Below are 72,089 nucleotides of genomic sequence, written 5' to 3'. Positions count from 1 at the left end.
TTCATTCTGCGACATTGAAAGGCTTGTGCTGGAATTTTTTGAGTCACTTTATACCAGAATTTCGGGGGACAGATTCATCCCTATTAACAGTAATTGGTCTTGTGTTTCCTCAATTCAGAATGAGGCTCTTGTTACCCAGTTTTCAGTGGAGGAGATCTTTAAGGCATTAAAGGCACTTGGCAACAATAAAGCTCCGGGCCCGGATGGCTTCACAGTGAAGTTCCTAATCACCCAATGGTCTATTTTCAAGGATATCTTCAAATCACTAATGTCTGATTTCCACAGAAATGGAAGATTAAATGCTTGCATCCAAGAAAACTTCATTTGTTTAGTGCAGAAAAAAGAGAATGTGACTCTAGTCAAGGATTTCCGTCCAATCAGCCTTACTACGTTAGCATACAAGGTCGTCGCAAAGGTTTTATCTGAACGTCTAAAACAAGTTATGGATGCAATTATAAGCCCCACTCAAAGCGCCTTTATTGAAGGTAGGCAAATTCTTGACCCAATATTAATTGCTAAACGAGGCCGTGGAAGATTATAGGGCAAAACGGAAAAAAGGATGGATTTTAAAACTTGACTTGGAAAAAGCCTTTGATAGGGTGAATTGGAACTTTTTAGAAAAAAAATTATCTTTGAAAAAGTTTAGTTCCAAATGGATATCATGGATAATGGGCTGCCTAAAAAATCCAAAGTATTCAGTCTTCATCAATGGTAAGCCTAGAGGCCGGATAACAGCATCTAGAGGTATCCGCCAAGGGGACCCCCTCTCCCCCTTTTTATTCCTCCTAGTAAGTGAGGTTTTAGGAGAAATCATAAACAAGCTTCATATTAACAGCCAGTTTGAAGGTTTCCTTGTTGGCAAAGACTTGATCCACCTCCCTTTGCTTCAATTTGTCGATGATACTCTTCTCTTTTGTAAGTATGATGTGAAGATGCTCCTTAAACTTTAAAACGTCATTAGATTATTCGAATGGTGTTCGGGGCAGAAAGTAAACTGGGAAAAATCAGCCCTTAGCGGCGTTAATGTGGGAGAGGAAGATTTGTTTCAAACAGCAAATCTGATAGGGTGCAAGGTAGAAAAGCTTCCGATTATATATTTAGGTCTCCCTTTGGGAGGCTACCCTCGACAAAAGTCTTTTTGGCAACCAGTCATTGATCGAATTCACAAGAAACTTGAAAGGTGGAAAAGATATAACATCTCTAGAGGCGGAAGACAAACCTTATGCAACTCAGTTCTGGTTAGCCTTCCTACATACTACCTACTTTATTTTCTATACCTGAAAATGTGGCTGCCTCTTTGTTAAAGTGAGTTTTTGGAGTGAAGGAAAATGTCTGCAATACTGCTTGAAAGACAGGGGAAGCAGAAGATTGGTGTTCTATATTCTGGTTTGCTTATTAGTATTTTGTTGTTCGGAATTTTGGATTAGGAGGTGTTCGCACGAGATTTTCGGAGAAATTTAATTCGTGGACTTGAACTTGGGTTGATGTTGTATTTTTGTTGATTTGATGCGATGCGGTTCAATCTCTAGAATTTGATCCTCTGATTCTCTCTCAACTGGATGCTTCAGCTTGATTTTGAGGAAGCGAAGCACGTGATGTTCTTGAAGTTGGAGCCTTGGAAGAAAGCTTGTATAGCTTGTATCTTTAAAGAAGCTTCAATCTTCGAGGATGGTCGACTTTAGGAGTTAGGGAGTCTTCTAGCTCTTGAAAGAATTCTCTCTGGATCTTCTAAAGTCAAAACTTTCCAACCACTACAAATGAGGAGAATTCCTCTATTTATAGAGTTCACTGGTGGGCTTTATGGGTTTGAACCTGGTTGGTCCATGGACCAGACCCATGGGCTCAACCATATGGACTTAGGTTATATTTAGTCTTTGGGCTCAATTAAGCTTATTTTTTGGCTTAATTGAATTTAGTCCAAGTAAATAATATTTAATTGAACTAAAATGATTAACTTAATCCAACGATTAATATGAAAACATGTGGCATTCTTAGAATGACCAATTTATTTATTTTAACTCTTTAATTTGGAGCATGTGTCAATTTTAATTAGTCACAAATTTAATTATTTGTACTTTTCATCATTTAACTTAATAAATGATGTGGCAACTTGTGATTGGTCTCAAAATTTCTTATTCAACAAATGCCCCCTTTTCGAGATTTATGCACGTATATAGGTGAATGAATCTCGGAAAAGATAAATTTGAAGTCAAAGTACGAGCCCCCTTTTTTTTTTACTCAATTCAACATATCAAATTAATCAAACTATGAATTTAGTACGTGAGTTTGATTTAAATTTAAAATAAGGGTTGGAATATGGCCAAACCTTAAAAAAAAAAAATTCAAAGTTTTATTTCCCACTTAATTTTATTTGAGGGAAAAAAAAATTAATATGATGGTTTTTTTTTTTTAAGTAAAATTTGGAATATAACCAAAATTTTAATTTTGAAATAAGGATAAAGTTTCTACCGTACCTTAATTTATCTTGGGGATGCATAAGAATTTGGAATGACCAATTTTAATTTGAGATAAAAAAAATCAGATCCTCAATCTTAGGTAAAGTTGGATTTATGGCTCCGATTTAAATTAATGATAAAAAGGAGGTCATATATGCAAGTTAATTTAACTTGAATTTTGAAATTGAGAATATTTATCTATATATATATATATATATATGTTTTTAAAAATGTTGAAATTTTTAAATATTTTAAAAATCTCAATAAAAGTTAAACTTGAGATTTATCCAAAAAAAAAAAAGAAATAATTTAAAATAAAATAAGATAATTGGATTATCTTTTCTTTATATATATATATTTTTAAAAATCATTCCTATTCCTTTCGGGAATTGGATTTGTTTTAAAAAAAATAATTAAATATCATTCCTAATCCTTTTAGGAATTGGATTTGTTGGGCTTATAAATAGACTCATACCCTACTCACTTATACCCCATTCAACGCTTATTCCTCATCCAATTAGCAGAAACGTATAGAAAACTTTTCTTCTCCCTTTCTCTTTTTTTTCTCTTTTTTTTTGTGTGTTTTTTTATTCTATTTTGTTTTGTTTTTTTGTTTGTTTTGTTTTGTTGTTTGTTGTTTTTTTTTTTTTTTTTGTTTTTGTTTTGTTTTTTTTTTTTTGCAGGAATGACTTTGTCGAGCTTCTTCTAGGGACGATCGGGCTTCTGCCGTCAGATCTATCGCCCTAGTAGGAGAGATCGACTCTGTCATCGTCGGGCTTCGATCTTTCGTTTGCAGAAATAACTTTGTTGAGCTTCTTCTAGGGACGATCGGGCTTTTGCCGTCAGATCTATCGCCCTAGTAGGAGAGATCGACTCTGTCATCGTCGGGCTTCCATCTTCGTTTGCAGAAATGACTTTGTTGAGCTTCTTCTAGGGACGATCGGGCTGTTGCCGTCAGATCTATCGCCCTAGTAGGAGAGATCGACTCTGTCATCGTCGGGCTTCGATCTTCCTTTGCAGAAATGACTTTGTTGAGCTTCTTCTAGGGACGATCGGGCTTTTGCCGTCAGATCTATCGCCCTAGTAGGAGAGATCGACTCTGTCATCGTCGGGCTTCCATCTTCGTTTGCAGAAATGACTTTGTTGAGCTTCTTCTAGGGACGATCGGGCTGTTGCCGTCAGATCTATCACCCTAGTAGGAGAGATCGACTCTGTCATCGTCGGGCTTCGATCTTCGTTTGCAGAAATGACTTTGTTGAGCTTCTTCTAGGGACGATCGGGCTTTTGCCGTCAGATCTATCGCCTAGTAGGAGAGATCGACTCTGTCATCGTCGGGCTTCGATCTTCGTTTGCAGAAATGACTTTGTTGAGCTTCTTCTAGGGACGATCGGGCTTTTGCCGTCAGATCTATTGCCCTAGTAGGAGAGATCGACTCTGTCATCGTCGGGCTTCGATCTTCGTTTGCAGAAATGACTTTGTTGAGCTTCTTCTAGGGACGATCGGGCTTTTGCCGTCAGATCTATCGCCCTAGTAGGAGAGATCGACTCTGTCATCGTCGGGCTTCGATCTTCGTTTGCAGAAATGACTTTGTTGAGCTTCTTCTAGGGACGATCGGGCTTTTGCCGTCAGATCTATCGCCCTAGTAGGAGAGATCGACTCTGTCATCGTCGGGCTTCCATCTTCGTTTGCAGAAATGACTTTGTTGAGCTTCTTCTAGGGACGATCGGGCTTTTGCCGTCAGATCTATCGCCCTAGTAGGAGAGATCTACTCTGTCATCGTCGGGCTTCGATCTTTGTTTGCAGAAATGACTTTGTTGAGCTTCTTCTAGGGACGATCGGGCTTTTGCCGTCAGATCTATCGCCCTAGTAGGAGAGATCGACTCTGTCATCGTCGGGCTTCGATCTTCGTTTGCAGAAATGACTTTGTTGAGCTTCTTCTAGGGACGATCGGGCTTTTGCCGTCAGATCTATCGCCCTAGTAGGAGAGATCGACTCTGTCATCGTCGGGCTTCGATCTTCCTTTGCAGAAATGACTTTGTTGAGCTTCTTCTAGGGACGATCGGGCTTTTGCCGTCAGATCTATCGCCCTAGTAGGAGAGATCGACTCTGTCATCGTCGGGCTTCAATCTTCGTTTGCAGAAATGACTTTGTTGAGCTTCTTCTAGGGACGATCGGGCTGTTGCCGTGAGATCTATCGCCCTAGTAGGAGAGATCGACTCTGTCATCGTCGGGCTTCGATCTTCGTTTGCAGAAATGACTTTGTTGAGCTTCTTCTAGGGACGATCGGGCTTTTGCCGTCAGATCTATCGCCCTAGTAGGAGACATCGACTCTGTCATTGTTGGGCTTCGATCTTCGTTTGCAGAAATGACTTTGTTGAGCTTCTTCTAGGGACGATCGGGCTTTTACCGTCAGATCTATCGCCCTAGTAGGAGAGATCGACTCTGTTATCGTCGGGCTTCGATCTTCGTTTGCAGAAATGACTTTGTTGAGCTTCTTCTAGGGACGATCGGGCTTTTGCCGTCAGATCTATCGCCCTACTAGGAGACATCGACTCTGTCATCGTCGGGCTTCAATCTTCATTTGCTTTTTCTTCCCCCCCACTTTTTTTCTTCTTTCTTTCTTTTTTTTCTTTTTTTTTTCTTTTTTTTTTTTTTTGGTTTTGGTTTTTTTCTATTTCTTCTTCTTCTTATTATTATTATTATTATTGGCAGGAACTCTTCTTTTCATCATGGTGCACTTCACTGAGTATTCTGACTCGGCCAAAAGGTGTTTAATTATCCTGAAGGACGTAGATCAATCTTTAGAGGAAGGGATCATTCTTCATGTGAGAGAGGGGACATATGAGAATATTATGGACTCCCAAATACCCGAGGACAATTTTATCTTTTTGCTTAAATTGTCCAAGGAACGGTTTGTAAATCCCAATTCATCTTTAAAATCTTGGTTTCTGGAGTCTTCGATTCACAACAAGCCTCCACATGAGGATCCAGAATCAACGTTGGGTCGTCGAATTATAAACGACCCAAAAATTCGTTGGGGAAATGTGCTCAAGGTACATGGAGAATTTTACTATTTTCCTCATTATTGGGAGTGGTTAGAGCTCGTTGTTGCTAGAAATACGGCAGTACTCAAGCGAGCCTCCCTATTTAATGTTGTGATGGCTTCCCTATATACATATGATCGCAACAGTGACATTGATCGGGCTTTCTGCGAGGCATGGTGTCCTTCAACAAACACTCTTCACACCTCAGCTGGTGAGATGTCCATCTCCTTATGGGACTTATGGATACTAGGAGGACTCCCGATTAAAGGTAGATTTTATGAAGAAAGCATTCCTTGCCACCAAGACTTAATAGGATCACCTGATGTATGTCCAAGAAGTTGTGAGCATTTATTTGCAGCCTATTACCGCATTGTTTATCAACGCATTGATCACTCTCAAATCACTGTAAGTGAATGGATCTCTTTTTGGGTTACACGATCTGAGGTAAAGTATTCGAAACCGCCTCCTCGAAAGCCTAAAAAGACTTCTCGCCCTCGCTCAACTCATAATCCAGATGGAATTCCCATCAGACGTCCTGACTGGTCTAAAGCTGAACTCAAAGTGTTCCTTGACTTAAGCGTCACTGATGATCATAGGGACAAAACCTATCTAGCGGCATTTCTCTCTTGTTGGCTATGTGTGTTTGTGTTCCCTGATAAGCAACTTTCCCTTCGTCCGGAGGTTTTTAAGGTTGCTAGCCTCATGGCGGAAGGCTACACATTTAACCTTGTCGTCCCTGTTTTAGCTAATATTTATAGTGGCCTACGCCAAGTTCATGATTCTACTTCATCACTTGGTTATTCAAATGCCTGTTTTCCTCTTCACTATGTCCATGGGTGGCTTGCTCTTTACTTCAACACTCATTATAAAGCCCCTAGGAGTCTTAGGGGTCCTCGCATGGTTGAATTTTCTGGTGAAGGTGGGGCCAAATATTATACTAATCTTGAGGCTCGAACACATATCCACAAGGGAAAGTATGTGTCATGGCATGCGTGTCTTCCAACAAAGAATAAGGACGAACTCTTAACGGATGATGGAGAGTTAATTAGTTGGAATGCTTCATTTTTCATAAGCATTCGCTCTTGTTTTCTATCCTCGCAATGTGGATCCTCCACAGTTATTGAGCCTTATAGTCCTTGTCGCTTTAGCCGACAATTTGGATTTTATCAAGACGTGCCATATGACTTAGGTGAAGAAATTCCGAAGCCAATTTTTTAACGTACGATATTGTTGGATGATTTGTATTCGCGAGAATACACTTTCCCAAGTATATCTTCCTGTGTCTGCCCCTAATCCAGACACACATGTTACCTCTCATTATAAGGTCTGGTGGCTTGCAAAACACGGTGATTACCTCCAAGAAGGAGTACAACATTTGATAGATCGTCCTACTCCCCCTCACATCAAATCCAAAACCACAAAAAAGATTGAACATAATTTTGGTAGTGGAAATCAGAAGATATGCTCCGATGAAACTGATGAACGACTTGTGGAGAAAATTGAGGGAGGGACAAAACGCTTGGTGGATAATTTGTCTCTTTCTACACGATTTAAACATCTTATTAAAGGTGGTATTGACAATGTGGGTAAGGACAACCGCTTATCGATAGCTACCAAGCATCCTTCTGAAACGTATTGAGGACAGTCAAAGCAGCAATGATGATCGCCATTGGAAGAGACCCAAGAAGCCCAACAAAGAGTCGATCGATGATGAAGAGTCTCCTATTCGGGTCCCTGATGCTGCACAATTCTTCGATGTCCCTTCCCCCATGGTTTATTTCGTCTCCCTTTTTATTTATTTATTTATTGTATTTTCTCTCCTTTACTCCTCTTATTTCTTGTTGTTAATATTATTTTGCAGTCTTCTTTAGGTGATCACGACCTACACATCGAAGATACCCTAGAGTCGATGCCGAATCTAGAAGACTGTAACGTTGTACTTTCTTATAATGGGAACTCTAAGGAACCTATAGGCGCAAATATTGTGTCTGCTTGTCCTCCTGTGATCAAGGGACCTCCTCAAAAAGTGGAAGGCACAGAGCCTATTACAGTTTCTGAGATTTCTCATTTTTGTGCTGACAGCTTAATTTCTGACCTCCGACGACAGGCTGCCATAACCTTATGGGAAAACCTACGACAGAAGATCATTCGTACCCCTTTTGAACGACTGAGTAGTCTTGAACCAGAAATGCATAAGATCTTTGATGCGATTGCGACTAGCGGCAGCGACAACCTTATTGTTTTGAGGGAGCTTGTGAATGGTTACTTCCAAGGTGTCGAGAACCATAATCAAATACATTCCTCATTTCTACTCCAATCAACTAAGGATGTTCAGCTAACGGAGGCAAAAGGTTTTGTGAAGACTCTGCGAGTTGATGAGAATCGTATATTAGAAGAAACCAACACTGCTAAACGTCGTCTTACACGACTGTCCGCCAAGGAGGCTAAACTAGAGGCAAAACTAAAGATGGTGCGGGTTGAGTCTGCTAAACTTTCTGGAATAATTTTTAAGAACGACCTGGAGCTGAAGCAGAAGCAACATGAGATTTCGAAGACTTGTGAGGAAATTGACAAACTCGAATGTGCCCCGATCGTTGGAGATATTGATGCTAAAATGCTATCAACACTTCGTGAATCTTTAGAAAGCACACTAGAGGAGCGAAGAACTTTAAATGGACTCCATGATTCTCTGCTTTCTCTTATTTATCTACTTATGCCTTTTTAATTTTTTTTTGCTAGAAGTTTATAATAATAATAAAAAAATTATTCTTTCATTGTTCCACTCCTCATCATATTTTCTATTAAATGTAATTTGTCTTTCTTCCTTTTTTTTTTTATTGGACTGAACTTAAAGTTTTCCTTTAAGCTGCCTACGTACCCTTTATTTATAGGGATCAAGTCATAACGTAGTTCAACTTTTTTTTTTGCTGGACTGGGCTTAAGGTTTTCCTTAAGCTGCCTACGTACCCTTTATAATATAGGGATCAAGTCATAACGTAGTTCAACTTTTTTTGCTGGACTGGGCTTAAGGTTTTCCTTAAGCTGCCTACGTACCCTTTATAATATAGGGATCAAGTCATAACGTAGTTCAACTTTTTTTGCTGGACTGGGCTTAAGGTTTTCCTTAAGCTGCCTACGTACCCTTTATAATATAGGGATCAAGTCATAACGTAGTTCAACTTTTTTTGCTGGACTGGGCTTAAGGTTTTCCTTAAGCTGCCTACGTACCCTTTATAATATAGGGATCAAGTCATAACGTAGTTCAACTTTTTTTTTTTTTTTTTTTACCTAACAAAATTAAGCATAAATTTTTTTAAGAAATTTACCATTGATTGGGCCAATTCGTAGTCCGTCTTGATCAACGATCTTGTATGCGCCATTTGTATAAACTTCTTTAACAATGTAGGGTCCATCCCATTTAGGTGTGAACTTATTTCCTGTATGCCTTGTTGTGATGATCGGTCTCCTTACGGCAAGTACTAGATCACCGACTTGAAAGGAGCGAGGTTTAACGTGTTTATCAAAAGCTTTGGACATTCTCGCTTGATAACATTCCAATGCTTGCTGAGCCTCTAATCGCTTTTCGTCAAGTGCTTCTAATTCTTGAAGACGTAACTTCACATTATCTTCGGTAGTCAATCCCTCTTGTACTGCCATTCTTAGTGACGGAATTTCCCTTTCGAGAGGAAGGACAGCCTCCACACCGTAAACAAGCGAATATGGTGTAACCCCTGTAGGGGTGCGATGAGTCGTCCGATAAGCCCATAATGCCTCGCCGATCTTTTCTTGCCAATCCCTCTTTGACTTTGGAGACAATTTTCTTTAAAAGATTACACAATGTTTTGTTGAATGCTTCTGCTAGTCCATTCGCAGCTGCGTTGTACATGGATGACTTATATTGCTTGAATTTGAATTTTTCACATAACTTGTCCATCATACTATTGGAGAATTGCTTTCCATTATCCGTCACGATTCGATGTGGAATACCGTATCGATAGATGATGTGTGATTCGAATAAAGTCTGCCACGTTCTCCTTCTTGGCTTCTCTCAAGGAAATGGCCTCAGCCCACCTTGAAAAATAGTCTGTTGCTGCTAGGATATAAGAATGTCCTGCTGATGATTTTTGGTGTAATGGGGCCAACCAGATCGAGTCCCCAAGCCTCAAAAGGCCAAGAAGCCACAGTTGGATGAAGAGGTTCTGGAGGTTGGTGTATGAAGTTTGCATGGTATTGACAAGGCTCACACTTCTTCACATAGTCTATTGAATCTTGGATCATCTTAGGCCAGTAGTAGCCCATTCTTCTTAGCTGGAATTGAAGCTTTGGTCCCGATTGATGTGCTCCACAAAACACCTGCATGTACTTCCTTTAGAGCTTTTACCGAATCTTCCTTTCCGAGACATCGAAGGAAGAGCCCTTCAAGAGAACGGCGATATAAAGTTCCCTTGTAATAAATGAAGTGTGCTGCCCTTCTTCGTATCTCAATTTTATGACGAGAATCCTTTGGAAGCTTTCCATGTTCAAGATACTCTATGATGGGTTGACGCCAATCTTCTTCATCAATCAAATAGGATGTTGCCATGTTCACTTCCTGACATTCAGGCCTAACTGGGGGTATAATCCATCGTTGACAAAGTGGTATGTTCAGAGTTACATCATCTGGCATGGTCAAGGCCGTGGCTAAATTTGCCAATGCATCCGCTCTCTTATTTTCTACTCTAGGGACATGTTCTAACATCACATTATCAAACTTTTCCATCAATTGTCGAGCATAAGCAAAATATGGCTTCAAGTCTTCATGTTTCACGTCATATTGAAGCGAGAGAGTTGATTGATTATCAATTTTGAATCACCATAGACCTCTATGAATGACACTCCGATTTCTAATGCTATTTGAAGGCCAATTATCAAAGCCTGATATTCAGCCACATTGTTTGAACACAATTCGGAAAGTGCAAAGCTATAAGGCAACATATGCTTCTCAGGAGAAATGAGGACAATGCCTGCCCTCGCACCACTTTTTCAAGCTGCACCATCGAAGTACATAGTCCAAGGTTCCATAACTTCTGTGAAGAAAACCTCATCGTCTGGTAGGTCATCACATAACTTCCAATCCGAAGGAATTGGGTGGTCTGCTAGCGCTTGTCCTTTTATCGCCTTTTGGGGAATATAGACAATGTCATATTGTTGGAGTAGAACCGCCCATTTGGCTAAGCGTCCAGCGATGATTGGCCTGGATAGAACATACTTTATAGGGTCTGCTTTTGCCACTAGATGAACCGTGAAGGCCTGCATATAATGCCTCAACTTATCAATGGCAAAGAAAAGTGCAAGACACATCTTTTCGATAGGAGAATAGTTAACTTCAGCCCCAATTAATGTTCTGCTTAGATAGTAGAGAGAACGCTCCTTTCCCTTTACCTCTTCTTGTGCCAGTAATGCTCCTAAGGACCTTTCTTGTGCAGCAATGTACAATATTAGTGGTTTGTCAGGTACTGGAGCTCCCAGCACTGGGGGAGTAAGCAAGTATTTCTTTATGCTATCAAAAGCGTTCTGACAAGCTTCATCCCACACAAAATTTTCTCCTTTTCTCATCAACTTTTGAAAAGGTTGACACCGACCGGCCAAGTTAGAGATGAACCTTCGGATGTAAGCCAGTCGTCCTTGGAGACTTCTTAGGTCATGCAAACTTTTAGGTCTTGACATCTTCTGAATGGCATCAATCTTGGACTGGTCTATTTCGATCCCTCGATGCCTTACAATGAAGCCAAGAAATTTTCCTGAAGTTACACCAAACGCACACTTGAGAGGGTTCATCCTTAGCTGATATTTTCGCAAGCGATCAAACACGACTTTTAGATCCTTCAAATGGTCTTGTCGTCTCTTTGTTTTGACTACAAGATCATCAACATAACATTCAACATACCTGTGCAACATATCATCAAACACTTTCTGCATGGCACGTTGATAAGTAGCGCCGACATTTTTCAATCCAAAGGGCATCACCTTGTAACAGTATATTCCCTTTGGAGTTCTGAAAGCTGTCATTTCTTCATCTGAGAGGGCCATCCGTATTTGATTATATCCAGACGACCCATCCATAAACGACAACGCCTCGTGTCCAGTAGTTGCATCAACCATGATTTCGGTGATGGGCAAGGGAAAATCATCTTTAGGGCATGCATTATTCAGATCGCGAAAGTCTACACAAACGCGAAGTTGTCCATTTTTTTTTCTAACAGGGACAATGTTTGCTATCCACGTTGGATATTTGACCTCGCGAATGAATCCTGCTTCGATCAACTTGTTGACTTCCACCTCGATTTGAGGGATAAGCTCCGGTCGAAAACGTCGTTCGTGTGCTTGTTTAATCGGTCGATATCCGGTTTAATTGCAAGATGATGGACTGCTACTTTTGGGTCAAGTCCTGGCATCTCCTTGTACGACCACGCAAAGATGTCCCTGTATTCGGTGAGCAAACTCATATATTTATCCACCTCTTCGTTAGAGAGGGACGCACTAATGAAAGTCGGACGTGGTTCCTCTATTGTACCAAGGTTCACCTCTTTTAGCTCGTCTACAGTAGATTGACCACCATCCTCTAAACTTTGTGGGGCATTTTCTGCGTCTTCTTCATGAGTTCCAGTCTCTGATTCCTCAATAATGGTGATGTGATGACATGAAGTTTCACCTTCCCTTGTTCCGACCCTTCTTTTTCAGGATTCGTTAGTATAACATCATGTCTTTTTACCTTTAACGAACCTTGACTTGTATTGAGAGTAACAAAAGTTTTTCTTTTCATGCGAGAAGGAACGTTGCTATGAATTTCTCCATTTTCCTTTGTCTCGCAAGGAAACTTCTTACTACGATAATTATCGACATCTGTATGCTTAATTCGACGCCAAACTTTCACACGAGACATTGGTTCCTTCTTCTTTGTATCTATGTTGGAATCAATGTTGTCGTGTGATCCTTTATCCCCGAGATGATTAAAAATCGGAGCACGGGGTGCTTGTACATTTTTCTTTTTAGACATACCTAGCCTTTCAAAGGCTGATGGTCTTGTAGTTGTCAAGGCATGGCATGTGCTTTCTTCCTTTATGGGAGTCGTAGTTAGCCTTCGAAAGACCGAATGTCTCTCAAGGTTTGGTACTGACTGGAGCCTTTCTCTTTCTGCCTCTGTCATGCTTAGCCTTTCAAATACTACGGGACGTGCAACAGATGGTCTAATTCGATCAAATACTGAGATTCTCTGATTATCACCTTCTTTTACGTCAGTATTGTCATCCTCCTCTATAGTTATATGATTGATGTCAACCACTTTTTCCTTCCCCTTTTTAGTTATACGGATCGGTTCTGGCGACTTGTATCCGAGTCCTTTTCTCGACACGGGTATAGAATGTCCTTCCCGTAGAAGCTTCTTTTGAGTTGAGGAGAGCTCAGGTCGGTCATGAATTTCCAAGCTTTTAAACTCGGTGTGAGCTGTGAAGTCATAACCTGCTTTCGCCATCAATTTGTAAGCCTTGGGGTCGAATCCGTCTTTCGTTCGCCTTTGGGGCAAGTTTGCTTCCACCAGATCTACCTTTACCTCCTGCTTCGCTATCTTAGTTAGTGGTGTAGTGAAGCTTTCTTTTATGATTTCGATGTCACCAACTTTCAAACCTTTTGGAGACTCCATGAATGGTGATTCGCCTTTCTTGCGCCTTGACAGAGGGACATAACGCAAAACTGGTGTGTTTGCAGCATTTTCATCCTTCAAGATCATACCCTTTGTGCTGCTAGTGTATGCTTCACCCTTTCCAGAGTTAAAGGTTCTCGCACTTTCATGTGGTTCTGTGGTTGCGAGTGATTTCAGTTGTGAATTATCTTCTCCTTTTGTAAGAGGGGTTTCTGCAGGCAAAACTTCTAAAATATTATTATTCTTTGAATAAAACTTTGCATCTGCGAAGTGAGACTCAGCTTCTGAGAATGGATTAGAGTCGGCTTCAACCTTCTTTACACCGTCCTGATAAAATTTGAAGCACTGATGCAGTGTTGAAGTTACTACTCCGTTTCCATGAATCCAAGGACGCCCTAGTAACAACTTGTAAGTAGTCCTTGAGTCTATGACATGAAACAATGCACTGGCCTTTAGGTCGCCAATTATGAGTTCTAACCGTATCATGCCTATTGCTCTTTGGCTACCTTGGTTAAAACCTTGAATTACTAGCTTGCTATTTGAGAGCTCGTCCATCAAGATGCCTAATTGCCACATAGTCGACTTTGGCATTATGTTGACAGCTGAGCCATTATCAATGAGAATTCGATCGACTCTCTGTTCTCGAACGTATCCAGAAACATACAAAGGTCTATTATGAAGTTTAGATCCCAACAACAAATCCTCATCTGAGAAGTCTATAGACATACAATAAGAACCACTCTCATATGTCATAGTCGGAGTACTCGAACTTGATGCTCTTGAATTTAGCAATGCATCAATAAGGATGGTTTTGGTCTCTTGAGGAAGTGATAATAGATCCTCTACATTAAACCTTGAAAGGTCCTTTGATACTCCCTCTCCTTCTAGTGATCTTGGAGGGATTATTTCTTCCTCCGTTGTGTTGATAGCATGACACGCAACGACTTCTGGGTCTTCATCCTGATGATCACAAAGGAAACTTTTTGGAAGGAAGTCTGCCAAGGTCACTAAGCGCTGAGGTCGAGAGAAATTCATGTCTTCATTATGTATGAGCTTAAGCTTATGAGTCTTCTTCTTTTTCTTATTCTTTTGAGTCTTATTTCCTCTTCTATAGTTCCAAATGGATATCATGGATAATGGGCTGCCTAAAAATCCAAAGTATTCAGTCTTCTTCAATGGTAAGCCTAGAGGCCAGATAACAGCATCTAGAGGTATCCGCCAAGGGGACCCCCTCTCCCCCTTTTTATTCCTCCTAGTAAGTGAGGTTTTAGGAGAAATCATAAACAAGCTTCATATTAACAGCCAGTTTGAAGGTTTCCTTGTTGGCAAAGACTTGATCCACCTCCCTTTGCTTCAATTTGTCGAATGATACTCTTCTCTTTTGTAAGTATGATGTGAAGATGCTCCTTAAACTTTAAAACGTCATTAGATTATTCGAATGGTGTTCGGGGCAGAAAGTAAACTGGGAAAAATCAGCCCTTAGCGGCGTTAATGTGGGAGAGGAAGATTTGTTTCAAACAGCAAATCTGATAGGGTGCAAGGTAGAAAAGCTTCCGATTATATATTTTGGTCTCCCTTTGGGAGGCTACCCTCGACAAAAGTCTTTTTGGCAACCAGTCATTGATCGAATTCACAAGAAACTTGAAAGGTGGAAAGGATATAACATCTCTAGAGGCGGAAGACAAACCTTATGCAACTCAGTTCTGGTTAGCCTTCCTACATACTACCTACTTTATTTTCTATACCTGAAAATGTGGCTGCCTCTTTGTTAAAGTGAGTTTTTGGAGTGAAGGAAAATGTCTGCAATACTGCTTGAAAGACAGGGGAAGCCAGAAGATTGGTGTTCTATATTCTGGTTTGCTTATTAGTATTTTGTTGTTCGGAATTTTGGATTAGGAGGTTTTCTTTGTTTGATGTTTGTGAATTATATGTAACGTGACTCATTTTCTGAGGTTCACGTTTGCTTATGTTGTAAGTTGTGTTTGAATTATCAATATAATAGAAACACTACATCAGTGTTCTATCAGGATGTCATCCTTGGAATGCAATGGCTGCACACGTTGGGGTAACTGAAGTGGATTAGCGGAAATCACTTTATCTTTCATACAAAATGAAAAGAATGTTGTTATAAGGGGTGACCCGAGTTTGACAAAGACTAGAGTGAGTCTGTAACACATGATGGAGACATGGACACCATCTGATTAAGGTTTCTTGACAAAATGTCGAGCTATGGAAGGAGGAATGACATTTACCGAACTATATGGAATTGATGATGTTCCTACATTTCAAGAGTTACTACCAGCATACAATTTTGGCTATACGAAAAATCCAGCAACAAAGAAGTGGGAAGTGCTTGTTAGTTGGAAAGGAATACCACCTCATGAGGCTACATGGGAGAACTGTGATGATTTTACACAAAAGCTTCCACATTTCCCACCTTGAGAACAAGGTGTCTTTGGAGAGGGAGAGTAATGATAGACCACCAATTGCAATACAATATAGTAGAAGAAAGACAAGTGGAATTGCACGTGCACAGGTGATGGAATTGGAGGAAGTGGAAACCACCTTAGTGGGGACAACAGTTAGTTACAGGGGGAGGTTAAAAGGGAGAGATGGAAGGAAAGATGGGGGTTGGTTAATCAGTTTCTGGAAGTGGAGGGGCTGTATTTTCTGGAGAGCAGAATTACAGAAGTTGTTCAGTTACTTTAATCTTAGAAAGTGTTTTCCGTTATCCTAAACTACTTTTGATGTTTGAATGTTTTATTTTATACTTGGTTATTGTCTGTAATAGTACTTGTTTGTTTGGTGTTTTCAAGACTGGTTTGAGTATTCTATTCTGTAATAGTTTGGTTGCTTAATGAACAAATAAGAACCATTACTTGGTGTTCTATCAGCTTCTCAATCAAGCATACACATCTCAATAAGGTATTATACATGCAATCAAACAATCACAACATACATACCATTTACTCAAAACGACCTACAACATGCTCAAAACGACCTAAAACGTGCTCAAAACGTGTCTAACTTTCACTGCAACTTTCAAAACGACCTAAAACAGCTTACGTGCAGGTTCGTAACTCATAACCTACGAAAAAAGTTCAAATTATTGTGAAAAAAGCACTACAAGACCCAAAATGGCAACCAAGTGTGTAAGTGCAACAAACTTAGTTCAAACCAACCTAAAACGTGCTCAAAACGTGTCTAGGTATTACTTGTGTTTTCAAAACGACCTAGCAAATCCTAAGGGTAAGTTCGTAACTCATAATCTACCGAAAAGGTTGAAAAAAGCATTTCAAGACCAAAAATGACAACCATGTGTGTAAGTGCAACAAACTCAATCTAACCTAAAATGTATTCAAAACGTGTGTAAGTATCACTTGAATTTTCAAAACGACCCAGCAATGCTTAAGTGTAAGTTTGTAACTCACAACCTACCAAAATTTCAAAAAGTGTGAAAAAAGTACTTCAAGACCCAACATGTCAATCAAATGTGTTTAAAACTTAGTGTCAAACCAACCTAAAACGAGTTCAAAACGTGTCTAAGTATCACTTGAACTTTCAAAACAACCTGAAAAAGCTTACGTGTAGGTTCGTAACTCATAACCTATGAAAAAAGTTCAAATAGAGTGAAAAAAGCACTACAAGTCCCAAAATGGCAACCAAGTGTGTAAGTGCAACAAACTTAGTTCAAACCAACCTAAAACAGCTCAAAACGTGTCTAGGTATTACTTGAGTTTTCAAAACGATCTAGCAAATCCTAAGTGTAAGTTAGTAACTCATAATCTACCAAAAAGGTTGAAAAAACATTTCAAGACCAAAAATGACAACCAAGTGCAACAAACTCAATCTAACCTAAAATGTATTCAAAACGTGTGTAAGTATAACTTGAATTTTCAAAACGACCAAGCAATGCTTCAGTGTAAGTTTGTAACTCACATCCTACCAAAATTTAAAAAAGTATGAAAAAAGTACTCAACATGTCAATCAAATGTGTGTAAAACTTAGTTTCAAACCAACCTAAAACGAGTTCAAAACGTGTCTAAGTTTCACTTGAACTTTCAAAACGACCTAACAAATATTCAATACAAGTTCATAAGTCATAACCTAGAAAAAAGTTCAAAATTTTTGAAAAAGACACTCCAAAACCCAAAATGTCAAGTGTGTAAGTGCAACGAACTTAGTTCTATACAAACCTAACAAGTATTCAAAACACGTATAAGTTTTCGAACACCCTAACAACGCTTAAGTGTAAGTTTATAACTCATAACTTACCAAAAATTTCAAAAAGTGTGAAAAAAAATCTTTCAAGACTCAAAATGGCAACCGTGGCTGTATGCAAAACTAACTTAGTTTGTAACAACCTAAAAGGTGTTTAAAAAATGTTTTAAGTATCACTCGAACTTTAAAAAGGACCTAATAATGCTTTAGTGTTACTTCATAACTCATAACCTACCAAAAAGTTCAAAAAATGTAGAAAAAGCACTCCAAAATCCAAAATGGCAACCAAGTGTGTAAATGCAACAAGCTTAGTCCCAACTTTAAAATTAGTGCGAGTTGGGAAATGTATTAACTCGAGCATGATGTACAAACTTGAAACGACTTAAATATTTATTCACCATCACATAAAAACAGTAATTAAATATAGATAACATGTGTAAATAAAGGGAGAATCACCTTTCTAGCAGTAGCTTTAGAGTAAGACCAAACACCATCCTCCTACTTGTAAATCTGCTCGATTGTCTACTTTGTTCTACACTCGCCATTTCACCGTGTCAGGCCATCCATTGAATTGGCCACCCAGCCTTGGCATACAAGAGTATGTCTCAACCTGTTAACAAATACCACTAAAACTAAGCAAGACAAAGAAAAAAAGTTTTCAAAAAAAATTACCTAACTTTTAGGTCTTCATGTGACTTTTAAGTTCTTCTGTCTTCTCCTTCAACTCTTTGACAGAATTCTGAAATTATGTGTTTCTGCAATGTTTACCAGAAGATGAAAGATTCATTACGAACATAAATACCATGAATACAAAGCATGAAGAAATAGTAAAACAGTCAATACAAGAAGAAAAAAGTTCACTTGAAAACGACCTAAAATAGTATGACTTGAACAAAACGTGTCTAAGTATCACTTGAACTTTCAAAACGACCTAAAAAAGCTTACGTGTAGGTTTGTAACTCATAACCTACGAAAAAAGTTCAAATAGTGTGAAAAAAGCACTACAAGACCCAAAATGGTAACCAAGTGTGTAACTGCAACAAACTTAGTTCAAACCAACCTAAAACGTGCTCAAAACGTGTCTAGGTATTACTTCAGTTTTCAAAACGACCTAGCAAATTCTATGTGTAAGTTCGTAACTCATAATCTACCAAAAAGGTTGAAAAAAGCATTTCAAGACCAAAAATGACAACCAAGTGCAACAAACTCAATCTAACCTAAAATGTATTCAAAACGTGTGTAAGTATCACTTGAACTTTCAAAACGACCAGCAATGCTTAAGTGTAAGTTTGTAACTCACAACCTACCAAAATTTCAAAAAGTTGTGAAAAAAGTACTTCAAGACCCAACATGTCAATCAAATGTGTTTAAAACTTAGTGTCAAACCAACCTAAAACGAGTTCAAAATGTGTCTAAGTATCACTTGAACTTTTAAAACGACCTAAAAAAGCTTACGTGTAGGTTCGTAACTAATAACCTACGAAAAAAGTTCAAATAGAGTGAAAAAAGCACTACAAGACCCAAAATGGTAACCAAGTGTGTAAGTGCAACAAACTTAGTCCAAACCAACCTAAAACGTGCTCAAAACGTGTCTAGGTATTACTTAAGTTTTCAAAACGACCTAGCAAATCCTAAGTGTAAGTTCGTAACTCATAATCTACCAAAAAGGTTGAAAAAAGCATTTCAAGACCAAAAATGACAACCAAGTGCAACAAACTCAATCTAACCTAAAATGTATTCAAAACGTGTGTAAGTATCACTTGAATTTTCAAAACGACCCAGCAATGCTTAAGTGTAAGGTTGTAACTCACAACCTACCAAAATTTCAAAAAGTGTGAAAAAAGTACTTCAAGACCCAACATGTCAATCAAATGTGTTTAAAACTTAGTGTCAAACCAACCTAAAACGAGTTCAAAACGTGTCTTAGTATCACTTGAACTTTCAAAACGACCTAAAAAAGCTTACGTGTAGGTTTGTAACTCATAACCTACGAAAAAAGTTCAAATAGTGTGAAAAAAGCACTACAAGACCCAAAATGGTAACCAAGTGTGTAAGTGCAACAAACTTAGTTCATACCAACCTAAAACGTGCTCAAAACGTGTCTAGGTATTACTTCAGTTTTCAAAACGATCTAGCAAATCCTAAGTGTAAGTTCGTAACTCATAATCTACCAAAAAGGTTGAAAAAAGCATTTCAAGACCAAAAATGACAACCAAGTGCAACAAACTCAATCTAACCTAAAATGTATTCAAAACGTGTGTAACTATCACTTGAACTTTCAAAACGACCCAGCAATGCTTAAGTGTAAGTTTGTAACTCACAACCTACTTAAATTTCAAAAAGTGTGAAAAAAGTACTTCAAGACCCAACATGTCAATCAAACGTGTGTAAAACTTAGTTTCAAACCAACCGAAAACGAGTTCAAAATGTGTCTAAGTATCACTTGAACTTTCAAAAGGACCTAACAAATATTCAATACAAGTTCATAAGTCATAACCTAGCAAAAAGTTCAAAACATGTATAAGTTTTCAAACAACCTAACAACGCTTAAGTGTAAGTTTATAACTCATAACTTACCAAAAATTTCAAAAAGTGTGAAAAAAAATCTTTTAAGACTCAAAATGGAAACCATGGCTGTATGTAAATCTAACTTAGTTTGTAACAACCTAAAAGGTGTTCAAAAAATGTTTAAGTATCACTCGAACTTTAAAAACGACCTAATAATGCTTTAGTGTTACTTCATAACTCATAATCTACCAAAAAGTTCAAAAAATGTAGAAAAAGCACTCCAAAATCCAAAATGGCAACCAAGTGTGTAAGTGCAACAAACTTAGTCTCAACTTTAAAATTAGTGCGAGTTGGGAAATGTATTAACTCAAGCATGATGTACAAACTTGAAACGACTTAAATATTTATTCACCATCACATAAAAACAGTAATTAAATATAGATAACATGTGTAAATAAAGGGAGAACCACCTTTCTAGCAGTAGCTTTAGAGTAAGACCAAACACCATCCCCTACTTGTAAATCTGCTCGATTGTCTACTATGTTCTACACTCGTCATTTCACCGTCTCAGGCCATCCATTGAATTGGCCACCCAGCCTTGGCATACAAGAGTATGTCTCAGCCTGTTAACAAATACCACTAAAACTAAGCAAGACTAAGAAAAAAGTTTTCAAAAAATTACCTAACTTTTAGGTCTTCATGTGACCTTTAAGTTCTTCTGTCTTCTCCTTCAACTCTTTGACAGATTGCTGAAATTATGTGTTTCTGTAATGTTTACCAGAACATGAAAGATTCATTACGAAACTAATTACCATGAATACAAGCCATGAAGAAATACAAAGAAGCCTCTTCATTAAGCTGAAAATGAGTAGACAAGACAAAAGATAATACAAAGAAGCCCTAGGATCAGCTAGTGCACTTGGACATCTCATCTAGGTTGACACCCACTTAGCATTCTCACCATATCGAGACTTAAACCAAAAGACTAAACCAACGACAAGGTTTAGAATAGATCATACAAACTGCCCAATAACTATACAACATAGATTTAAGACCACTAGAAATCCAAAAGAAATAAAATAAGAGTACAGTAGTGGACTAAGAATTAAAAATGAAAGTCGGCCAATTATGACTTATATCTTGTATGGAGAAATCTTTGAAGTCTTTTGAAAGAGAGCATCAAGTAGAAGCATTGATTCTAGCCATTTCGACTCGAGTTGTCCAAGAGGAAGCTTTATTTTGAAATGTTAGTTGATTTTGTTCAAACCAAATTTCTGGTAAAATGGCCTTTACTGCATTTAACCAAATCAATCTTGGTTTCTTCTTGAGAATGGGACATGAAATAAGCTGGACCACGTTCTCCTAAATCTATAGTCGAAAACCCAATTCAAATGAAGATAGCCAAGTAAGCCAAACCAACACTTCTTTGCATGTAAGCAGGAGAAGAAAATATGATGTAAATCTTCTAAAGCATGCAAACACAAGGGACAAACATGAGGAGATAAACTGAGAAAGGGAGGTTTCATTTGCAAAACTTCTGCACAGTTCATAGTCCATTTTGCATTCTCCAAAGTGTGATATTCACTCTTCTAGGGCTTTTTGTCTTCCAAATTGTCGAGTACTTTGTTTTCAAGACTGTGTTAGAACCTGTTTTCTGTAAATGTTTGGCTGATTAATAAATTAGTAGAACACACTATTTGGTGTTCTATCATTTTGGTATCGTAGAAATCGAATCTGTGAAGTTCTATATCATGGCTCAAAAGCGAATTGAGGAAAAGTTGGAAATGGTAGATCAAGAAATATCCGGCATTCGAGCAGAATTACATGATCTGCCAACAATCAAGGAAAACATGTCATCTTTGGCGAAGAGTATTGAGAGGTTAGGAGTACAGGCTGAGAAGCAACAACAGCAACCAGAAACACTGTTGAAATATATTGAAGGAATGATCAAAGAGAAGACAACGATGGAAGAAGTACTAGAAGGATCATCAAGTAAAGTTGACAGCATGGTTGATGTCAGTGATTGGACGATGATGGGAGGAAAATCTGAGGAAAAACATACCAAGTTGGAGGGTGAAGATTCTGCGGGCGACCGAAGCAAATTTAAAAAAATTGAAATGCCAGTTTTTGTGGGAAATGATCCTGATTCTTGGTTGTTTAGGGCTGAGAGATACTTTCAGATACACAAACTGAGTGAGTCAGAGAAAATGACTGTGTCCATTATTAGTTTTGATGGAGCAGCTTTGGATTGGTATAAATCTCATGAAGATCGTGAACCGTTTGTTAATTGGGACGATTTAAAGAAGAGACTTATTGTTTGATTTCGATCGAGTCGTGAGGGATCAATTCTGGGAAGATTTTTAAAGATCAAGCAAGAAATTACAGTGGAAGAATATCGGAATTTATTTGACAAATCAGTAGCACCATTGCCTTTTCTACAAAAGGCTGTCTTAGAAGAAACATTTATGAATGGTTTGAAACCATGGATTAAGGCAGGCATGGAATGTTGGGAACCTATGGGGCTTGCTCAAATGATGAAGTTGGCCCAAAAGATTGAGAACCGAGAAGTGATAAGGGGAGAATCAAGTTTCAAACGTGCAGCGGATGGAAAATTCCAGGTTTCTGCTTCTTTTAAACCTCAAATTCCTGTGATTTCTAATGATAATAAGTCAGAAGGGATTGTTCCAATGCGGATGATTACACTTCGAGGAGTGGCTGGTGAACCTAATCGACGAGAAGGACCACTAAAACGACTTCCTGATGCTGAATTTCAGGCTAGACGTGAGAAAGGTCTCTGTTTTCGTTGTGAGGAATGATTTTTTGTGGGCCATAAGTGTAAAGTGAAAGATCATAAGGAACTTAGAGTTTTAGTTGTTGGGGCAAATGGGGAAGAACTAGAAGTAGTTGAAGAAGAGGATTCAGGAAACTTCTGATTATGGGGTTATTTTGGGGTCTGAATCAGCTGTAAAAGGGAAGGGAATTTGTAAACAAGTGGAACTGCTATTGGGTGAATGGAAGGTTGTGGATAATTTTCTGCCATTGGAATTGGGGGGGAGTGGATGTCATTCTTGGTATGCAATGGCTACATACATTAGGAGTAACCGAAGTAGATTGGTGAAAAATTACTTTGACATTCATACAAAATGGGAAGAAGGTTGTATTAAGGGGAGATCCGAGTCATACGAAGGCTAGGGTGAGTTTGAAGCACATGATGAAGACATGGACAGAACTTGATCAGGGATTTCTGATTGAGTGTGGATCTTTGGAAGGTGGAATGGCATTTGCAGCGATGTATGGGGTTGATGAAGTGCCTACCACTCATGAGTCTATTCCAGCCGTGTTAGCTAAGAATGAAGATGTTTTTGATTGGCCTGGAGAGTTGCCACCACAATGTACCATTGAACATCATATACATCTTAAGAAGGGGACTAATCCAGTCAATGTTCGGCCTTATAGATATGCATACCAGCAAAAGGAGGAGATGGAAAGATTGGTTGATGAAATGATGGCATTTGGCATAAAAACCTAGTACTAGTCCATATTCGAGCCCGGTCTTGTTGGTGAAAAAAAAATGGTAGTTGACGGTTTTGTGTAGATTACCGTGCGTTGAATAGTGTGACCGTTCCAGACAAGTTTCCTATTCCAGTAGTAGAGGAATTGTTTGATGAACTTAATGGGGCTAATATATTTTCGAAGATTGATCTCAAGGCGGGATATCATCAAATTAGAATGTGTAAAAAGGATGTGAAGAAAACAGCTTTTAGAACTCACGAGGGGCATTATGAGTTTCTTGTCATGCCTTTTGGGCTCACCAATGCACCATCAACGTTTCAAGCTTTGATGAATAGTATCTTTAAACCTTACCTACGCAGGTTTTCTTAGTCTTTTTTGATGATATATTAATTTACAGCAGAAGTTTGGATGAAAATCTTCAACATTTAGAATGGGTGTTAGAGGTGCTGCGAGAGAATAAATTATATGCTAATATGCAGCACAAGTGTGGGTTTGCCAAAATGAAAGTGGAGTATCTTGGCCATATAATTTCGGGCAAGGGTGTAGAGGTTGATCCCGAGAAAATTAGATCTATCAAAGAATGGCCCGTGCCCACTAATGTCCGTGAAGTTCGTGGATTTCTTGGGTTGACAGGATATTATCGAAGATTTGTAATGAATTATGGAAGTGTGGCTGCTCCTTTGACTCAACTATTGAAGAAAGGAGCATATGAATGGACTGTTGCAGCTGCTGAAGCTTTTGAGAATTTAAAGATGGCTACGATGACTCTCCCAATCTTAGCACTGCCAGATTTTTCCTTACCATTTGAAATAGAGACCGATGCTTCTGGATACGGGGTAGGTGCTGTCTTAATTCAAAATCATCGGCCAATTGCTTATTTTAGCCAGACATTAGCTATGAGGGATCGTGCTAAACCAGTTTATGAACGGGAATTAATGGCTGTAGTTTTGGCTGTGCAACGCTGTAGACCTTATCTTTTGGCAGGAGGTTTGTAGTGAAAACTGATCAACGATCATTGAAACTTTTATTGGAACAAAGGGTTATCCAACCTCAACATCAGAGATGGATTGCTAAGCTTCTTGGCTATAATTTTGATGTCGTGTATAAACCGGGACTAGAAAACAAAGCAGCAGATGCCTTGTCTCGTGTCCCTCCTACTGCCCAACTTAATCAACTTACTGTTGAGATCAGTTAAATTGGCAGTCCCCAACACTGAAGTTGACCCTAAATTAGTCCCAGAAATTAATGGGATGGATCTGAATGTCTTGTTCAATGATGAAGATATTCTCCCTATTAAAATTCCCCTGGATTTGCCTAAAGATTTAGTGTCTATAGTCGGCGATTGTGGAATCATTCTGGCTTAAATTAGATGTGCAACTGCCTTTTCCTCCTCCCAGTCATTATTAAGGTTGTCTCCTGGAACACTAAGGGTTTGAACGACTCCTCTAAACGTGCAGCACTTAAAAAATTCATCAACAATTGTAGTCATGATTCAAGAATCTAAGAAGGATACCTTGAACTCGGCTTTTATAAAATCATTGTGGAGTTCTAAGGATATTGGCTGGGATTATGTGGCTTCTGTTGGATCTTCTGGGGGAATTCTTACCATGTGGGACAGCAGTAAAATATCTGTAACAGAGGTCATTAAAAGACGCTTCTCTTTGTCAATCAAATGCCTCACTTTGTGCAAAAAGGTTTGTTGGATCACAAATGTCTATGGCCCTTGTGGTTGCAAAGAAAGGAAATTGGTTTGGCCCGAATTGTCTTCCTTAGCTGATTGTTCGGCCGTGGCCTGGTGCATAGGTGGGAATTTTAATATCACTCGTTGGGCCCAGGAAAGATTTCCTTTTGGCAGAAGTACTAGAGGAATGTCATTATTCAATAAGTTTATTGACATGGTTTCTCTCATGGAAATTCCATTGCAAAATGGAAGGTTCACTTGGTCTAGAGACGGTAGTTCTCCTTGAAGATCATTATTAGACACATTCTTCATAAATCAGATGTGGGATGTTTGTTTTGAAAATTCTCGGGTTTCTCGAAAAGCACGCATCTTCTCGGATCACTTTCCTTTATTCTTGGAGGCTGGTTCTTTTCTTTGGGGTCCCTCTCCTTTTCGGTTTTGTAACAGCTGGTTGGTGTCCAGTGATTCTAATCAGATTATTGTTGAAACAGTGAGCAACTCTAACTTCCAGGGATGGGCTGGTTTCATTCTTCATGAGCAGTTGAGATCAGTTAAATTGGCAGTAAAAGCTTGGAATATTGCTGCGCAAGCTAAGGTAAAAAAAAAACAGAGAAATCCTTGATGTCAAAATTAGAAAAATATGATTTTGTGGCTGAGTTGATTGGATTAAATCAAGAAGAGTTGAATTCTAGAGCTGCTTTGCAAGCGGAATTACTTAGTATTTATCAAAATGAAGAGCGTAATTTTATTCAGAAGAGTAAACTCAATTGGCTTTCTTTGGGTGATGAGAATACGGGCTTCTTCCACCGCTTTCTAAATGCGAATAAAAGAAGGAACCTCATAACTGAATTAAAAGATGATGATGGGGTTGTCTCGACTTCATTCCGCGACATTGAAAGGCTTGTGCTGGAATTTTTTGAGTCACTTTATACCAGAATTCCGGGGGACAGATTCATCCCTATTAACAGTAATTGGTCTTGTGTTTCCTCAATTCAGAATGAGGCTCTTGTTACCCAGTTTTCAGTGGAGGAGATCTTTAAGGCATTAAAGGCACTTGGCAACAATAAAGCTCCGGGCCCGGATGGCTTCACAGTGAAGTTCCTAATCACCCAATGGTCTATTTTCAAGGATATCTTCAAATCACTAATGTCTGATTTCCACAGAAATGGAAGATTAAATGCTTGCATCCAAGAAAACTTCATTTGTTTAGTGCAGAAAAAAGAGAATGTGACTCTAGTCAAGGATTTCCGTCCAATCAGCCTTACTACGTTAGCATACAAGGTCGTCGCAAAGGTTTTATCTGAACGTCTAAAACAAGTTATGGATGCAATTATAAGCCCCTAACCCCACTCCAAAGGCGCCTTTATTGAAGGTAGGCAAATTCTTGACCCAATATTAATTGCTAACGAGGCCGTGGAAGATTATAGGGCAAAACGGAAAAAAAGGATGGATTTTAAAACTTGACTTGGAAAAAGCCTTTGATAGGGTGAATTGGAACTTTTTTAGAAAAAAATTTATCTTTGAAAAAGTTTAGTTCCAAATGGATATCATGGATAATGGGCTGCCTAAAAAATCCAAAGTATTCAGTCTTCATCAATGGTAAGCCTAGAGGCCGGATAACAGCATCTAGAGGTATCCGCCAAGGGGACCCCCTCTCCCCCTTTTTATTCCTCCTAGTAAGTGAGGTTTTAGGAGAAGAAATCATAAACAAGCTTCATATTAACAGCCAGTTTGAAGGTTTCCTTGTTGGCAAAGACTTGATCCACCTCCCTTTGCTTCAATTTGTCGATGATACTCTTCTCTTTTGTAAGTATGATGTGAAGATGCTCCTTAAACTTTAAAACGTCATTAGATTATTCGAATGGTGTTCGGGGCAGAAAGTAAACTGGGAAAAATCAGCCCTTAGCGGCGTTAATGTGGGAGAGGAAGATTTGTTTCAAACAGCAAATCTGATAGGGTGCAAGGTAGAAAAGCTTCCGATTATATATTTAGGTCTCCCTTTGGGAGGCTACCCTCGACAAAAGTCTTTTTGGCAACCAGTCATTGATCGAATTCACAAGAAACTTGAAAGGTGGAAAAAGATATAACATCTCTAGAGGCGGAAGACAAACCTTATGCAACTCAGTTCTGGTTAGCCTTCCTACATACTACCTACTTTATTTTCTATACCTGAAAATGTGGCTGCCTCTTTGTTAAAGTGAGTTTTTGGAGTGAAGGAAAATGTCTGCAATACTGCTTGAAAGACAGGGGAAGCAGAAGATTGGTGTTTCTATATTCTGGTTTGCTTATTAGTATTTTGTTGTTTGGAATTTTGGATTAGGAGGTTTTCTTTGTTTGATGTTTGTGAATTATATGTAACGTGACTCATTTTTCTGAGGTTCACGGTTTGCTTATGTTGTAAGTTGTGTTTGAATTATCAATATAATAGAAACACTACATCAGTGTTCTATCAGGATGTCATCCTTGGAATGCAATGGCTGCACACGTTGGGGTAACTGAAGTGGATTAGCGGAAACTCACTTTATCTTTCATACAAAATGAAAAGAATGTTGTTATAAGGGGTGACCCGAGTTTGACAAAGACTAGAGTGAGTCTGTAACACATGATGGAGACATGGACACCATCTGATTAAGGTTTCTTGACAAAATGTCGAGCTATGGAGGGAGGAATGACATTTACCGAACTATATGGAATTGATGATGTTCCTACATTTCAAGAGTTACTACCAGCAGACAATTTTGGCTATCCTAAAAATCCAGCAACAAAGAAGTGGGAAGTGCTTGTTAGTTGGAAAGGAATACCACCTCATGAGGCTACATGGGAGAACTGTGATGATTTTACACAAAAGCTTCCTCATTTCCCACCTTGAGAACAAGGTGTCTTTGGAGAGGGAGAGTAATGATAGACCACCAATTGCAATACAATATAGCAGAAGAAAGACAAGTGGAATTGCACGTGCACAGGTGATGGAATTGGAGGAAGTGGAAACCACCTTAGTGGGGACAACAGTTAGTTACAGGGGGAGGTTAAAAGGGAGAGATGGAAGGAAAGATGGGGGTTGGTTAATCAGTTTCTGGAAGTGGAGGGGCTGTATTTTCTGGAGAGCAGAATTACAGAAGTTGTTCAGTTACTTTAATCTTAGAAAGTGTTTTCCATTATCCTAAACTACTTTTGATGTTTGAATGTTTTATTTTATACTTGGTTATTGTCTGTAATAGTACTTGTTTGTTCGGTGTTTTCAAGACTGGTTTGAGTATTGTATTCTGTAATAGTTTGGTTGCTTAATGAACAAATAAGAACCATTACTTGGTGTTCTATCAGCTTCTCAATCAAGCATACACATCTCAATAAGGTATTATACATGCAATCAAACAATCACAACATACATACCATTTACTCAAAACGACCTAAAACATGCTCAAAACGACCTAAAACGTGCTCAAAACGTGTCTAACTTTCACTGCAACTTTCAAAACGACCTAAAACAGCTTACGTGCAGGTTCGTAACTCATAACCTACGAAAAAAGTTCAAATATTGTGAAAAAAGCACTACAAGACCCAAAATGGCAACCAAGTGTGTAAGTGCAACAAACTTAGTTCAAACCAACCTAAAACGTGCTCAAAACGTGTCTAGGTATTACTTGAGTTTTCAAAACGACCTAGCAAATCCTAAGGGTAAGTTCGTAACTCATAATCTACCGAAAAGGTTGAAAAAAGCATTTCAAGACCAAAAATGACAACCATGTGTGTAAGTGCAACAAACTCAATCTAACCTAAAATGTATTCAAAACGTGTGTAAGTATCACTTGAATTTTCAAAACGACCCAGCAATGCTTAAGTGTAAGTTTGTAACTCACAACCTACCAAAATTTCAAAAAGTGTGAAAAAAGTACTTCAAGACCCAACATGTCAATCAAATGTGTTTAAAACTTAGTGTCAAACCAACCTAAAACGAGTTCAAAACGTGTCTAAGTATCACTTGAACTTTCAAAACGACCTAAAAAAGCTTACGTGTAGGTTCGTAACTCATAACCTACGAAAAAAGTTCAAATAGAGTGAAAAAAGCACTACAAGACCCAAAATGGCAACCAAGTGTGTAAGTGCAACAAACTTAGTTCAAACCAACCTAAAACATGCTCAAAACGTGTCTAGGTATTACTTGAGTTTTCAAAACGATCTAGCAAATCCTAAGTGTAAGTTAGTAACTCATAATCTACCAAAAAGGTTGAAAAAAGCATTTCAAGACCAAAAATGACAACCAAGTGCAACAAACTCAATCTAACCTAAAATGTATTCAAAACGTGTGTAAGTATCACTTGAATTTTCAAAACGACCAAGCAATGCTTCAGTGTAAGTTTGTAACTCACAACCTACCAAAATTTCAAAAAGTATGAAAAAAGTTGTCAATCGAGGGGTGGAGACGTATCTAGGGTGTTTTTCTATGAACACACCTAAACAATGGGTTAAATGGCTAGCTTGGGCTGAATTAAGCTATAATACAACAGTCCGTACAGCCACATTGATGACCCCCTTCGAGGCCCTCTATGGGCGACCACCCCCCTCTATATTACCATATGTGAAGGGCTCGAGCCGGGTGAATGATGAAGTAGACCATTTGATGAAAGAAAGAGATGAAATTTTGGGCGTTTTGAAGGCCAATTTACTGAAAGCACAGCAGCGAATGGTCAAATATGCTAATGCTAAAAGACGGGAGGTGCAGTTTGAGGTTCATGATTGGGTTTATGTGAAGTTACGCCCTTACCGACAGTCCTCTCTCAGCCGTTTTAAGCACTCCAAATTGGCCCCAAGATTCATTGGTTCATTTATGATCGTGGCACGAATTCGTTTCGTTGCATACCGTTTGGCCCTTCCCAAGGAATCGCTTATACACCCGGTCTTTCATGTTTCTGTTCTTCGCAAGGTCGTGGGTTCAAACAGGCCATTATTCCCAATTTCAAAAGATTTGGCTGCTGATTTGTCTATGCAAGTGTCTCCGGTAGAAGTATTGGGAGTTCGCAAAACAATAGAAAAGGAGGACAACTTAGAAGTTTTGATCCGTTGGAGTGAGGGGACACTTGAAAGTGCAACGTGGGAACAAGCTGCTCTTATTCAAGAATCAGTTTCCTGAATTCCACCTTGAGGACAAGGTGGCTATTTGGGGGGCGGGTAATGATAGACCTCCCATAGTAAAGGTGTATTCCCGTAGAGACAAGAATAGGAAGAAGAAAGAATGATTGAGAGTTAGTTGATATTTTTCTATTTGTGTGGGCCCTTAGGAATGTGTTTGTTAGAGTGGGGCCAAGTATTTTGTTATTTCTCTAAGCAATTACTTAAGTTTCTTGAGTGGGAGGGTATGGGTATCTTGATTTTGGTATAGACTCTCATTAGAGAAGTGTGTAGAGATTGGGGAGCTCTCAAATCCTCCCCCACAGTTGATAAATAAAATTTTGGCTAAAGCCTTGACAAAAGCTAATGTAGAACATCCCCCTTCTTTATGTTTCTTGAGTTTTATCCTAGAGGAGGTGTTTGAATTACCATTTTTATAGTTTAGGATTAGTTATTTGAATTAACAATTTTGTATCTTGAGTTAGTTATAAGTAAACTAACTCAACCCCAAGTTAGTTTAACAACTCTTGTAATCTCCAGCCTATAAAAAGGCTTCTCATTTTCATTAATAAATGATAAAAAAAAGGCATTATACATAAAGATTTCCTAGCTTTGCAATTACAGCATCAAAAGCAATGTACAGTTCAGATGAGACTTTATTCCAGTATAGAGTAGCTCTGTAATTGCAGATCAAGAAAGTGAATGTAGCATGGAAATCCCAAATTCAACATTTGGAAGTTAGCAATTGACAATCTCATTAGTAGGCAGTGCACCCATAATAAAATGTAAGATTTTTAGAACCCTAAAAATTCAAGTAACTTGCAACTAGTCATTGTCATGACCATCAATACTACGATTAGTGGATCAGCACAAAATACAAAACAGTAAGACAGTAAATCTTTAAAAACCTTACTTCTGTTTTAACTTGCTCAAGAAGAATGTTGCAAAAAGTATATCAACAAGAATTCCTTCAAACATGACCTACAGGAAGAAGGGTAAAACAACAACATCCTGTCAAAAATCATTTAATGTGATTGAGATCTTTTAGCATGACTGCTTGAGAACTTTTAGCACAACCGGGCAGCAACTTCAATAACAGAAAAACATGCATAATGTAGGAAGACAGCAGATTTCAAATTATGACATTGTATTTATGAATGTCAAGCGATACATTAATGTTCCAAAATTCAACCAAAGTATGGGGTGAAAGATATATAAGAATCTTCCATGATAAGGCCAAGACCAGGATATCCTTATCCAAAAAAAGAAAAAACACTAGTCAACCAAAGTAAATTCCATGTATGATTGGGAATTATGGCCATACCTTTGCCAAAAGAACTTCGAGGAAATGGAAAAACTGGAGATGTTGCTCATGTATCATTCCCGAACCAGGATTGGGGTAGAGCAAATGGTCAGCAATTTGCTGGATTACCAAGCAGAAAATAACTTATATTAGAAAAAATGAACAATACATACCCACATATTACTGAAATTTTATGAAATAGATTTCAAGCAACCAATTTTTATATTGAAATGTGATCTCACAACTATTTTTATTTTGAAAAGCGATTTCAAACAACTATGGCTGTCTCATCACGCTTCATGTTATCCAATAATACTACAGGATTAACAAAGCCATGCCATGCTAATAATAAGGAATGTCGTGATAACCTTAAATAAACCATACTGCACGTCAAAGGCTGCCCGTGTAATGTTCTCCATGACATCTTTAAAAATACCACCACCATCAATTCCTGCCTCCTCAACTCCAAATTCATTAACAAAAGACACACGTATCTGCATGCAGAAAAGTGAAGCAATTGACCCAACACAAACAAGAAAAAACTAATAAACAATTACAAGTAACTCTGCAACTATAGGATGCAGAAGAGGGAAGGGGTCGTTTTCACGAGGGCAAAGAAAAAGATAGAAAAAAGTAAGATAACAATTTCATTTTTCATAAATCATGGAAGTCTGAAATTACCGATCCTCGAAGATCAACTTCAGACAATGCACTCATCTGACTGAAAGCATCTTCCAATATATGATTTCGTCGAATTCTAAACCGGTTTCTGGCAAAAACAGCAAGAGATCCATTCCTTTGCCTAGCTGCTGCTAGTTGTGTCTGTGAAATGAGTTATAGAGAAAGTAACCATAAATAAAAAATATCTTACATATTTCTATAACTAACAGTCGTCCAAGAAATTCAATATTGTGGATAAGGAAACCAAAAAAATAACTTGCTTACAGTGAAAATCTTAACCCTGCTAGTAAACGGTACTAAAAAGGGAACTCGCTTGTGTATATCATTTGCTCTGGTATTTTCTATCACTGCCTACAAAGAAACAAGGCCAAGTAAATAATTAGAATTACGATCAGATAGCAGGTCGTTAGAACCAAAACATTCATTGAGAACAATTACCTGTGAAATGAAATAATCATTCATCGCGTCAGCATGGAAGTCACTGGGTGGTGTAAACTGCCGTCTATTGTTCCAGTCTTGCAACTACAACGAGACAATTTAATCTTAGTAGATCGACAAAATGATGCATGGATAAACAATCTTGGAACTTTGGACTCCCCTGGAAGGATCGATATCCTTGACTTTGGTTTGAAGCTTGCATGGATAAACCTTTTCATTCATTTTTCATTGATTATTCATCATTGTTCCTGAAAATCAAAGGAAATTCTCTCAATTTTATATATTACTAAAATTAGGATACATATAAGTCTTAACTAGTCTCATAGCACCCTCCATTCATCTTCCCCTACACTGGCTATGGTATCAAAATGCTCAATTAAGTAATACGTCTACTAACGAACTTGAAAACAAAACACATCACACTAAAAAACACAAACATCCCTTTAACCCAACAGAAGCAGCTCTTTTTACCCTTGCACTCACTATCACATTACTATCATGTTTGTCAACTGTCAAACTAACTCTTTTAAGTTATTTAGTGTGACACTACAAAGTTATGAACACCATAATCTTAATTAAAACCTTTTAATAAACAAATGCCAAGTTACTACTCAAGAATGGCAAGGAATTCAAAAAACATGACAGCTATCCTAATTGGTTGAAAATGAGAAAAAGAAAGTTAGCCAGACAACCTGTTTGGACTACAAAGCCAGCAGATACGATTCCTCAAATTTGACCATTCACTCTCCATACTCTACAAGTCTTCAAGCACATGATGCTGCCTTCTTTCAGATGAGCAACATCATTCCGATCTTAACAGTCAGAAGAGCAAATCAAATCAATCCTAGCATATTCACAAATCACAACTAAAAAGTACAAACATTACAAAATAAAACATGCAGCGATATCAACAAGCATTCTGATAAATAATTAGCCAATTAATTGACATTACAAAATAAATAAAGAAAAAAATCATTGGAAAGATCACTGCTTAAATGAAATTTGAAATATCTCCCAATAGTTTTGATCGGTTACCCGAGTTGTGAGAGTGATCGGTTGATATTGCGTGCTTCCTTCAAGCGCTCCCCAGCTGCACCTGTTAGCTTCTGCCTCCGGAACCAGGTAAATCAATAAGATTTATTCTACTTGTTTTAAAGCTACTTAAACCATCTGCCAGTCTCTGCACAATAAAGTACTAGTCAGAAATGTACCTTGTCTCATACTGAGTTACTTTTTCACATGATTTTTGCTAGCAGGATAAATTAGTTTAAGCTCTAGAAGGAACCAACTTATCCCCTTAAGGGAAACCAAAACAAATAATTAAGAATAATGAGGATACGAAGTGGTCCTCGAGAGTAACCAGTTACAAACCTAATGAAAAAGCAAGATACAATTGTTATATTTTTGAAGTTCAGTTTTTCTTTAAGCCAACTTGAGACAAGAAGTAACCAACTGATGTGTAATGAAAATACTCACTTCAGAAATTTCTTTTGGTTTTCCACTGAGAAACTTTTGATAACTTCCCAAAACATCTCAATGACATAATGCTCCTGAAAGCATGAAATAAAAATTCAAATTCCGAAGTTCCCACATTTGGTTTTTCAATCCAGCAGAAGCATTAAAAAAGTGAAGATATTTCTCCGTTTCCTATCACAAATTTCTTGATCATGGTTGTGCCTGACCAAACAGAGCATTACAAACAATACAAGTCCAAAGTTTGTTTTCATAGTCATAGAAACATAAGAGAGGACTAGAAGTCTGAATAATGGTAATCAATTTATCACCCAGTTTCAAACACTAATACAGGCATATACATTGTATGAATTCGAAATTAATTGAAAAATATTAAAAAGAATCTAAACGATGACCAACTCCCTAAACTCCAAAGACTTCAAAACCATCTCCCAATTACCCGGGTGAGATCTTCCAACATCATCTACAATTTTGAAGTTTAATTGACTTGACATCACAATTCCGATTGCACTACAATAAATCTAGTATTCGATATCCTAAACCAAGAATTGTTCAACCTCCAAAGGAAGATTAATTGTAACTAATCTTCTTGCAAGATTTCAAATTTTCAAAATTTTATCGAACACAATATGCAAAACAATTACGCAGAAAAGAAAAGAAACAAAAATACATATATAGAAAAAAGGGTTTAATAGAACTTACCCTATGATAACCACTTGAATAAGTAGTATGTGTCCGTAGGTCATCAACATCCAAGCTGTCCAGTGAACCTGATATTGAAAGCTGAAATGAAATAGACCAGTCAAAGACAGCAACTCGATTTATCCTGGAACCACAAAAGACCAGCAACAAAACTTCATAGTATTTAGCCATTGGTCCATGATTTGACCTAAATTAGGGTTCTCTTTATGTTTTTCTTATCATTTCCCATCGCAAGGGAATTTTTTTTCCCACATCTTTTCCCCTTACAAGGACTTCAGTTGTCACCACTTAGAGTCCATGTAGGCTAAAAATAATCTAGTTCACTTTGTTTATTTCTCAGATTTTAATGATTAGTAAAATTCTGCCTCTACACTTTTACGAGCATTGTGCCTCTTCGAAAATGAACAACTTGAATCTTAAGGAAGACTAGTTTCCTTATCCAGAACCTGAATCTTCACTTCATCAAGGAAACCCACATCTATTCCTTCAGGTGAACTCAATAAGGAAGACCCTGATGCCTCTAGGGTTTAGGCTTTGGTTGGTTGCTGCCCAGATCACAAGATCAAGTGTACTCCTAATCATTCTAGGTTCTTGCTTTAATTAGTTTAGTGTTTCACGTCACATGAAAATTAAAGGTCGACAATGGCACATTATCAAAACTACTAACCCCCTCCCCCCCCCCCACCCACACACCCACACAATAAGAAGAATAAAAATGCAAATCTAAGTGCTTAACCCTACTGACTTTGTATGGTCTAGGAGAAAAAATGTTCCTCCTTTAACATACTTCTTTCCCAAATAGTATAATTAATACTAGCATGAAACAGGATTCAAGGCACATGAGGCAGTTGATGTGCAATGATAAACGAGTCATCAAGAGATTATATAACAGCAAAACAGCCTTTTCATGCAAACCACGTTACTATCTCAGTGAGTTAGTGATACCTGGAATTCATGCTCATTGAACATGTTGATCCATTCTTTCTGTATAAGCTGCTGAATCCCTCTCAAAAAATGAGAACTTTGTTGTCGTATCTGAGGAGGACATGTTTTCAATCAACATTGGAGTAGGGAGACACATTGGATAAACAAGGGACAAACTATGCTGAAAGTTCAAACGATGATTGGCAACAAGATGAATGAATGTGATGACATTTTCACAGGTGACACGACGGTTTTTTCCTCCAGGAAGTAGCTCTTCTTCAATTTGCTTTCCATATTCATTGTTTATAATAACAAAATATAGCTCTAGTTCAGGAATGTCACCTTCATAATTTAAGATAAGAAGTGAGAAAAAGATTCTACCAGGATACTAGATTGATCTAGATCATTGATCAACAGGCTAAGTGTGGTATCAGCTAAAAGTGATACCAGGGAATACACACCTTTAAGAAAATAAGGTGGCGATACAATTCAGGATCCAAGGATGGCAAGTCATTTAGATAGTTATACATGTTGTGATGATAAACATTGGAAATATTCAATGTTGGGTTAAATATTATTCCATCTTTATACCATGCAACCATGCAATATTAAACTCTCATAAATTATATAGAAAGCTGATAGACCTCCCATAGTAAAGGTGTATTCCCGTAGGGACAAGAATAGGAAGAAGAAAGAATGATTGAGAGTTAGTTGGTATTTTTCCATTTGTGTGGGCCCTTAGGAATGTGTTTGTTAGAGTGGGGCCAAGTATTTTATTATTTCTCTGAGCAATTACTTAAGCGTCTTGCGTGGGAGGGTATGGGTATCTTTTTGGACATATGATTTTGGTATAGACTCTCATTAGAGCGTGGAGAAACTGGGGAGCTCTCAAATCCTTCCCCACAGTTGATAAATAAAATTGTGGCTAAAGCCTTAACAATTTTGGTATCAGAGCCATCTTTCCTGGTATGGTTGGTAAGATGGAAGCTAGGATAGTTGAACTGGAAGAAGGTTTAGAGGGAGTAACCACAGGGACGACTGAAATGGAAAGTAGAGTAGAAGCAAAATTTTTACAAGTGGAAGAACGACAATTAGCATTTGAAAGGAAGATGAAGAAACAATTTGCGGAAGCAGAAGTTCGAAGTACAATGGCTGAACAAAAGATTGAGGATAATCTGTAAAAATTGAGTGAGGATATGAAATTGTTAATACACAGGATGGGAGTGATGGGAAGTGCTTCAAAAGGATCCACATCTAGTGAAAGAATGATTACGGACAAGGGAAAGGGAATAATGAATGAGGAACAAGTTCAAGAAGAAAAAAGTGAACAAAAAACTAACCCGGTGGTGGATGAGGGAGTTGGAGTACCATGTGCACCAAATATCCGTGAGATACCCCTTTTTGACATGAGGCTACGAAAACTGGAGGTGTCGATATTTAAAGGGGAGGAAGAAGAGAATGTGGATGGATAGCTACAACGTGTGGAGCGCTATTTTGTGGTGAATATCTGACGGAGAGAGATAAGTTGGATGCGGCGGTCCTGTGCTTGGAGGGGGAAGCTTTGGACTGGTATCAATGGAAGGAGGATAGAAAGAAAATCGGCAGCTGGACAGAATTCCGATAGCTTCTGTGGCCAGATTCAAAGCGTCCGACCAAGGTCGTGGGTTCAAACAGGCCATTATTCCCAATTCCAAAAGATTTGGCTGCTGATTTGTCTATGCAAGTGTCTCCAGTAGAAGTATTGGGAGTTCGCAAAACAATAGAAAAGGAGGACAACTTAGAAGTTTTGATCCGTTGGAGTGAGGGGACACTTGAAAGTGCAACATGGGAACAAGCTGCTCTTATTCAAGAACAGTTTCCTGAATTCCACCTTGAGGACAAGGTGGCTCTTTGGGGGGCGGATAATGATAGACCTCCCATAGTAAACGTGTATTCCCGTAGAGACAAGAATAGGAAGAAGAAAGAATGATTGAGAGTTAGTTGGTATTTTTCTATTTGTGTGGGCCCTTAGGAATGTGTTTGTTAGAGTGGGGCCAAGTATTTTGTTATTTCTCTGAGCAATTACTTAAGTGTCTTGAGTGGGAGGGTATGGGTATCTTTTTGGACATATGATGGAATTAAAGAGCTCACCTGTCTTAAAATAACGATCAGGCATCTGATGTCCTTTAACGATAGTGGCTTTTCCTGCTCATAAAACTCCTCATTGTCAATTATTATGAGCATGTGCCTGATTGATAAGGAAAGAAGTGATCAGGACATGCCGAATCTTATAACATACCATATAATTATATAACATCAGATGAGGAATTAAAGCGAAATTCAAAAGTAGAGGAACAGGAATAAAGAAGATAATCTTACTTGTACACAGGACAAAAAACAGCCAAAGGTAATAGCCAACCAGGTGCATCTCCTGATAAATATGCCAATTTCTCTGAAAAGGATGACCATTTTTTATTCTCGTGGCACTTTTTAATAAAACTCCAGAGTACTGGAACTAACTCCATTCTGTATGCTAGAATAGTCATAATTTTTTATGTCCCACACCAAGTTGTACTTAAAAAGATCTTTTCAAAAAAAATCTATAGAGTTTTTTTTTTCTTTTTTAAATGAAGTACATGCATGTTATGTTTCTCGTTATTGAGAAAACATGACCTTTAAACCATTACTAACGCCATTATATCCAAACAGCAAGGTACACAAACCTAGTAGAGGATGACACATGCAACTTTGTCCATTGGGTAGAGAGAGGTGTGAAATGTGAATGTCCGCCACAGTAAAGGAAGAGTAAGAATTTGAGAGGAGAAACTCCAATTGGGATCAACACGTGGGCAACAACATGGCTTCTTACCAACATGAGAACTCAAAAGAGACAGCGATGTTCTAGAGAAGCCAATGAACTCTTGGAATGTGAATCTGCACTTTCCTGCAATAGTTTGAGTGTGAATTAGTTCTCTGAAAACACCTGCAGAGGATAAACCACGACAAAACAGAATGTCTATAAAAAAAACCACTTGCAAGTAGAAAAAAAAGGAAGTACATTTATACCTTCCCTGTCAAAGTGATATCCCTAATCAACGCATATGCATTTCTTTCCAGGAAGTAACCAACAATTTTACAAACCCATGGGAGTTCAGGTTGTAATAAGAAAATAATTGTGTCTAACAATAGAGTTGCAGGTGTGTTAGAGTTCACAGGTGCAGCCAAAAGTTGATTCCTCAATTGGTTTCTATCAAGAACAACATCAAGTAAGAATAATTCAGAGGAAAAATAAAGACAACTTATCATATATATAAATAAGATTAGTCTGAATTCGTTAGCTGAAGGTAAAAAAACCTTTATGTCAATTATATATATCTGAACAAAATCTAAGAAATATATCACTTTTCAACAAAAGAAATATATCATATACAATTAAAGGATCATAGCATAGAAAGCCAACAAAATCAACAATGATAGATCAAACATCTGTTTTTCCATTCAAAACGTTAAAAAGGATAAGTTTTTAATAAGGAATGTTGAAATGGAAAAAACTAATTACCTATTATGGTGTACAGTCTGGATGCAAGCATATGCAAATTTCTTAACTCTCTAATCCACTAAGGCCTTGTTAAGTACATAATCCTTGCTAGCGAAAATGCTCAACATATTCCACCTGATATATGTAAGAGAGAGAAAGGTTAAGAAAGTACTAACACTAAGAGATATGTGCATATCAAGTTAGAACACTTTATAGATGATGATTATCTAACCTTAGAAAACCAAGCATTTACAAGTCAATCATAAGGGAAAATAACAAACAATGTGGCACCACAGTGGTTCAGAAACCAATCAATAATCTTTCTATGGTTGTCAACTTTTATAATAAGTTTCCCAAGGGAAAATCCGAGTCATAACAAGCCTCGTTTTCCCCCTACTATGGAACGAGGAGGATTCCTCCTCATTTCAAAGCCCTCGTCAAACTCAATGCTAAGTTTGACTGCTCCCTTCGGAGTGACAACAAGCCTTGTTTTCCCCCTAATGTGGATCGGGGAGGATTCCTCCTCTTTTCAAAGCCCTCATCAAACTCGATGCTAAGTTTAGAACGCTAAGAGTAGGTGGTTTGGTTTTGGTTAGGCCAAAAGTAAAGTTTTCTGCTAAAAGCTCTGATAGTTAGGGAACTCAACACATTCTACTTGACCGAACCAAGTTGGATCTTTGTTTTTTTATGGGATTTTTCTAATGTATATTGCATGTGTTGTTTGTTTTTTTATAGCTCTTGATTGTCTAACCTTTTTACGTTTTGCATTTGCAAGTCTCTCTTTTGTTTCTTTGGTATGCAATGTGGTAACAAGGTCTTGCTAGAACCGGTGGGCTAACCTTTCTATGGTTCTAAACTTAGTTTCTAAGTTTGACTGCTCCCTTCGGAGTGACAACAAGCCTCGTTTTCCCCCTACTATGGAACGGGGAGGATTCCTCCTCTTTTCAAAGCCCTCGTCAAACTCAATGCTAAGTTTGACTGCTCCCTTCGGAGTGACAACAAGCCTTGTTTTCCCCCTAATGTGGATCGGGGAGGATTCCTCCTCTTTTCAAAGCCCTCATCAAACTCGATGCTAAGTTTAGAACGCTAAGAGTAGGTGGTTTGGTTTTGGTTAGGCCAAAAGTAAAGTTTTCTGCTAAAAGCTCTGATAGTTAGGGAACTCAACACATTCTACTTGACCGAACCAGTTGGATCTTTGTTTTTTTATGGGATTTTTCTAATGTATATTACATGTGTTGTTTGTTTTTTTATAGCTCTTGATTGTCTAACCTTTTTACGTTTTGCATTTGCAAGTCTCTCTTTTGTTTCTTTGGTATGCAATGTGGTAACAAGGTCTTGCTAGAACCGGTGGGCTAACCTTTCTATGGTTCTAAACTTAGTTTCTAAGTTTGACTGCTCCCTTCGGAGTGACAACAAGCCTCGTTTTCCCCCTACTATGGAACGGGGAGGATTCCTCCTCTTTTCAAAGCCCTCGTCAAACTCAATGCTAAGTTTGACTGCTCCCTTCGAAGTGACAACAAGCCTTGTTTTCCCCCTAATGTGGATCGGGGAGGATTTCTCCTCTTTTCAAAGCCCTCATCAAACTCGATGCTATGTTTAGAACGCTAAGAGTAGGTAGTCTGATTTTGGTTAGGCCAAAAGTGAAGTTTCCCCCATTTTTATGGGCTTTTTCTAATGTATAATTGATATGTTGTTTGATTTTTTTTATAGCTCTTGATTGTCTTACTGTTTTTATGTTTTGCATTGTCAAGTCTCTCTTTTCTTTCTTTGGTATGCAATGTGGTAACTAGGCCTTGCTAGAACCGGTGGGCTAACCTTTCTATGGTTCTACATTTAGTTACTAATTAAGTTTGATTGCTCCCTTCGAAGTGACAATAAGTTTTGTTAATGTCGACCCTTTTCTAAAGGGATTTAGTTCATTGTGGCTAGACAAGAGGCTTCTAACTCATGTTTGACAAGACAAATTTGTTAAAACCATCCCAGTTTCTAAAGAGAGCCTCCTATCCTTTTTTACTCTATCTAGGCTAGGTTTGGACTAAGTGCATCATAGGTAAGTCACGACAAAGCAACAAAGGAAGACAAAGCTAGAAAAGTATCCATGCACTTATTTATTATACATGCAATCAAGCATTCACAACACACATACCATTTTCTCAATCATGCATTCACATCTCAATAAGAAATAGCTAAAAGGAGCTTAAAACAAAAAAGACAGCAGCTTATGCTCAAATTTCAGCACATATACTCATCAAAATTCAGAATTTCACATCATAAACCCGAGCTCAGTGCTCAAGGGTTGCCAATCATGCTTTTTATGCAAGATCTAATTAAGCTAAGAAGGTATAATGCTCATTATTGTATGGAAAGAATTCTGAAAAATTTTGAAATTTGGGCAAAATTTGAACCCCCAAGTTTACACTAAACATGCAAGCTAAGCAAGCTATTACCCACACCCACTCAAAAAATTGCTTTTTCTGTCCTAAAAGCTTTTGAAAATCAAAGTAAATGGAGAAAAATAAGGGGGGAACTTTGGACTCCCCTGGAAGGATCGACATCCATGACTTTGGTTTGAAGCTTGCATGGATAAACCTTTTCATTCCTTTTTCATTGATTATTCATCCTTGTTCCTGAAAATCAAAGGAAATTCTCTCAATTTTATATATTACTAAAATTAGGATACATATAAGTCTTAACTAGTCTAATAGCACCCTCCATTCATCTTCCCCTACACTGGCTATGGTATCAAAATTTTCAATTAAGTAATACGTCTACTAACGAACTTGAAAACAAAACACATCACACTAAAAAACACAAACATCACTTTAACCCAACAGAAGCAACTCTTTTTACCCTTGCACTCACTATCACATTACTATCATGTTTGTCAACTATCAAACTAACTCTTTTAAGTTATTTAGTGTGACTACAAAGTTATGAACACCACAATCTTAATTAAAACCTTTTAATAAATAAATGCCAAGTTACTACTCAAGAATGGCAAGGAATTCAAAAAACATGACAGCTATCCTAATTGGTTGAAAATGAGAAAAAGAAAGTTAGCCAGACAACCTGTTTGGACTACAAAGCCAGCAGATATGATTCCTCAAATTTGACCATTCACTCTCCATACTCTACAAGTCTTCAAGCACATGATGCTGCCTACTTTCAGATGAGCAACATCATTCCGATCTTAACAGTCAGAAGAGCAAATCAAATCAATCCTAGCATATTCACAAATCACAACTAAAAAGTACAAACATTACAAAATAAAACATGCAGCGATATCAACAAGCATTCTGATAAATAATTAGCCAATTAATTGACATTACAAAATAAATAAAGAAAAACAAGCATTCTGATATTTTTCTATTTGTGCGGGCAGCCGATGTTCACAAAACAGCATTTCGAACCCACGAGGGGCCCTATGAATTCCTTGTGATGCTGTTTGGGTTGAAACGCTCCGGCAACATTCCAATCAATCATGAGTGATGTTCTTCGCCCATATTTACGCAAGTTTGTTTTGGTTTTCTTTGATGACATCTTAATTTACAGCAAGTCCTTGGACGAGCATTTGCACCAATTGGCAATGGTTTTGGAAACTCTAGTAGCTCATCAACTGGTAGCCAACTTTAAAAAATGCCAATTTGCGGTTGACAAAATTGAATACTTGGGCCATGTTATTTCTTCAGAGGGGGTGGCAGCGGATCCAACAAAAATAGAAGCGATGGTTAAATGGCCAGCACCCAAGAACGTGAAGGAGCTAGGTGGGTTTTTTGGGGCTAACGGGGTATTATCGGAAATTCGTTGCAAACTACGGTTCTATTGTGCTGCCCCCCTTGACACAACTGTTAAAAAAAGGTAACTTTAAGTGGAATGAGACGACCGAGAACGCATTTCAGCAGTTAAAAGTCAGCAATGATGTCTGTCCCGATGCTAGGTATTCCTGATTTTTCACAAAGTTTTGTGCTGGAAACTGATGCTTCGGGTGTGGGTATTGGGGCTGTCCTAATGCAAAATCAACGACCAGTGGCCTTTTTCAGTCAAGCTTTACCTATTACCCATAGGTTTAAGGCTGTTTATGAACGGGAGCTTATGGCAATAGTGCTGGCTGTTCAAAAATGGCGACCATATCTATTGGGTAAGCCTTTTGTGGTGCGTACAGATCAGAAAAGTTTGAAGTTTCTTCTTGAACAACGGGCTATCGGGGGAGAATATCAGAGATGGATCGCTAAACTATTGGGGTATGATTTTGTGATTGAGTACAAGAAAGGATTGGAAAACAAAGCGGCCGATGCCTTATAGAGATTACCACCGGTATTTGAATTGGGCCTCGTAAGTATTGTGGGCGGGCTAAACCCTTCAGTTTTCATCGATCAAGTGGCTGGAAATGAATCTCTTAACAATATTCGACTATCCTTGATAAATGGACAACAAGCTCCAGAGGGATATTCGCTACAAGGAGGAGGATTCACCTAATATTACTTTATTATTAGCTGAATTCCATAACAGCCAGATAGGGGGACATCATGGTGCATTGAAAACATATCAAAGGCTAGCAAGGGAGGTATATTGGCGAGGTATGAAAGCCCATATCCGCACCTATGTTGCTGAATGTTCCGTGTGTCAACAAGCCAAATACTTGTCTTTAACTCCGGCTGGTTTCCTTCAAGCATTACCCATTCCGGACCGTGTGTGGGAAGATATTAGTATGGATTTTATTGAGGGCCTCCCCAAATCCGAGGGTTATGATGTTATATTGGTAGTTGCGGATCTTCTTTCCAAGTATGCACATTTCATCCCCTTGAAACATCCATTTGGTGCAAAAGTGGTTGCTGCTGTTTTTATGCGAGAGATTATTCGTTTGCATGGATGCCCCTGAAGTATAGTGTCGGATCGTGATCGTATTTTCACAAGTCTATTATGGGAAGAGTTGTGGAGGTTGTTGGAAACTCAGTTGAGACGAAGCACCACTTACCACCCCCAAATACATGGTCAAACGGAAGTTGTCAATCGAGGGGTGGAGACGTATCTAGGGTGTTTTTCTATGAACACACCTAAACAATGGGTTAAATGGCTAGCTTGGGCTGAATTAAGCTATAATACAACAGTCCGTACAGCCACATTGATGACCCCCTTCGAGGCCCTCTATGGGCAACCACCCCCCTCTATATTACCATATGTGAAGGGCTCGAGCCGGGTGAATGATGAAGTAGACCATTTGATGAAAGAAAGAGATGAAATTTTGGGCGTTTTGAAGGCCAATTTACTGAAAGCACAGCAGCGAATGGTCAAATATGCTAATGCTAAAAGACGGGAGGTGCAGTTTGAGGTTCATGATTGGGTTTATGTGAAGTTACGCGCCTTACCGACAGTCCTCTCTCAGCCGTTTTAAGCACACCAAATTAGCCCCAAGATTCATTGGTTCATTTATGATCGTGGCACGAATTCGTTTCGTTGCATACCGTTTGGCCCTTCCCAAGGAATCGCTTATACACCCGGTCTTTCATGTTTCTGTTCTTCGCAAGGTCGTGGGTTCAAACAGGCCATTATTCCCAATTTCAAAAGATTTGGCTGCTGATTTGTCTATGCAAGTGTCTCCGGTAGAAGTATTGGGAGTTCGCAAAACAATAGAAAAGGAGGACAACTTAGAAGTTTTGATCCGTTCGAGTGAGGGGACACTTGAAAGTGCAACGTGGGAACAAGCTGCTCTTATTCAAGAAACAGTTTTCCTGAATTCCACCTTGAGGACAAGGTGGCTATTTGGGGGGCGGGTAATGATAGACCTCCCATAGTAAAGGTGTATTCCCGTAGAGACAAGAATAGGAAGAAGAAAGAATGATTGAGAGTTAGTTGATATTTTTTCTATTTGTGTGGGCCCTTAGGAATGTGTTTGTTAGAGTGGGGCCAAGTATTTTGTTATTTCTCTAAGCAATTACTTAAGTTTCTTGAGTGGAAGGGTATGGGTATCTTGATTGATTTTGGTATAAGACTCTCATTAGAGAAGTGTGTAGAGATTGGGGAGCTCTCAAATCCTCCCCCACAGTTGATAAATAAAATTTTGGCTAAAGCCTTGACAAAAGCTAATGTAGAACATCCCCTTCTTTATGTTTCTTGAGTTTTATCCTAGAGGAGGTGTTTGAATTACCATTTTTTATAGTTTAGGATTAGTTATTTGAATTAACAATTTTGTATCTTGAGTTAGTTATAAGTAAACTAACTCAACCCCAAGTTAGTTTAACAACTCTTGTAATCTCCAGCCTATAAAAAGGCTTCTCATTTTCATTAATAAATGATAAAAAAAAAGGCATTATACATAAAGATTTCCTAGCTTTGCAATTACAGCATCAAAAGCAATGTACAGTTCAGATGAGACTTTATTCCAGTATAGAGTAGCTCTGTAATTGCAGATCAAGAAAGTGAAATGTAGCATGGAAATCCCAAATTCAACATTTGGAAGTTAGCAATTGACAATCTCATTAGTAGGCAGTGCACCCATAATAAAATGTAAGATTTTTAGAACCCTAAAAAATTCAAGTAACTTGCAACTAGTCATTGTCATGACCATCAATACTACGATTAGTGGATCAGCACAAAATACAAAACAGTAAGACAGTAAATCTTTAAAAACCTTACTTCTGTTTTAACTTGCTCAAGAAGAATGTTGCAAAAAGTATATCAACAAGAATTCCTTCAAACATGACCTACAGGAAGAAGGGTAAAACAACAACATCCTGTCAAAAATCATTTAATGTGATTGAGATCTTTTAGCATGACTGCTTGAGAACTTTTAGCACAACCGGGCAGCAACTTCAATAACAGAAAAACATGCATAATGTAGGAAGACAGCAGATTTCAAATTATGACATTGTATTTATGAATGTCAGGCGATACATTAATGTTCCAAAATTCAACCAAAGTATGGGGTGAAAGATATATAAGAATCTTCCATGATAAGGCCAAGACCAGGATATCCTTATCCAAAAAAAGAAAAAACTAATCAACCAAAGTAAATTCCATGTATGATTGGGAATTATGGCCATACCTTTGCCAAAAGAACTTCGAGGAAATGGAAAAACTGGAGATGTTGCTCATGTATCATTCCCGAACCAGGATTGGGGTAGAGCAAATGGTCAGCAATTTGCTGGATTACCAAGCAGAAAATAACTTATATTAGAAAAAATGAACAATACATACCCACATATTACTGAAATTTTATGAAACAGATTTCAAGCAACCAATTTTTATATTGAAATGTGATCTCACAACTATTTTTATTTTGAAAAGCGATTTCAAACAACTATGGCTGTCTCATCACGCTTCATGTTATCCAATAATACTACAGGATTAACAAAGCCATGCCATGCTAATAATAAGGAATGTCGTGATAACCTTAAATAAACCATACTGCACGTCAAAGGCTGCCCGTGTAATGTTCTCCATGACATCTTTAAAAATACCACCACCATCAATTCCTGCCTCCTCAACTCCAAATTCATTAACAAAAGACACACGTATCTGCATGCAGAAAACTGAAGCAATTGACCCAACACAAACAAGAAAAAACTAATAAACAATTACAAGTAACTCTGCAACTATAGGATGCAGAAGAGGGAAGGGGTCGTTTTCACGAGGGCAAAGAAAAAGATAGAAAAAAGTAAGATAACAATTTCATTTTTCATAAATCATGGAAGTCTGAAATTACCGATCCTCGAAGATCACCTTCAGACAATGCACTCATCTGACTGAAAGCATCTTCCAATATATGATTTCGTCGAATTCTAAACCGGTTTCTGGCAAAAACAGCAAGAGATCCATTCCTTTGCCTAGCTGCTGCTAGTTGTGTCTGTGAAATGAGTTATAGAGAAAGTAACCATAAATAAAAAATATCTTACATATTTCTATAACTAACAGTCATCCAAGAAATTCAATATTGTGGATAAGGAAACCAAAAAAATAACTTGCTTACAGTGAAAATCTTAACCCTGCTAGTAAACGGTACTAAAAAGGGAACTCGCTTGTGTATATCATTTGCTCTGGTATTTTCTATCACTGCCTACAAAGAAACAAGGCCAAGTAAATAATTAGAATTACGATCAGATAGCAGGTCGTTAGAACCAAAACATTCATTGAGAACAATTACCTGAGAAATGAAATAATCATTCATCACGTCAGCATGGAAGTCACTGGGTGGTGTAAACTGCCGTCTATTGTTCCAGTCTTGCAACTACAACGAGACAATTTAATCTTAGTAGATCGACAAAATGATGCATGGATAAACAATCTTGGAACTTTGGACTCCCCTGGAAGGATCGACATCCTTGACTTTGGTTTGAAGCTTGCATGGATAAACCTTTTCGTTCATTTTTCATTGATTATTCATCCTTGTTCCTGAAAATCAAAGGAAATTCTCTCAATTTTATATATTACTAAAATTAGGATACATATAAGTCTTAACTAGTCTCATAGCACCCTCCATTCATCTTCCCCTACACTGGCTATGGTATCAAAATGCTCAATTAAGTAATACGTCTACTAACGAACTTGAAAACAAAACACATCACACTAAAAAACACAAACATCCCTTTAACCCAACAGAAGCAGCTCTTTTTACCCTTGCACTCACTATCACATTACTATCATGTTTGTCAACTGTCAAACTAACTCTTTTAAGTTATTTAGTGTGACTACAAAGTTATGAACACCATAATCTTAATTAAAACCTTTTAATAAACAAATGCCAAGTTACTACTCAACAATGGCAAGGAATTCAAAAAACATGACAGCTATCCTAATTGGTTGAAAATGAGAAAAAGAAAGTTAGCCAGACAACCTGTTTGGACTACAAAGCCAGCAGATACGATTCCTCAAATTTGACCATTCACTCTCCATACTCTACAAGTCTTCAAGCACATGATGTTGCCTTCTTTCAGATGAGCAACATCATTCCGATCTTAACAGTCAGAAGAGCAAATCAAATCAATCCTAGCATATTCACAAATCACAACTAAAAAGTACAAACATTACAAAATAAAACATGCAGCGATATCAACAAGCATTCTGATAAATAATTAGCCAACTAATTGACATTACAAAATAAATAAAGAAAAAAATCATTGGAAAGATCACTGCTTAAATGAAATTTGAAATATCTCCCAATAGTTTTGATCGGTTACCCGAGTTGTGAGAGTGGTCGGTTGATATTGCGTGCTTCCTTCAAGCGCTCCCCAGCTGCACCTGTTAGCTTCTGCCTCCGGAACCAGCTACTTAAACCATCTGCCAGTCTCTGCATAATAAAATGATTATGAGCCTAAATTTTACAAGTACCAGTCCGTTGAATATAGAAACGTGATACTCATGCTTTTCCATCCTAAACAACAGAACTATCTGCACTTCGATTTACAAATTCATTGCCTTTTTCCGACAGTGCCCACAACTGTTAGTTGTTACAGGTATACTTCTTTTATTTATTTATTTATTTATACTAAATTCAATAATACCATATTCCAGATGTTAGCAACATTATTTTAGCATTACCTTGGATCGGGATTCAACAACACAGGTAAAAAAAGCAGTATGTGATAGCGAACTCTCAGGAACGGTCGGGTTAGAAGAGGGAGGCCTAGGTGGAAGCGGGCTCTTCAGGATTTGGAATCGAAAACCGATCTGAGGGTGGAGAATTTTCTTTGGAAGACTTGGGTTTCCGAGGGGGTCTGCGGCCCTTGATTTCGGCACCGTTAAGGCTAGAAGAAGAAGAAAGTGGTGGATCGACGAGATGGGTATGTCGCAAGATAGAGTTTCTTGGCTGCTTCACGTTAGAGAGGAAGAGCGAAATTTTGGAGGTATAGGAAGAGCGAAACGGAATTTGAGAGATAGGAAATCGCAGGGTTTGAGGAAGACGAAGAAGAGAAGGGGAGATGAGAGGCAGAGTAAACCGATGGAGAAGAAAAAGGGGAAAGAAATTTGAAATAAAAGAGACCGTTGAGGTTGAAGAAGAGGGAAAGAAAATTGACCGTGGAGGAGAGTTATTTAATTTTTGGATTAAATATTTTCTATGAAAATTAAAAAAGAAAAAGTTAAAAGGCAAATATTTTTACTTTTTTTTATTATTTATTCTATGAAAATTCAATAATAAAAAAGCATCTATATTTGCTTTTGGTATGGTTCACATTTTTATTTATTTGACAAAAATCTAACTAAATTATCATTCATTTTGACCTAATATTGCAAATATAAATTTATATTTTGCATCTTAACTACTCTTTGGCATTTATAATATCATTGTTCCACACCTCAATTTTTTTATTGTTGTCAAAAATAAACCTAATCCAAAATGAATTAGCAAATTAGGGAATAAATGTAATCATTGTTTTTGGGAGTTTGAGTTCGACCGTGATTATTGTTGAATAATTTTATTTGGATGCAAGTTTTCACTTAGACATGGACATTTTGCTATTTTAGCAATTTAAATTTAAATTTTCTTTTATCAAAAGTAAACCTCTTGTTTTAATGTTTTTCTGGTCATCCCTTTTAAATACAACTAATGACAAATGAATATAACAATTAAGAAATTCGTAGATATATAACAACATTTTAAACTAATTGCTGCAGTTATTTTAAATCACATATGTCATTCGCTTATAAGCATAAGAGTCTATTAACGATATAAATCTATCACAAATATATTTTGCTACATTTACAATTTTTAAAAGATATTGTTATATACTTAATTATTATTCATAAAATTGCTAATCCATTATACTTACCCTAAGTTAAATGAATAATGTCAAAAGTAAGTTTACTACGAAGGTAATTTGTGTGACCCTTTTATCCTAATGTAGGAAGTTTGTTCCACTCCATACCATTATTGAACTAAGAAGATTAAGTGTGTATTAGTATGTTTAAACAAGTATAATTATAGCAAATTCTATGAGTGATATATTTATATTAGCAATACAATATGTGTTACATATGCAAATATTTTGTATCTAATCGTTGTATTTGCAATTAACTCCATTCAAATATACAAATATAAACATAACTCTTTAACCTGAGTTTAGCTAGGATCACAAACTACAAAAAGAAAGTATGGAATATGATCACACGGTTTTTGTTGATCAGTATCAGCACCAACAGCAGAATGCAAGGCATCGGAGAAGTGAAACGAATCATGATTCGTCTGAAAATAAAATTGATCCCAACGGAGGTAGGGAAAGCCAACAGAAGACTGAATCTGATGGGAGAGGTCCCAAATTTTTTATCATTCTTCTAATGTTACCATTGTTAATTTACTTGTTGGCTTATATGCCATTTCCAGAGCCTGAATATTCTTTGCATGAAAATCAATCCTATAGTATTCCTATGGTTACAGAGAAACATGGCGTGGAATTTTTTGTCAAATCATCAAATTTTGATGTAAGATATCCTCTTGGAAGCCCAGCTCGAGCTGAAATAGAGAACAGTGTGATAAGGGATTATCGAAACCTTGTTTCGCGTTATTGTGACGTAGAACTCCAGAGACTCCAGTGGAATAAAATCTCCCAACTCCTCACTGTGCAAAGCTGAATAATCTCGAGGTAGCATAAGGTGATAAAGGTAAATGTGGTTCTCTTTCTTTTCTTAGAAATGATATCCGGTTATTTTTTTGGAGATTAGTATCCATCTTCTGTTGCTTGTAACTTCACTTGTTAACCTTGCTTGGATATAAACAATGCAACAGTAAGTAAGTTTGTTATTTCTTGGTGGTCACAAAGTAATTAATTGCATAATTATTAATATATTACCCCCAGCGTTATGTTGGATTAAAGTTTGAAAAGTATAGTAAATATTATATTGTGAAAACTCCCACAGGCATTAAGAAATGAGCCGTTGACAGTTTATGGAGATGGCAAGCAAACCCGGAGTTTTCAATACGTTTCTGATCTGGTAAAATATATACACATTTATTTATTACCACTACAAAATTAACGGACTGTTTCATCTTAATTTCGAATTTAGCAAATGTGATTTTTAAAGATAGGATATTATATAACTTTGTAATTAATTTATTATTGTGATATTGTTTAGAGTTTTACATAATAATAATAATAATAATAATAAACTGTCACAGGTGGAGGGGCTAATGAAACTGATGGAAGGCGAGCACGTGGGGCCTTTTAATCTGGGCAACCCCGACGAATTCACTATGCTCGAACTTGCTCAGTCAGCTCTCTACTCCCCCATTCTCACATTTATACTCCTAAACTAATCTACTCTCTTTTAGCATTTAAAATATTTAGGTTTAATCCTTTTTTTGGAACATTTACTCATCAACCCTAATTGCTTTGCCCTCTAAGTTTCTTTCACGTAATAAATAATTAACTTCATTCATGAAACATTTAAGTTGAGATAATTGGGATGGTTAATTTGAATCTTATGAAAAAATAAACTCTAACAAAATCATAAAATTAAAATGAATATAGGTATGTATATTATTTTTTTTGTAAGTAAAAAAAATATGATTTTAAAATTAATAATAAGTTTGTATTGGTGGGAGCTATTTTAGCATTTTAAGTAAATTGACCAACCAATTCAAACTATTGATATTGGTTTTAGTTATATTACAAACACTTATTTTCAAATAGAGGATAATGAATTAAAATATTTATAAAATATAACAAAATTTTACATCAATAGATAAACACTAATAGGTTTTCTTTCCATAACAATGTTTTAAACTTTTCTTGTCTCGTAGGTTTTTTCAATAAAATATTTTGTTTTGTACAACCAAAACTGAATTCATGGAGAAGCAAAACTAATTTTAAGAATAGTCGACTTAGTTATTATCTATAGATCAAAACACTTTATAAGGTTGCATTTCTTTATTTTCTAACAAGTTAAACTATAGACTTAAATTGTGATAAAAAAGGACATCCTAATAATTTATATGATACAGTCTATTTTAAATATAGATCCTTAATTCTATTTTATGAAGCTACCCAAATGGTTCCATATCAACAAAATAATTGTTATATATGTGTTCGCTTTTCATCGAATATTTGAATAAGTGACACAAATATAGGTGCAACTCGAGATGCACTAAAATATTTTGTTTAAGTACTTTCTTTCTAACCAATAAAGTTATTGTGCAGGTAGTGCAAGAGACAATAGATCCAAATGCAAAGATAGAGTTCAGACCGAACACGGAAGATGACCCGCATAAAAGAAAACCTGACATTTCTAAAGCTAAGGACCTTCTTGGTTGGGAGCCCACCGTGTCCCTTCGAAAGGGCCTTCCCCTTATGGTTTCTGACTTTCGTCAACGCATCTTCGGTGACTCGAAAGATGACATTTCCACTGCTGCCGTCCTCTCCACCACCACCACGGTCTAGTCCCTCCTTCTTATCTCTTCTCATACCTTTTAGAATAAGAGATCTCTCAAATCACTTCCTCCCAAAGAATAACATTTGGTAGTTTGAAGAGATGAGAGAAAAAAGAGGAGGGGATCTTCCCATCCATCAAAACCTCTTTCTTTTCTCCCAATTTTCACATTTTTTATTGTGTGGGCCTAATTTACCTCTCTCTTCCTCTCCTGTTTTGTATATCTTTGCTCTATATTATTTATGAAACTCTCCTCTCTCTTTTTTTATTTCACTTCTTCCCATATACATTATATTTATACCTTTCTTTTTGTTAAATTATAAATATGAACTTTTGTAGTTATATATATATATATGTTTGATCAATCTACCATTCTTCTCGTTTCATGAATATATAAATCTATAAAATTTTGAACATGTATATCTCCAAGATTTTAACTTCGTGTCTATGTGAAAAGTTATTTGTAACTATTTGTGTACCAAAGAAAGAAATGCAATAACTAGTCTTGCTCGTTTGTTAATTAGTTATTGTCACCAATATGTGATCAATATATGTTAGTATATATAGTTTATCAACAATAATTGACACGCCTTTCTTTTTTTATGATCAGTAGTTTAAATCCACATGTTTCTAGCTATTTATTACCTTAAACAAACTATCAAACTGTTATTGAATGTTAGAAATAAATTTTGGTCTCCTTCGATCTTCTTCCATTTGCTCTTGAGATCATTAATTAACAATGAGTAAAGTTTCATTTAGTTTATTTTAATAACTTTAAAGCATGTATGTCCTTAAGTTCGTTCGACTGGGTGATTTTTGTTGAGTGTCATGCTAAACATAACTCAACTATTTAATAATATATTCTTGATCATGAATAGAACGATTTATGTTATGAATATTTCAATCTTGCGTTATTGCGATGTAAAGAACATTCAACAACCATATATCGTTTGCTTTATCTTTCCAACGACAATACAATGCCAACGAAAGTCATAAATAATTCAATTGATTTTATTAGATTAAAATAAAATTACGTAACAAATGGAAACCAATTATGAATGAACCAAAAGTTTAGCCCATAAAAGGCTCATTTTCTTTTGCACACACCAATTTATTGTGGAAATTTTGTAGCAAAGTTTGTTATGAATTTGGTATTCCAAACTAAATTTCAATTTATATTCAAGGAGTACTCTTCCCAAGGTTCAATTATCTTTCCAAAGTTTGCTTCCATTACCATACAACAATAATTGATGTCTTTAACCTCTCTTTTCATTTTCTTGTTAGAATAAAAAGTGATAAATTATAGAGATGTTTTTAAAAATAGTAAAATAAATTAAAATATTTACATTTTTTTCATTAAATTTGTTATTTTTCACCATTTCCGTGTATTATAAACAAACATTTTTTAAAAACTTTTCTTAATATAAGAAATACTATTATATATATCACTACCTAATAAAAAAAAACTTAATTTTAAATTTTCAACAAATCGTTAAAAAATAGGATAGTTGCAAATTTAGCTATTATATTCAAAATAATTAAATATATAGTAACTTTTTAAAAAATTTACAAATATAACAAAATTTGTCAAATTCTATCAATGATACAAGTCTATCGCTAATAGACTATATTGTAAATATTGGTCTATCACGGATAGATCATACAAGTCTATTAACGATACAAGTTTATTAACGATACAAGTCTATCAACGATAGTTTTGCTATATTTGCAATTTTTAAAAAATATTGTTATATCCTTAATTTTTATTCCTCAAATGGCTATCTACTACAATTACCCAAAAAAAACTCTTAAAATTGTTCAAAGCTCATTCCAATATACGGTGAGTTGGGTTTGATTTTAAAATGTTTAATTTTAAAACATAAAAAAATCAATAAAATTAATGAAGTGATTGGTAAATTAATTTTTTAAATATACTAAAAAATGCTTTAGAAACACTCTCAACCTTTGTTTTTAACATTTTCTATCAAACTTGTGGTAGTGTCATTTCTTAAAGAGTTCGATCACTTTGTTTCACAACTCTCGAATTTAAAAAAAATTTGTAACTAAATATGTGATTGTCAATTACCACATATTCACAATTCACATAAAAACGATCTACTGTATTGAGTTATAATATCATATATATGGTTGAAGTATTGAGTTAGACTATCATTTAATTCAAAACGTTGTTGAATAACTCAACTGAAGTAAATGTGTGCAAGTCATCAACGTCGTTTTAATAACTCAATTGGTTAAATGTATAAGCCATTAACATCATTGTATATATAGCTCGATTGATTAAATATATAGACAATATACCGTAGAAACTTAAAGTAACAAACAAATATCAACATAAAGTTTAATCAAACGAAACATCAACTAGCAAAAGCATTACTACTACAACTAAAATTAGCTTATAGTTTGCACTCATTATATATTAGCTCATTAATTTACTTTTAAACATTGGAACTTAGTTACTATACAGTATACATACTTTGAGAGGCTGGTGGGAGAAAGGGTCTAAGCGGGAAATAAAAATTTAAAACTCAATAAATTTATATAAAACACGGCGGCGGCTTCACGAGGGCTTCACACTTCACTCCCATGGAGGAAGCCATTTCTCGAATTCTCACAGAGCTCGAAGAATTTCGCCATTTCGACCACTCTACAACTCTCCATTCCCATCCTCCGCTCTCCCAATCCGCTCTTTTCGACCTTCAAACTTTGTTAGACAACTCAATTAGTACCGATGAACAACAACCACTCGATCGTCTCTACGAGGACCTCTCGGCTAAATCCCTCTCTCCTTCCTCTCTTACTCGCGCCATTGCTTCCGCCATGGATGAATCTTCCACCTGTGTTTCGGTTTTAGCCTCTACAGTCTATCTCTCTCTTCTTTTGGCCTCTAATGCACCGGTCTTCACGCTTTTCAATCCCATGGATTTCCTCTCGTTTCTCAGGTGTGTGAGGAGATTCTTGAAGCAGCGACCACAGGGTCAACAGGACCAGGATGATTCTAATAAGGAGTCTAGTGCTCCCAAAAGGAAGAGGAAAGCCGGTTTTAAGGGTAAGGGTTTGCGGAAACGTCCGAGGCAGAGTTCTAGTGGCAGATACGATGATGGTGAATTGGATGCAAGAGTTTTGTATCCCGTACTTGAGAGGTTAGAGATTTTAATGAGTGTAATTCATTTGGATCGATTTCCGGATAGTTTGAAATCTTTGATTGAAACTGTAATTGATATTCCTGTTTTGGCACTTGAAATATGTACCAATTTAAGTATCTATAGTAAGTTCACTGATTTTTGTTCGCGGATTTTGAGTGCTATGTTGCGTCCTGAGGATGGGGATCTATCGAATACTGCTGTTGAGGTGATTAAGTCTCTATCACCATTGATTCTTAATCATAAAGATCAGGCGCGAGCGTTTGCGCTAGAGTTTGTGACTATTCAAATAGGGAAGGTGGCAAAGGAATCAGATGGTGTTAAGAGTGCTCTAGTGAATCTTCCAAGGTATTTGGTTCAGAAGGCGCCTGAGAAATCTGAGCCTCGTAGTTTAGCAGTTGATTCAATAATGGAGGTTGTTAAAGCGCTGGAATTACCCGATCAAATTGGGTTTGTGGATTATGCAGTGAAGATGACTCAAGGAAAGTCTAATCTTAGGCTGTTAGCGGTTGATCTCATCTCAATGCTGATAATGTCCTTGAGTGATCCAATGGTCATTGATTCGAAAATTGAGTTAAAGGATTCGTGGGTTTTTGGGTGCTTGGTGGCATTGGTTCAACGTTGTTCAGATGCCAGTGCTCCAATTCGTGCTCGAGCACTTACCAACTTAGCTCACCTTGTGGTGTTCCTGTCTGAGAATGACAAGAATAAGGCCTTAATGAAGGAAATTTTGGGGCCTGGTGATGGTGAAATTCTTGGTCTTTTGCGGAAAAGGTGTGTGGATCAAAAGGCGGCAGTTAGGAAGGCTGCATTATTTCTGGTTACCAAGTGTACAACCGTCCTTGGTGGAGCAATGGATGGTGATATGCTAAAGACGGTAGGAATTGCTTGTTCTGACCCACTCGTTAGCATACGGAAAGCTGCAATGTCGGCTCTTTCCGAGGTAAATTCCTATGTTTACACTAAGTTGGGTTTTTTAGTAAGAGTTCAATAAGTTTAAAGTTGATATAATTTGTATTTAGATGGCATGTAGGAGTAGGAGTAAGTTTGACAATTTGGCCACGTAGGGGAGACGTCTCTGTATCATGTCACATGCATTAATGGTGTTGGACACCGACATTTGGCCACTTTAGAAATATGGATGTTTTCTAGAAGTTGATATACAGTTTTATTTTGCTTTATATTTTTTACTAGGCTAAACTGCTAAAAGTTACAATTTCAATTCTTCACTCACTATTGGTCTATCATTGAATCTATATTTACTTCTATAGGCCTTTCGAAGATTCCCAGATGGAAGTGTCATGGTCGAGTGGCTACACTCAATTCCACGTTTGATTGCTGACAATGAATCTAGCATTCAAGAAGAGTGTGAACACTCGTTTCAAGAACTAGTGCTAGACCGGTTGGCTAGAGCTGAATCTTCAAGTTTACCTAAAGGAGTATTGGATCTTCTTAAAGAGATAAGTCATGCAGAGGTAATTCCTTGGGTGAAGAAAGTTTGTGCCAACTTAGGAAAAAAGAAACGATTAAAACGCACAATTGCCGATTCACTTCAGGTAATTATAAAGACATCTGAATCCTTATGGCGAAGCCAATCTTTGCCTCCAGAGAAGTGGACAGCTCCTCCGGGTGCCTGGTTCCTGTTGTCAGAAGTGTCCACTTATCTTGGGAAAGCCATTGATTGGGAATTTCTTCATCAGCACTGGAAACTCCTTGATGATCATGGTAGGACTGTTCAAAGTTCAGTGACTCAAGTAGGTTTATTTGGAGAAAAAAACAATTCAGAGTCAAATTCCGTCGCTTGGGCTCAAGATCGGGTTTTTCTCTTACAAACCATCTCCAATGTTTCTGTTGAGCTGCCTCCAGAACCTGCAGCAGATTTAGCTCATGAATTGCTTAAAAGGGTTGAAGAATTCAACATGCATCCAACGGAGGTAAGCATCAACATCATTGTTTTCAAACTTTGTTTTACACTTCATCATGGTTGGTTTATTTCTCCGGTACAATTGTTTAGATAATTAAAACTATTCACCTATACGTAGTTTTCTAACACGCTTCCATGGACAATAATCTCATCTTCTAGACTTCTATGGTATGTGAACACTGTTCATCCGGACATTGTCCTATACTACATACTATTTATCTCTATGACTCTATACATGCATGCTATAGTTTGGGCTAGTTACTAATGTGCTCAGCTCAACGTGTATGCTATTGTTTTACTAAAATGTCTTTAACGTGGGGAAAGATTCTTCTTGGAATTATTTGACAATACATGTAGTGAACGCGTATATATGGCCGGTGTGTGTAGTGTGGATATTATCAGCCAATGCGTGTGAATGCAGCTCCCTGTGCTTTGGCAATTGGGATTTTTTCACTCTTGATTTTGTTTCACTATTCTTTTTTATTGTTTCAAATATCTATACAGTCGGATAAAAGGCCTGAAAAACATTTGTGGAATAATGAAAAATTAATAAAGTACAGTGATAAAGCACTAATCTAAATACAAGCCAAAAAAGTGTTCTGGGTTTGAATTTTCTTATAGTACTCTACTTTTCCTGTTAATCACCAATTTTTAAAGATCAACACGTACGTATATATTTAGTCTCTTTTTCTTGATACCTCACACGCATTTTCAAATAATGATGATATCTTGGTAGGTGAATGCACATGTAAAAACACTTAAAACATTGTGCAAGCGGAAGGCTTCGCAATCTACTGAAGCCGATGCCCTCATCCTAAAATGGGTAAACCAGCTTCTTTCGAAAGCCTCGGACATATTGGAGAAGTACATATCCAACCATGCGGAAGCAAACAAAGATGTGAACTTCACAACACCACCTCCTAAAAGTGGTAGTCGAATGGGGAAGAAAGCATCTGCTAGGAGCAAGTCCTTGTCCGAGCAATCACTGCAGCTTACACCATTGGCTCTTTGATTCTCATTTGTCCATCGGCTGACATGACTACCATAGTACCACTTCTCCACACCATTATTACTTCTGGAAACCGTGATCTCAAATCTAATAAACTACCAATTCAAACCGCATCTCTGAAGGAAACTGCTCCTTCTTTATACATTCAAGCATGGTTGACAATGGGGAAGATTTGCCTTACTGATGAGAAGCGAGCAAAGAGTTACATTCCTCTATTTGTACAGGTTAAGTCTCGAATCTCAGGCCTCATATCACTCATGTAGCCTGATCTTTTGATGGTTTGAATGAATGTTACATGTAGGTCTCTGGCATTTTGGTTTTATAATACCACATATACTACATGAGCCAATCATATAATCTTTTCGACTATTCATATATATGGTAGATAAACTTTTACTCATTTGTTTGTTCATTAAGTTCTATTTTTACTTACAGTATATTGTCTGCGCTAGAATTTATGAGATTTTCCTTGTTTTCGTATATAAAATTTCATGTTATATTCCTTTATCAGTGTCTTTTATGTAGTCAAATTTTGTTCGACACAACTCAAATTGCTTAAAGTTTTAAGTCTTTTATATTGGTTTAGGAGCTTGGAAATAGTGATTGTTCAGCGCTTCGCAACAATCTTATTATCACAATGGCAGATTTTTGTGTACGCTATACTGCTCTAGTTGACTGGTAAGGCTGATACATGATACAAGTCTTGGAGATATGCTAGCTTTATCAAATACTTTGAAATGGCAGGGAAATAGAATCTCTTTAAACTTGTTCCTTGTTACAATCAGACTAACTCTGAATTGAACAGCTACCTTACGAAAATCACAAAGTGCCTTCGCGATCCTTGTGAACTTGTCAGAAGACACACATTCATACTTCTATCCAGATTATTACAGGTAATTTGTTCTTTCCCAACTCCTAAGAACTTCTCCCAATTTTCACTGTCATGTTTGTGATTAACAATGTTCAGCAATATCGTTTTAATTTTCAGAGAGACTATGTGAAATGGAGAGGGGTTTTGTTTCTTCGGTTTCTTTTGTCACTTGTTGATGAATCGGAGAAGATTCGTCAACTAGCAGATTACCTTTTTGGTAACATTTTGAAAGGTTATAAAATTTTACATTTTTAGCCACTGTCATGGTTATAATATTGGTCATACCATTCCAACGTGGCAATGGAATTGAAATGTGAAACTGAATTTGCAGTGAAGGCCCCACTTTTGGCTTACAACAGTTTCATAGAAGCAATTTATGTTTTGAATGACTATCGTGCTCATTCTGGACATAGCGATTCGAAGGCATCACGAGCTGAAAGTCGACCATTCTCCATCCGGTAAGGAATGTTTGAACTATGTGCCTTATTATACAGTTACATGTAATGGAAAATGATTATCTTTTGTCTATCTTTCCAACTTTATATTTGAAGAGGCAATGATGAAAGGTCGAGGTCCAGGAGAATGCGCATTTATGTTTCTCTTTTGAAACAAATGGCTCCCGAGCATCTTCTGGCCACCTTTGCAAAGTTATGTGCAGAAGTTCTTGTTGCAGCATCCGATGGTATACTCAATATAGATGATACTACTGCACGTTCTATTTTACAGTCCATATTCAAAAGCATTCAATCATCTTTAGTCAATAATTTTGCTGCTATTCTAATTTTCTTTTGTCAGTATTTGCGATCTGGAATCTCATTAGTTCCCCATGGCTGAAAGCGCAGGATACCTTTGAGATTCTTGCTTGTAAAGAGATTCGACTATCAATAAATCGAGTATCATCATCAGAATCTGGTGATGTAGGTGAGGAAGGGGTGAGAGCGGAGGAGCATCTGCTGCTAGAGGAAAGGTCATCACTCACGCAGTGAGAAAGAGTCTCATACAAAACACCATACCCATCTTCATTGAGTTAAAAAGGCTAATGGAAAGCAAGAATAGCCCCCTTATAGGTACGAATACTCCAAAACTTAAATAATTTAAATTGAAATGTGAAGTGCCTGTTTGGGACGGTTTTGTAAGTGCTTTAAAAAGTGTTTTTGAACACTTAAAAAGTCCTTTCAAATTGATCCTAAGACATATTTAACATTTTATTCATATTCTTTAATAATAGGTTCCCTCATGGAATGCCTTCGAGTTCTTCTCAAGGACTACAAGAACGAAATTGATGACTTATTGGTAGCTGATAAGCAACTTCAGAAAGAGCTCCTCTATGACATTCAAAGATATGAATGTACCAAAGCCAAGTCAGCCGTTGCTGAGGCAGTCAACGAGATGCAAAAGTCAACTAACTATCTTTCTCCTGAGGCTCCTCCTCAAGCTGTAAGTGTTCTTAACAACCTAACCTCAAAACTTCAAAATGATTCGAAAGTTGCTTCAGCCATTGCTGATGCAGCTGCTGCAGCCACAGCAAAATCTGTGCTTAGAGAAGTGAACAGAGGGACTTCGACACCGCCTCTCGGTTCTCTAAGTTTGCCTAAACTCAAGTCTCGTACTGGTGGAAACAATGGCACAAATACTTCACGTTTGAATGTGATTGAATCTTTGAGAAAACACCAGTCTTTTGAGTCTGATGAAGAAAACTAATGTACATAGGCTAACTAGGTAACAGGGATTGAAAATTAGTGGATCTTTCTTTGTTGTAATATTGTTTTATCTTGTATTGTATTTAATTTAATTTTTGATGTGAATCACGAGCTTTATTTGAATTGTTATAACTTAGAAGTATGAGCGACTGTACAGAGAAACAATTGGCAAATGACATCCATATTTGTGGTGGGAACTGTTTCATTTTATTGATGTTGTCGAGCCTAAATCACGAATAAATCTTCAAATCTAGGTTTGGGGTACGTGTGATGAATGTATTCTTTGTTTTGATTCAAATCTTAAATTTTCAGCCATTTCCCATTTGTTTGGTTTATAGTTTTAACGTAAGGGGTAAATTAATATTTTTTTATTTAGTTCTGTTTTTATTTGGTAGAATTGTCACTAATCTATCTATATTATCTTTTATTTTCAGAAACGATGGTGGCCTTAAAGGTAGATGTTCAACTATTGTTTCTGCATCTGGTTCATCTGGAAGGTTTATAAATTTTTTTATACCTTTCTAATGGATGAAAATCATGAAATTTAACTATATATGTGCTATAGCTGGAGTCTTAATCTTGCTTGCTTCCTTCCCTATGTTTCAGGGGTTAAGGCCTCTGGTTGACATCAATATGATACTTAGAAACCTATGTAATTAGTTGTCAAATCATCAAGCATGACATGTTGAAAGCTCTTCAGTTCTTGATTTTGTAGTACACGCTCTCCCCCTTTTTTTTGGACATATCACATATGATTGATACCGTGAATGGGCCTTCGACATTCCTAAAGCTCCTCATTGTTGAGCTTTATTTGTTAGGCGACACCCTTTAAGCCTGCTCTTTTCACATTTTTAGTATCCGTGGTCTTATAGGGTCAATATCTGCAATTATGGAAAGAATTCCAAGCAAGTGACAACGTTCGGTTTGGCATGCTCCATGGAGAAATAGTAGGGTTAGTTATATTATATATATATTTTTCCTATTGCTCTATGTGTTTTTTGTCATGGATCTCAGTAGTGTTTCAGATGTAATTTATTTAAATGAGAAAAAAGTGGGATGAGGTTGAAGTTTTAACCTTACAACCTCATGGTCCAATTTAATTCAACTTGTATATAAACGTCCTGTATTCCACAACTTATAGGATAAATAGCCTCTAGTCGGTAGCCTATAGATGCTAAATACTCTATGAGAAACTTCAAAGAAAGCTCCAAATTTGGTCCATCTCCCTCCATTGGATAACTTTTTATGCACTGTTCTTTTTCGGCTCTTTTGTTGAATATATACATTCCTGCTTCTTATAAAAAATAAATAGAAACAAAATCTTAAGCTTGCTTTTCTGAAGCAGTGATTGAAATAAACGCCACATGGAGTTAGAAAGTACATTATATTTGAGAAAAAAGAATACTAATAGTTGAAAATAACAGAATAGTAACTGAAATGATAATTGCATACTGGCCGTTTTTATGTCTCTTTCTGTTGACTTTATTATTCTCTCATTTATGATTTAACATCTCATATGAATTATTATGTGTATCTTGCATGGGATATTCTGCCACTTCGTGCCCATAAAAATCAACACTTGTCTTTCGGTGTATAGGTCATAAGTAGTCACCTTGGGTGGTAAGGACCGTTGCATTTGATCCAAGTAACATGTGGTTTTGTACTGATTCAGCAGATTTGTTTAACATTTGATGAGAATGGTGATGCGTTAAAGATTCGATTTTATTGCCAAGTGTCTTCGTGAGATTATGTCTTTCGGTAGTGTTGAAAGAGCTACTGTTTCTAATTTTGGTTCATTTCTTGTTATGGGAGATTGGTTTAAGATATGGAATAAATGTAGTTCATTTCAGGGTAATGATGTTGCAAAGCTTTTTAATATTCCTTCACACAACCATGGTTCCCTGTATTCAGTCACCTTTATTTTCTTGTGGCAGGCTACATTAAGATATATCAAGGTTGGAGACCAAAGTTGAGAGGCTAAAGTCGGTAGTACAAGTTAAAGATAGGGAGATTGCAACAGTTACACGAATAGTACAATCTCGAGACTTGTCTAAATTCTATGATTTCTCTCTATTTAACATTGAACAAGGAAGTTCTTTTCCACAGGAAGCCAAAGGTAAGGCTGCTTTTAAAGCTCAAATTGACAAGCTACAGTAGGAAAATGTTGAACTCCAGAGAAGGGTTATTGGCAATCAGGTTATGGTAGTTGGATGCTGTGAGATAGATACTAGTTTCTATGTAATAATTTTAGTACTAATGTTGTTTTCTGTTTGTGTGCAAAGCAAGTAAGAACTCAACAAATACATGAGATGAAGAAGAAAGAAAAGGAGTACATCAAATTGCAGGTGAGAACCTTTTAGTTATTTTTCGGTTCTAGGCTCAAGTTGGATTCAAGTTAGATAGGAGTTTTTGTATGTCTAAACCAAGTCAAGTCTTAATGGAGAAAAAGAAAGAATCTATATCAGGAACGGAGATAATGAATTTGCTACAAGTATATTTTAGTTATTTATCAATATTTTACCCATAATGGATCATTCCTTTCATTTACTGGCTTTTGTAATGTATGATATGAACAGAAAGAAGGGTGACGACGTGGAACTTGGAATGGCAAGAAAACTGATAACGATTTCTATAAAAGGATAGTATGTTAAAACCTCTATTTTAAATGTCTGTGCATGAGCATGATTGTTAGTGGTTAAATAAAATATTCTCATAATTGTCTCATGGTTAGGTGGATGCTTATGAAGTTAAAAATCAAGAATTGACGTCAGAGAATGCTGATTTAAAGACATTGACCAGTAAATGCAGGTTTGCAACAATTTTGTTATTGTCTGTGTTTTAAGTTTACTAAATTTTTATCAAATAAATTTTGGAAGGGGTGGTGAGCATGCAATAAAACAAGTTTGTAGAATGCATCTATTCCGTCTTATTAATTTTGTGATATTGAGGTTTTTTGCCATTCTTTTATTGAATTATTTTTGTGAATTTTAATTCTTGAAGTTCATTGTTTTATTGGTTTATTTGATAGACAAAAAAACCCCCTAAATTTGTATGAGATATGGTTTTAGTAATTTGTTTTCTTAAGATTCATCCCTTACATTTTGTTTAGTTAATTATTCCTTGTTTGGTATAATTAATTTTTTTTGAATTATTTGTTTGTTTTTATTTTTATTTTTTTGTTTGAAAGAGCTTTTGTGATCAAATTTCTTTAACTTTGTTTGATCGATGATGAATGAATGAGAATAGAGGAAGGCCATAGTAGTTCGCAAACTAAATGAAATGACATGTTTAACACTACTCATGCATTGTTGATACTACAAACTGAAGAACATTAGGTTTTCTTATAATGGACTTGAGATATGCGGCATCTTTTGGAAACATTACATTTTTTTCAGTCAGTTATGCAAGCATGACTGGTATTTTTGAATCTCATTAGTCTATTCGTAGACATTTGACCCTTCTGGATGTTTATAATTATAGTTTGTGTTTACTCCATTTATTCATTTGATTTTCAGAATATTTGTACAAGTTATATTTTATTTCTTCCTTATTAAACATAATTGATTTTCTTTGTTGAACTTGGCCTACACAAGCCTGAGATACTTAAGGGCATACATGATATGTCACGTTTCTACTTTTAAGGACATCAATGATTAATCAACCATAATTAGGAAGAGCTTTAGAACTTCAAATCCAGAACTCAAATAAACATATAGCCTTCTACAAAGTTGTTGAAAAACGTCTTGTTATTCATACCTAAAATTTTCAACTTCAGATTCCAACGGATGTACTCTACAGCCCTCTGGAAGTCCACATTGTTCAGAACCACCTGTATTCTGACCTTTCTTGCTTTCTACCGCCAAAACGCAACTCTCCGTTACTCAAATTAAATCAAAAACCCCAACTTAGAAAATAGACTCAAAATGAAAACTTTTAAGACTAATTTCACTTAAAACACTCGAGTGGATTGTGAGAAACTTAATACTAAATTTGGCCTATTTATAGAGTTCATTGCATGAGTACAAGTTGACACCTCATCGTTGCTTAAATTCACCTTAAACCTTCTTAAGGAACCTCCTACTTACTTTACACCTTAAAATGCATGCTAACAAGGTTTTACACCTCACTAAAACCTTAAACCGCTTGCCCTTATCATGCCACATAGTTGTCCAAAACGCATAGTTAACTTCCAAGGTCATCTCACCTAGTTTCTCGCCCAAACTACATAACCCAACTTAGAAAAGTTATAACTTAAAATCCATAACTATTTTGACAAAACTTTCTTCTACAAAGTTTCTCTAAATGTGTTTTCTTCCCTAAAAAATTTTTCCTGAAATTTTGAGGGAAGAAAACGCCAAACGATGCGTTCTGTAGCGTTCTAAGAGTGTAGCTTGCTCAGATTCACTCGCAAACTGACCCTCTTGCCTTCTTTTGTCCAAACATCAACTTTCTCATATCCAAAACGCCCAACAACCTTCTTCAATAAACTAGACTCAAATTATGAATTTTCAAGTCTAGATTGAGTGTAATTTTCCGAGTTGTGAGAAACTCCTTTCTGAAGTTAGCTAAAACACCTAACCTCTTTAATCCTTCTTTCTTGCCAACCTTAAACACTCAAAACCCTTTCTAACCTCTAAAACCATTTTGCCAAGTCAACCCAATACGCCTAAAAAGTACTATTCTTTGATATTGAACCAAAAACTTTCCTTCTTTCAAACCTCTTAAACTCTTTGAAAAAGACTACACTACCCAAAGTTTGGGTCTTACATAAAGAAAGAAGAAGATAGACTCAAGATATAAAAATAAGGAAGTTAATCATCTCGAAAGAAAAGATATAAGGAGAATTTCATTTTGATGCCTCTTGATCTTTAACTCATCTTCGCTATTCCTTTCTACCTCTTTCCCCTTTATGTGGAAAGACCTGGTTGGATAGCCATAGGTCCAAGGTTTCTAGTCTTTTTACTAGTTTGGAAAAGCCAACTAATTCAGTTTAGTAGAGGTGTTAAACGGAGATTGCTTGAGTTCGACGAATGAAAGAGAGCTCGTACCCGCAACTTTTCCTTGATTCTGCACTCTTGTGGGTAATAGGCTTTCCTTCCTTGTCGTAGGTTCCTTTTGTTGGGACTTTTTCCTTCCCTCCTTCTTACTTGTTCATCATACCATAGTAATAAGAATTTCTTAGAAATAAGCTACTTTCTCTCCTTCAACTACTGATCAATTAGAACCTCGCGTCTGCACGCACCTTGTTTTTAGGACTTTAGGAAATGGAAGAATGTCAAATCGAATAATTTGACTTTATGTACACTAAGACAAGTGAATGGGTGTCTGTCTTTTAGCTTTTCTTGATATACATGAATATAGGACAACCATAGAGTATATGAGATTAGGGGAAGATTCTTGAGACCTCAACCTTTGCCGCGACTGTCAATATTCTTTGAACCTCTTTTCCTTGCCTTTGTCTCGTTAGTTTGGGAATCAAGAAGAAGCTAAGCAAGGCATGAAGAAATTATTAACCATTCTAGATGTCATTCAGGTTGGATGCCAAATACGAGAAAACCTTTCTGAAGAGTATGAATGTGAAATTCTCATAAGCAATGAGATAGCCACTAGCTTAACCACCATGAGCCACACCCCGTGGGTCGATCGTACCCCTTCAGTTCTTTTTCAACCTCAAAAAATTGAGTGAAGCATCAAAATGAAATTCTTTCACTTCGTTTTCATCTATTTTCTAGAGAGCTTTACAAATAAGGTCTTCAACGCAGAACCTAATTACAAACTGGTACAATTGTCTTTCTGTAAGAAGGTATCATGTCCATTTATCACAAGAGATCGACTTAGAAGTTCAAATGCACTTAAATAATGAGAAGGATCATTATGGGTAGTGCCAAGAGGCACAATTCAATATGCGTGAGAAGCGCATTTAAGAAAAAAGGTTTGAGGAGGAGGGGAGATCCAGATACTCGTTGGAGACTCCAACCAGCACGATTAGTTGTCTTCCTGCTCTCAAAAGTCTACCTGGAAATAAAAGGAAGTTTCAGAAACTTTAGGATGAAAGGCATAGGAAGGCATAGGAGCGAGGGAGTCAAAACCTTGCATTTCTGAATTCGAGCTAATACCTACGGTATTTCGACTATTATTTCTCCTTTTAAGCCACTTATCTAATAACCTCACGAATGAAAGAGTGATCCATCCTTAGCAAGAAGAGCTGAAACTGGGAATGAATAAAAGGAAATAAGAAGGAATGAGGCTTCCTGCTCCAAAAGAAGACGGTAAAGCTTTTGGTCTCGCCTTTTCTCCTCTGCCTTTCTTTTGCACTCCTTTCAAAGTCACTGATTATTATACATAATCAATTCTATTTCCCTTTCATGGGATAGATGATGGAATTTCCGCAAATTCGATTAGGATGAAGAAGCCCACGTAGTAGTTGTGAGTTTTTCACAGACTGACTCGTACATTATCGTTCTCAGCACCTCAATAGAGGGTTCCACTTCTCATGGAAAAAGTTCAAGACCTAGGCTTGATCTTTGTAAATGAGAATATATAGAAAGATAAAAATCTAAGATAGAAGAGTTGGGCACAAAAAAATATATAGAAGATTTTCGCTTGATTTTAGGCAATATCCCAAAAATACCCTATCTTATGGAGCCTTTGTTTTTGTTCAATGGATAAACAAGTCTAGAGGATGAGTAGGAGGTACGAAGAATATTGCAAAGATTTTTGGTTCATTTTGCAAAGGAAGAATATTGACAAAGATCATTGATAAGAAACTTTCTAGAATTCTTTTCTCATATGGACCCCGTCCAGAGGACTTGTTTATCCATTAAAAGAGTCATGTTCCTTTAAAAAGAAGTTTCTGATGTAGGCTTTTTATTTGACGTTAGGAGTTATTCCAATAATATCCATCCAGATTCCACTAAAGTTGCATACGTTAGGAGTATTAAAACTAGCTATCCATTAGGGAATTTGAGAGTTATTTCACTAAACTCCTAATCCTTTATAAAACAATTTTTCACGACAAAAAAAAAGTGAAAGATAAAAAAAAAATCAGAACTATGTTGTATTTACAAAATATACAAGTTCTTTGGTTATACATTACAATTTCTTTAATTATTTTTGGATTCAATATTTTTGGAGTTTGATTCAGTAAAAAGTTGGACAATGTATAAAATTTCGTAAAAGAAACTTTTTTTTATATTTATTATTATTATTATTATTATTTTAAAGAAACTAAATACACTATAAGAAATAATATTTATACAAACTCAGAACCACATATATGCATAATGCATATTACAACTCATCTAAACGTGCAACACTCAAAAAATTCATCAACAATTGTAGTCATGATTCAAGAATCTAAGGACACCTTGAACTCGGCTTTTATAAAATCATTGTGGAGTTCTAAGGATATTGGCTGGGATTATGTGGCTTCTGTTGGATCTTCTGGGGGAATTCTTACCATGTGGGACAACAGTAAAATATCTGTAACAGAGGTCATTAAAAGACGCCTCTCTTTGTCAATCAAATGCCTCACTTTGTGCAAAAAGGTTTGTTGGATCACAAATGTCTATGGCCCTTGTGGTTGCAGAGAAAGGAAATTGGTTTGGCCCGAATTGTCTTCCTTGGCTGATTGTTCGGCCGTGGCCTGGTGCATAGGTGGGGATTTTAATATCACTCGTTGGGCCCGGGAAAGATTTCCTTTTGGCAGAAGTACTAGAGGAATGTCATTATTCAATAAGTTTATTCACATGGTTTCTCTCATGGAAATTCCATTGCAAAATGGAAGGTTCACTTGGTCTAGAGACGGTAATTCTCCTTGAAGATCATTATTAGACAGATTCTTCATAAATCAGAGGTGGGATGTTTGTTTTGAAAATTCTCGGGTTTCTCGAAAAGCACGCATCTTCTCGGATCACTTTCCTTTATTCTTGGAGGCTGGTTCTTTTCTTTGAGGTCCCTCTCCTTTTCGGTTTTGTAACAGCTGGTTGGTGTCCAGTGATTCTAATCAGATTATTGTTGAAACAGTGAGCAACTCTAACTTCCAGGGATGGGCTGGTTTCATTCTTCATGAGCAGTTGAGATCAGTTAAATTGGCAGTAAAAGCTTGGAATATTGCTGCGCAAGCTAAGGTAAAAAAAAAACAGAGAAATCCTTGATGTCAAAATTAGAAAAATATGATTCTGTGGCTGAGTTGATTGGATTAAATCAAGAAGAGTTGAATTCTAGAGCTGCTTTGCAAGCGGAATTACTTAGTATTTATCAAAACGAAGAGCGTAATTTTATTCAGAAGAGTAAACTCAATTGGCTTTCTTTCGGTGATGAGAATACGGGCTTCTTCCACCAGTTTCTAAATGCGAAAAAAAGAAGGAACCTCATAACTGAATTAAAAAATGATGATGGGGTTGTCTCGACTTCATTCCGCGACATTGAAAGGCTTGTGCTGGAATTTTTTGAGTCACTTTATACCAGAATTCCGGGGGACAGATTCATCCCTATTAACAGTAATTGGTCTTGTGTTTCCTCAATTCAGAATGAGGCTCTTGTTACCCAATTTTCAGTGGAGGAGATCTTTAAGGCATTAAAGGCACTTGGCAACAATAAAGCTCCGAGCCCGGATGGCTTCACAGTGAAGTTCCTAATCACCCAATGGTCTATTTTCAAGGATATCTTCAAATCACTAATGTCTGATTTCCACAGAAATGGAAGATTAAATGCTTGCATCCAAGAAAACTTCATTTGTTTAGTGCAGAAAAAAGAGAATGTGACTCTAGTCAAGGATTTCCGTCCAATCAGCCTTACTACGTTAGCATACAAGGTTGTTGCAAAGGTTTTATCTGAACGTCTAAAACAAGTTATGGATGCAATTATAAGCCCCACTCAAAGCGCCTTTATTGAAGGTAGGCAAATTCTTAACCCAATATTAATTGCTAACGAGGCCGTGGAAGATTATAGGGCAAAACGGAAAAAAAGGATGAATTTTAAAACTTGACTTGGAAAAAGCCTTCGATAGGGTGAATTGGAACTTTTTTAGACAAAAATTTATCTTTGAAAAAGTTTAGTTCAAAATGGATATCATGGATAATGGGCTGCCTAAAAAATCCAAAGTATTCAGTCTTCATCAATGGTAAGCCTAGAGGCCGGATAACAGCATCTAGAGGTATCCGCCAAGGGGACCCCCTCTCCCCCTTTTTATTCCTCCTAGTAAGTGAGGTTTTAGGAGAAATCATAAACAAGCTTCATATTAACAGCCAGTTTGAAGGTTTCCTTGTTGGCAAAGACTTGATCCACCTCCCTTTGCTTCAATTTGTCGATGATACTCTTTCTCTTTTTATTCCAGCTTCCGATTATATATTTAGGTCTCCCTTTGGGAGGCTACCCTCGACAAAAGTCTTTTTGGCAACCAGTCATTGATCGAATTCACAAGAAACTTGAAAGGTGGAAAAGATATAACATCTCTAGAGGCGGAAGACAAACCTTATGCAACTCAGTTCTGGTTAGCCTTCCTACATACTACCTACTTTATTTTCTGTACCTGAAAATGTGGCTGCCTCTTTGTTAAAGTGAGTTTTCGGAGTGAAGGAAAAGGTCTGCAATACTCCTTGAAAGACAGGGGAAGCAGAAGATTGGTGTTCTATATTCTGGTTTGCTTATTAGTATTTTGTTGTTCGGAATTTTGGATTAGGAGGTTTTCTTTGTTTGATGTTTGTGAATTATATGTAACGTGACTCATTTTCTGAGGTTCACGGTTTGCTTATGTTGTAAGTTGTGTTTGAATTGTCAATATAATAGAAACACTACATCAGTGTTCTATCATGATGTCATCCTTGGAATGCAATGGCTGCACACGTTGGGGTAACTGAAGTGGATTGGCGGAAACTCACTTTAACTTTCATACAAAATGAAAAGAATGTTGTTATAAGGGGTGACCCGAGTTTGACAAAGACTAGAGTGAGTCTGTAACACATGATGGAGACATGGACACCATCTGATTACGGTTTCTTGACAAAATGTCGAGCTATGGAGGGAGGAATGACATTTACCGAACTATATGGAATTGATGATGTTCCTACATTTCAAGAGTTACTACCAGCAGACAATTTTGGCTATCCTAAAAATCCAGCAACAAAGAAGTGGGAAGTGCTTGTTAGTTGGAAAGGAATACCACCTCATGAGGCTACATGGGAGAATTGTGATGATTTTACACAAAAGCTTCCTCATTTCCCACCTTGAGAACAAGGTGTCTTTGGAGAGGGAGAGTAATGATAGACCACCAATTGCAATACAATATAGCAGAAGAAAGACAAGTGGAATTGCACGTGCACAGGTGATGGAATTGGAGGAAGTGGAAACCACCTTAGTGGGGACAACAGTTAGTTACAGGGGGGAGGTTAAAAGGGAGAGATGGAAGGAAAGATGGGGGTTGGTTAATCAGTTTCTGGAAGTGGAGGGGCTGTATTTTCTGGAGAGCAGAATTACAGAAGTTGTTCAGTTACTTTAATCTTAGAAAGTGTTTTCCATTATCGTAAACTACTTTTGATGTTTGAATGTTTTATTTTGTACTTGGTTATTGTCTGTAATAGTACTTATTTGTTCTGTGTTTTCAAGACTGGTTTGAGTATTGTATTCTGTAATAGTTTGGTTGCTTAATGAACAAATAAGAACCATTACTTGGTGTTCTATCAGCTTCTCAATCAAGCATTCACATCTCAATAAGGTATCATACATGCAATCAAACAATCACAACATACATACAATTTACTCAAAACGACCTAAAACATGCTCAAAACGTGTCTAAGTTTCACTTGAACTTTCAAAACGACCTA

The 72,089-nt window shown here is 37.0% G+C and overlaps 3 protein-coding genes and 1 pseudogene across 4 annotated transcripts; 2 read left to right on the top strand and 2 right to left on the bottom strand.

Annotated features, from left to right (window-relative positions):
• Positions 1 to 20,630: 20,630 nt before the first annotated feature.
• Positions 20,631 to 32,822, bottom strand: LOC116405796 (E3 ubiquitin-protein ligase UPL6-like). The gene is made up of 7 exons (XM_031889575.1): positions 32,630 to 32,822; positions 32,456 to 32,542; positions 32,192 to 32,332; positions 31,879 to 32,004; positions 31,532 to 31,630; positions 31,121 to 31,188; positions 20,631 to 20,672 (listed from the first exon to the last, which is right to left on the bottom strand). Exons 1-7 carry the CDS (start codon positions 32,651 to 32,653, stop codon positions 20,663 to 20,665), a joined length of 555 nt encoding a protein of 184 aa, XP_031745435.1. The 5' UTR covers positions 32,654 to 32,822; the 3' UTR covers positions 20,631 to 20,662.
• Positions 32,823 to 33,384: 562 nt separating this feature from the next.
• On the bottom strand, positions 33,385 to 49,213 carry LOC116405795 (E3 ubiquitin-protein ligase UPL6-like). 2 transcript variants are annotated; one of them, XR_004218895.1, is made up of 13 exons: positions 48,780 to 49,213; positions 48,419 to 48,528; positions 48,076 to 48,195; positions 47,386 to 47,633; positions 47,212 to 47,298; positions 46,948 to 47,088; positions 46,635 to 46,760; positions 46,288 to 46,386; positions 45,879 to 45,946; positions 34,805 to 34,885; positions 34,106 to 34,179; positions 33,665 to 33,809; positions 33,385 to 33,441 (listed from the first exon to the last, which is right to left on the bottom strand). XR_004218895.1 is itself a non-coding variant. In XM_031889574.1 (12 exons), the coding sequence occupies exons 4-11, from the start codon at positions 47,407 to 47,409 to the stop codon at positions 34,107 to 34,109; spliced, it is 699 nt and encodes a 232-aa protein (XP_031745434.1). In that variant the 5' UTR covers positions 47,410 to 47,633; positions 48,076 to 48,195; positions 48,419 to 48,528; positions 48,780 to 49,213; the 3' UTR covers positions 33,860 to 34,000; position 34,106. The 2 variants fall into 2 exon arrangements, 1 of the variants encoding a protein (XP_031745434.1); XM_031889574.1 differs by lacking the exons at positions 33,385 to 33,441; positions 33,665 to 33,809 and adding an exon at positions 33,860 to 34,000.
• A 1,117-nt stretch (positions 49,214 to 50,330) lies between these two features.
• On the top strand, positions 50,331 to 50,807 carry LOC116405802 (chaperone protein dnaJ 49-like). Its single transcript, XM_031889581.1, has one exon. The coding sequence runs from the start codon at positions 50,331 to 50,333 to the stop codon at positions 50,805 to 50,807; it is 477 nt and encodes a 158-aa protein (XP_031745441.1).
• Positions 50,808 to 55,175: 4,368 nt separating this feature from the next.
• LOC116405794 lies at positions 55,176 to 63,813 on the top strand (annotated as a pseudogene).
• The last annotated feature ends 8,276 nt before the right edge of the window (positions 63,814 to 72,089 follow it).

Source organism: Cucumis sativus, unplaced genomic scaffold, assembly GCF_000004075.3.
Source record: "Cucumis sativus cultivar 9930 unplaced genomic scaffold, Cucumber_9930_V3 scaffold31, whole genome shotgun sequence".
NCBI lineage: Eukaryota > Viridiplantae > Streptophyta > Magnoliopsida > Cucurbitales > Cucurbitaceae > Cucumis > Cucumis sativus.
Note: the sequence above shows the minus strand (reverse complement) of the source record. Positions and strands in the feature narration are given on the sequence as shown.

Bases quoted from the DNA above. Each gene is read 5' to 3' on its own strand.
- LOC116405796 (XM_031889575.1), bottom strand. From the start codon at position 32,653: ATGAATGATTATTTCATTTCACAG. The intron at 32,543-32,629 runs GTAATTGTTCTC...GTTTCTTTGTAG, and splicing joins ATGATTATTTCATTTCACAG to GCAGTGATAGAAAATACCAG. The intron at 32,333-32,455 runs GTAAGCAAGTTA...CTCATTTCACAG, and splicing joins GCAGGGTTAAGATTTTCACT to ACACAACTAGCAGCAGCTAG.
- LOC116405795 (XM_031889574.1), bottom strand. From the start codon at position 47,409: ATGAATGATTATTTCATTTCTCAG. The intron at 47,299-47,385 runs GTAATTGTTCTC...GTTTCTTTGTAG, and splicing joins ATGATTATTTCATTTCTCAG to GCAGTGATAGAAAATACCAG. The intron at 46,761-46,947 runs GTAATTTCAGAC...TTCTGCATGCAG, and splicing joins AAGGTGATCTTCGAGGATCG to ATACGTGTGTCTTTTGTTAA.
- LOC116405802 (XM_031889581.1), top strand. From the start codon at position 50,331: ATGGAATATGATCACACGGTTTTTGTTGATCAGTATCAGCACCAACAG.